At 36.8% G+C, this 72,089-nt stretch overlaps 1 protein-coding gene, 3 long non-coding RNA genes and 1 pseudogene across 9 annotated transcripts in view; 3 read left to right on the top strand and 2 right to left on the bottom strand.

The window, feature by feature from the left end:
- LOC147522795 (uncharacterized) overlaps window positions 1–839 on the top strand; it is a 2,075-nt gene extending 1,236 nt beyond the window's left edge. For both annotated transcript variants that reach the window (XR_015195611.1, XR_015195609.1), the window contains 2 exons: window positions 154–287; window positions 554–839. This is a non-coding gene — a long non-coding RNA (uncharacterized LOC147522795). The remainder of the gene's footprint in view (window positions 1–153; window positions 288–553) is intronic.
- Window positions 840–11,060: 10,221 nt separating this feature from the next.
- Window positions 11,061–26,258, top strand: LOC147522796 (uncharacterized). The gene is made up of 3 exons (XM_086568489.1): window positions 11,061–12,117; window positions 25,923–25,956; window positions 26,067–26,258. Exons 1-3 carry the CDS (start codon window positions 11,129–11,131, stop codon window positions 26,256–26,258), a joined length of 1,215 nt encoding a protein of 404 aa, XP_086424615.1. The 5' UTR covers window positions 11,061–11,128.
- A 30,484-nt stretch (window positions 26,259–56,742) lies between these two features.
- On the top strand, window positions 56,743–58,584 carry LOC147522797 (uncharacterized). Its single transcript, XR_015195619.1, has 3 exons — window positions 56,743–57,067; window positions 57,371–57,473; window positions 58,484–58,584. It is a non-coding gene; the product is annotated as an uncharacterized LOC147522797 (long non-coding RNA).
- A 972-nt stretch (window positions 58,585–59,556) lies between these two features.
- Window positions 59,557–61,265, bottom strand: LOC147522798 (non-functional NADPH-dependent codeinone reductase 2-like; annotated as a pseudogene). Its single transcript, XR_015214702.1, has 4 exons — window positions 60,876–61,265; window positions 60,326–60,576; window positions 60,063–60,241; window positions 59,557–59,980 (listed from the first exon to the last, which is right to left on the bottom strand). The product of XR_015214702.1 is annotated as a non-functional NADPH-dependent codeinone reductase 2-like (transcript).
- Window positions 61,266–63,883: 2,618 nt separating this feature from the next.
- LOC147522799 (uncharacterized) lies at window positions 63,884–68,491 on the bottom strand. 4 transcript variants are annotated; one of them, XR_015195629.1, is made up of 5 exons: window positions 68,284–68,491; window positions 65,795–65,950; window positions 65,429–65,460; window positions 64,713–64,782; window positions 63,884–63,984 (listed from the first exon to the last, which is right to left on the bottom strand). It is a non-coding gene; the product is annotated as an uncharacterized LOC147522799 (long non-coding RNA). The 4 variants fall into 4 exon arrangements; XR_015195634.1 differs by having other exon boundaries at window positions 65,429–65,671; XR_015195630.1 differs by having other exon boundaries at window positions 65,567–65,950.
- Window positions 68,492–72,089: the final 3,598 nt, after the last annotated feature.

Genomic DNA, 72,089 nt, shown 5'->3' on the forward strand with positions numbered 1-72,089 from the left:
TACTTAAAATTGAATGACTTGAACAATTCTTGATTTATAGTTAGGAATTTGCTTATAACATCACATATATTTGCTTTGGTTCTTTTTAGAATATAAATTCATTTATATGCTTTTTGTGCTTCCTTGGGCCCCATATGTGTTTGGTTTTTTAAGTTATTCAGTTTGAGGATACTACCACTTCCTTCTGAAGGCGGGGTGCACCTTAAACCCATTCAAGTAGGAACAAACAACTAGCCCATGCACAGTTTAGAGGTTTCATATCTTTGCAGACTCCCAAGTTTGAATGGGTAAGTTTCTATGAACATGAGAATTATATCATTTTGAATCTGTACATTTTTTTTTCTTGAGTCCGTCATATGATAGTGTTAAACTCGCTTTCACGACAACTCTTATCTTACATGATAGTTTCAATGATAAATAGTCTACTAGATACTTAAACCTTGATGCTTTCAGTAGTGCCCTTTGTGTTAATTATTTGATTTTAGTGTTTAATATATGAATGTTATTATTAAGTATCTGGCCATAATTAGTAGTCTTGTACATTAACTTCCAGGTTCATTCGGACGAACCGTAATCTGCTCTTGCTGGAGTGGCGCTGCATTGATAATGCTCTTGCCGTGTTGTATGTTTGCCTCTGCTTTGGCTAGCTGCTTGTCCCATCTCTAGAAAATAAATTCTCGAGGCTCTTTACCCTCATGAAAGGTTGTGCGACTCAATGGAAGAACAAATTGCGTAAGGGTGATGAAGATAGGAATTTCAAAGTACAAATTGTTTTTTCCATTATGTTCTTATGATGCCTTGTGTACTTTGAAAGCCTAGTTATTTATTGGCAATCAACAACTCGAAAACATTGTAAATTTTGAAAAACCAATGTATAATATATCAATTTTTGAAATGTGTTGTTTTAGCATGTTTGTGTAATTGATTTTATGATTTGAGAATGAGAATTATGTAGTATTTAGTAGCGATGTCGGGGAAAAATAGGTTCTATGAAAAAAAAATTATTAAAAAAAACATTAATTTAAACAAATACGACGGGGCATAGTGTCGTTAATTGACTTTCCAACAACAATGTATCACAGAAATGTGTGTCCTAAACTTAGGGCCTTAAAATTCTGACGGGTGGTACGTTCTAGATTTGAAAATATGAAGTTGCCGTAGAAAGGAGATTTGCGACGGCTTTGAATGTCGTATAATTAACGACGGCAATAAATGTCTCACACCCGTCGCAATTCTAATTCAAGTTACCACGCAGTTTCCCGGCGTTAATATTAACAGAGCTTTTCGCGACGAACTCTGGGACACCATTTCCCGTCGTAAATCTCGATTTAGGATGGCAATTACCGTCGTTTTTGGCCTTTTTTGGTGTAGTGGCAGCGACGAATGAGTTGGTCAGAACAATACTTAAAGAGGTAGGGGTCATCCCAAGAGGAAGGAACTTCTTCAGTAAGTAGGTAGTTAACGATATCCGCGTACCATAGAGATGAGAAAATGGAGTACAAATATTCATCTGGGAAGGAATCACAGATGGCTTCAGAATCACTATCAATGTCACCAACCAGCCTTGATAAATGGTCAACCACGATATTTTCGGTTCCTTTCTTGTCTTTGATTTCCAGGGTGAATTCTTGTAAGAGAAGGATCTAACGGAATAATCGCTGTTTCGCGTCCTTATTCGCGAGTAAGTACCGAAGTGCGGCATGGTCAGTATATACGATGGTGGATTATCCAACTAGGTAAGGGCGAAACTTATCCAAAGCATAGACAACAGCTAGGAACTCTTTCTCAGTTATTGTATAATTACGTTGAGCATCATTAAGAGTTTTACTAGCATAGTAAATGACAATGGCAAAGTCACTAGCATCACACATCAGTTTGGATGGTTGAGACCAATCAGGGGGTTGAATGATATGAGCGGTAGTCAGGGTGGTTTTTAGAGTTTTAAAAGCTTGTTTGCAATTGTAATTGAAATCGAATACCGCATCCTTAAGAAGGAGATTGGTTAAGGGTCGAGCAACCTTAGAAAAATCCTAAATGAATCTCCTGTAAAACCCAGCGTGTCTTAAAAAGGCACGGATATCACGAACTGTATGTGGGAAAGGTAGCGAAGCAATTTTAATGATTTTAGCTTTATCAACCTCTATCCCGTCTTTCGAAACAATATGACCTAGAACAAGTCCTTTGGTAACCATGAAATGACACTTCTCCTAATTAAGTACCAGATTTTTCTCTTCGCAACACGTCAACACCTTAGAAAGGTTGGATAGGCATTCGTCAAAGGAATTTCCATAAATGGAAAAGTTGTCCATGAAGACTTCCATATAACGTTCCACCATATCACTAAAAATGTGGAGCATGCAGCGTTGGAAGGTGCCCGGGGCATTGCAAAGACCAAAAGGCATTCGTCTGTATGCAAAGGTTCCAAAGGGACATGTGAAAGTTGTCTTTTCTTGATCGGCGGGATCGATGACAATTTGGAAGTAGCCAGAATAGCCATCAAGAAAACAATAGTAAGCATGACCGACTAAACGTTCTAGCATCTGGTAAATGAATGGGAGAGGGAAGTGATCTTTACGCGTTCTGGCATTAAGTTTGAGATAGTCAATGCAAATTCTCCATTTTAATGGAATGAGAGTGGAAATGCATTCACCATTTTCATTCTGTACAACTTGAATGCCGGACTTTTTAGGAACAACGTAAACAGGACTAACCCAATCACTATCAGAGATAGGGTATATGATACCCGCATCAAGTAAACATAAAACTTTCTCTCTCACCACCTCTTTCATGGCGGGGTTAAGGCGACGTTGCGGTTCTCGCGATGTCTTTGAGCCGTCATCGAGATGTATACGATGCGTGCATATGCTAGGGTCTATTCCCTTGATATCATCTAAGGACCAACCGATAGCGGAGCGGTGTTCACGAATGACACGAATCAAACATGCTTTTTCGTCGGTAGTTAAGTGAGCAGAAATTATTATAAGGTGACTACCATCGGGATCGAGATGCACGTACTTCAAATTAGAGGGTAGAGGTTTTAAATCCGGAGTTGGAGGATTGGGGATTAAGGATTCGTGAGCGACCGTCTCTTCAATGAAAAAGATCGAGTCCGGTTCTTCTGGATCAGTTAGTACCGCAGTAGTAGGATCAAAGAGTGGTACTGACTCTAATAATGCATGAACATCCTTGATGTACGAGTCATCGTCAAACTCAGGATTATCAAAAGAAAGAAATTGGCGTACCTCGTCTTCGGGAAAAGAGTTTGTAAAATAATCGTGTGCCAGACTATCAACCAAGCTAATATCACCCTCCATTATAGGATCAGAAAATTGTTTCATTAATTTGAACACGTTGAGTTCGATAGAAAGGTTCCCGAAAGACAACGTCATCGAACCGTCCTGACAATTTATGAGAGCGTTAGCAGTTGCAAGAAATGGACGTCCCAAGATGATAGGAATGGAATCACATGCCACTTCGGTATCTAGAATGACAAAATCAATGGGGTAGTAAAAATCTTGGACCTTGACCATGACGTTTTCTACTATGCCCTTTAGGTACTTGATGGAGCGATCCGCGAGTTATAGAGTCATATTGGTAGGTTTTAATTCATGAAGACCTAACTACTTAAATAAGTAGTAGGGAAGTAGGTTAACACTTGTGCCTAGGTTTAAAAGTGCGGTAGCGGTATACTTGTCGCCCAACGTGCATGGTACAGTTGGTCGAACTGGGTCTTTGTATTTAACCACACCATTGGTAGTAGTAATCGAGGGAAACTGATTAGTGAGGAACGCTTGTTGAGGAACATTCGTACGTCGTTTGGTGGTGCACATGTCCTTCAAAAACTTGGCATGCTTGGGCAAATGCTGGAGCACATCTAGAAAAGGTAAGTTTATGGTCAAATTTTTGAAGGTTTCTTGGATCTCATCGAAATGTTCGTCACGTTTGTTCTTTGCCAAACGGGCAGGGAATGGAGCTTTTGAGCGGAATCGTGCATAAGGATTAGTGGCGTCTTTTCCTAAGGACGTGGGTGTAGATTTGGAAGGAACAACTCCGTCCGTTATAGGTTGCGAGGTAGGAGTTGGAAGAACGTCAGTCGTGGCTTCTGTCAATTCTTCGTCTGGCATATGTATGTTATTGTCGATGGTTCGGCCAGAATGAAGAGTGGTAATGGCATTTACCTCACCCTGGCTTGCATTACTAGATCCTGGTGCATTGTTGAGTTCAAAGGCAGTGTTTGTAGGCTTAGGGTTTTGAACTGCTTGGCCAGGGAACACGCCCTTTTGACTTTTATCCTATGCTAACAGCTAAAGAGACTGTTGGATAGATGTTAAGATTTGATTCTGTTGATCCATGTAAGTCAGAAAAGTTTCAGCTGTTTTATCGGTAGCGGATTGTACCAGTGGAGTAGTAGGAACAAGTTCACGGTTATTGTTTACAGGTTGATATTGGTAGCCATATCCTTGATTAGCGGGAACAAGGTTGCGGTTGTTTTGATACCCTATATTTGCATTGTTGGGAAAATTATTTTGCCCTTGCTGAAATTGTGGAGGATTTCCTTGACGATAGGAATTGTAGTTCGCGGGTGGTCGTGCAGAAGCGTTGTTGACACCTGGAAGAACTTGTTGTTAGGCAGGGGGTGCCCAAGCCAAATTCGGATGTTGTCGCCAAGGTGCATTAGGGATGTTAAAAGCACAAGCCTCTTTAGAAGATTGGGGAGGGCACTCGTATACTAAGGGACAGTAAGAATCGGTGTGCTCAGGACTTAAGCAAAGAGGACATGGGGAAGTGTTGGCAGCCATGACCTGTTTCGGTTTCTGATCATTTACTTGAATCGAAAAAGCATCAACCTTTTTGTTTAGGGACTCGATCAGGGTTTTTAATTCCGGATCGGGTTTGACCTCAAACATAGACATAACTTTGGTAGGAGTATCTTTAGAAGATCTGGAAGAATCAGTGTTTCCCCAATGGGTGCTTCGTGAAGCCTGTTTCTCAAGGAAAGTGTATGCTTAAGAAGCCCCTTTGTCCATGAAACAACCGCCGTTCATGATATCTAATGTTTCCTTTTGATGGTCAGAGAGACCATTAAAGAATGAACGAACTAATACAGCGGTGTCAAGTTGATGATGGGGACATTCAAGAAGCAGACAATAAATCTGCTCCAAGCTTCCGAAAAGGATTCCTGGGGATGTTGGCGAAAGAATTGAATCTTCTGAAGCATTTATGTAGTTTTCTTCTGAGTATAGAATTTTACCATGAATGCTTGTACGAGTTTGGCCCATGTGTCAATGGATTGTGGCACTTGTCCGGCGAGCCAAACTGAAGCTTTATCAGCTAAGGTGAAGGAACGAATTATGACTAGAGATTTTAGAATTAAGGGAGGAGGGAGGTGAAACACGTCTTCCTGAGCTGTTGCTAACTTGAGCAGGTAAGCTAAGACAACGTGTGAATATTCCAACAGCCAGGTCACCTGATAGAATTGAGGGAGGTTGTTCGTGCTAGCACGTTCCTTAATTAGGCAACCTCAATTTTTTTTCATGTTCCCTAGGCACTGATGGAATAGGATGATATGATGATTTATGATGGTGTATTATGCGGGGTGTTATTAAGATAATTAAGATGAAATTTTAATTATTAGGATTTTTTTATTTTTTATTATTTTTTTATTATTTTTTTAATTTTTAATTATTTTTTTACTTTTTAGTTTACGTAATTAATGTATTATGGAGACGTGATTACGAAACATGCAATTAAAAATGATAGATGTCAAAATAAAAACTAAATATACAATTAACACATGCTAGTTTTACACATGAAGTCTACATATGCAAATCTATGTGAATAGAAATGTGTCCTACACATGCAATAATCTATAGCTATCGATACGTGTAACTTAAATGTGAGCTAGGGGAATGTTGAGAATGAACTCATACAAATGAATACGTACGTGAATTGATGTAATATACACATGCAAAAATATTCTAAGCAGGTGGCTAGAAACTACACATACATCCAAATATATTCGAAGCATATTAATCGTGTTAACGTGAAGATGTAATGACGAACCACATTTATATGCAAATAGTTCTCATGCCAACACACAAACATGCAAGGCAAAACAGGCTATAGCAACAACTAAATAATATCCTCAACAAAGTTTGAGGAGTTTAAGAATTTGAAACCTGGCGTCCCGCGATTTCTCGTACAACGATCGAACTAACTCCCGAGCTCATGAACTTACTGGATAAACTGGACTAGAGAGTCCAAAAGAGTACTGAAAGGGAAAGTGGCATGTACTTGAAAACCGGAGTGTTGATACTCCAGATTAGTCTCGCGCGCACTATTAATATAGTCTCGTACGAGACTTTTTTGTCATTTCAATGCTTCAAGTTCCTACAGAATACTTAGATTGTGCTAATGAAAATAAACAAGACTTGGTTCATAGATATCTGTTAGTAGAAAAAGTTGGGGTAATAAGGTATGTAACAAGTTAGTATTACAAAAGAAATGGAAATTAAAAAGATGAGGAGGTAGGGGAGGGGGTTTTTATGTTTGATGTATTCCAGTTATTACATTAAATGTCTAGAGTCCTTCGGCGTGCAGCGGCACCATTTGATAAATGCGGAATTGTACGTTATTTTGTTTTTAGTTACTTAGGTCCGAAGTCCACAGTCTGAAGTCCGAAGTCCGAAGACCAAAGTCCAAAGTCCAAAGTCCGTATAGTCGTTCGTTTAGTTAAGTTACCTTACTCACGTGGGTTTGGTAGGATAGGTCGAGTAAGGGATCATCCAAACCTTAGGGCTCGGCAAAGTTCATAACTGGAATTACAACTTTTAGTGAGTAGGATTTTAGGTTTTTTAGTTGGTTCAATTAATTTAACGGAAATGTAAATAATATAAATTACTAACAATGATTTCGATGTGAATAAACAAAGATAGAGAAATAGGGAGAGGGTTAATCATGGTCATGCAAGAATCACTTTTTAACAATTTATATTACCACATCATTACAGCTCTAATTTGTATTGAGTTCATAGACAAATTCGAGACGACGTCGAGTATTGATCCCTAGCGAAATGCCTATATCTCTGAGCCGCATCGCGCTAGCATAAGAAGTTGAACTAATATTTCATCTCTGGAATATCATTTCAGCTCCTGGCTCGATTCTACATCAGTTGGACCAATTGGAGATTATCGACACCGAGAGTCACGCGAGACATTTTGGGTCTCGCGAGACGCTCGAGCATCAAGACTCTAACTTTGTACAGTCTTAGTCATTTTGGGACCGGATGTCTAATCTACACCTAATTCCTAAGTAGTGATTCTAGAATATTAAAGAGTCAATCCGGATTTTCACACGAGCAGCATAACCCTTCCCCTGAGGGGGGGGGGATTAGCTCATGGCCATTGGAAGAATAATTAAACTTGATGTATACATTAAATAAATAAATGCAGGACATAAATTAAACTGGAAAAGAAATGATTTTCATTAAGAAGAAAATGACTTACACGTATTAAGCTGCTGAAATAAAAGGGTTAGAATTTAAGTGCTGAAATGAAAAACTAACTGACTGCTAAGCGGAGGCTAAAGCATGAAAATGCTGAAGGAGAATATCTGAAGACCCCCCCCCCCCCTATATATATAGGCTGGATGGCTCGTGAAGCTTTTAATTAGAATTTGTCCTTTTGTTGAATTGCGAGACTCAAAACTTTGAAATACAAAGTTTTGGTTTTACCCGGTTTAATTTTAGCTTTTGTCTTTTTCTCCATATCAAACCAAATTTTGTTTTTGGTTTTGTCTTGTAGCCCAATTCAATTTAAACTTTGAATTGGTACATGTCTTCTCACATTGCAAGGTGGCACAAATTTGTGACCATCTCTTGGCACCTGCCTATGCTGACTCGTCATGCCTTTTGGGCCCGCCGAGTGGGTCCACTTAGTGTGTCCAGTGGCGGCGGTGGTATTGACATTTTTACAACTTTTTGTCTTTGCGTAGAGTTGGTCATCCTGGTCGCTCTGGCAGTTCACTAGCCAACGTTGGCACCTAGATTTATCAGATGTGAGCTACGAAAGTTTGCTGCTTCTTTATATGTGGACCCCCTTTGCACTGGTTTTGTTCTTTTGGAAACTTCGGCTCTAGTCAGGCTTTGTTGGGCTTCACTGGGGTTGAGTGGGGAACTTCAAATATTCAGTATTCCCGTACTTCGATGCATGTTTTATCATTATATTCATATTAACTGCGGAAACCTGCAAAAGTATGAAAATATAATTATTACACGATTATTAAACACATAATCGATCAAAATGCTATGTCTCTCGGGGTTTAATAGTACAGTTTTGGGTGCTTATCACTCACCCTGGATGATAATACTAGATCCTGGTGCATTGTTGAGTTCAAATTAAAGGCAGTATTTATGGGCTTTGGGTTTGGAACTGCTTGGCCAGGAAACACGCCCTTTTGACTTTTATCCTATGCTAACAGCTGAAGAGACTGTTGGATAGATGCTAGGATTTGATTCTGTCGATTCATGTAAGTTAGAAAAGTTTCAGCTGTTTTATTGGCAGTGGATTGTACTAGTGGAGCAGCAGGAACAAGTTCACGGTTATTATTTACGGGTTGATTTTGGTAGCCATATCCTTGATTAGCGGGAACAAGGCTGCGGTTGTTTTGGTACTCTATATTTATGTTGTTGGGAAAATAACTTTGCCCTTGCTGGAATTGCCGAGGATTTCCTTGATGATAGGAATTGTAGTTCGCGAGTGGTCGTACAGGAGCGTTGTTGACACCCGAAAGAGCTTGTTGTTGGGTAGGGGGGCCCCAAGCCAAATTCGGATGTTGTCGCCAAGGTGCATTAGAGATGTTGAAAGCACAAGCCTCTTCAGATGGTTGGGGAGGGCACTCATATGCCAAAGGACAATAATAATCGTTGTGCTCAGGACTTAAGCAAATAGGACATGGGGAAGCGTTAGTAGCCATGACTTGTTTGGGTTTTTGATCATTTACTTGAACCGAAAGAGCATCGACCTTTTTGATTAGGGACTCGATCAGAGTTTTTAATTTCAGATTGGGTTTGACCTCGAACATAGATGTAACTTTGGTAGGAGTGTCTTTAGAAGATCTGGAAGAATCAGTGTTACCCCAATGGGTGCTTCGTGAAGCCTGTTTCTCAAGAAAAATGTATGCTTTAGTAGCGCCTTTGTCCATGAAACAACCGCCGTTCATGATATCTAATGTTTCCTTTTGATGGTCAGAGAGACCATTAAAGAATGAACGGACTAAGACAGTGGTGTCGAGTTGATGATGGGGACATTCGAGAAGCAGATTAGTAAATCTGCTCCATGCTTCCTTAAAAGATTCCTAGGGATGCTGGCGAAAGAATTGAATCTTCTGAAGCATCTCTGTAGTTTTCTTCTGAGTATAGAATTTTATCATGAATGCTTATACGAGTTTGGCTCATGTGTCAAGGGATTGCTGCGCTTTGCCCACGAGCCAAACTGAAGCTTTATTATCTAAGGTGAAAGGAAACAACCTAAGCAAGACTTGTTCATTGGTAACGGTTAGATGGCGGAAAGTGGTGACTACTTGTTGCATCCGACGAAGGTGATTGTATGGTTTTTCATGGTCTAGACCATGGTAAACAGGTAACAAACCGAAAATGTTTGGCGGAATGCGAAAATCTCCTGCAATCTCATCGAGTTTAATGCAGGAAGCATGTCCTTCCTGTAAGGCAGTATAGAAGTCCGAAAGGGGTTTCTCGACTGTGGGATTTTCCAGGGCCATAACTAAGGGAGATAATGGCATCAGAGATACTTGCCGAGGTTGGTTTACGGAGGAAGAATTATGTCTAGGAGATAACTTAAACAGTTGTTTATTGTATTTCTGACGATGATATGTAAGTTATATCTTATGTTTACCAGACCGTAGTCTCATACAAACAAGAATTTTAATTCAAGGCTCATAAGGAATGAATTATGAATGGAGGATTGAGAATTAAGGAAGAAGGGAGGTGAATCACGTCCTCCTAAGATGTTGCTAATGTGAGCAGGTAAGCTAGGATAGCGTGTGAATATTCCAGCAGCCAGGTCACACGAGAGAATTGAGGGAGGTTTTTCGTGTAGCACATTCTTTAATTAGGTAACCTCAATCTTTCACGTTTGTTAGACACTGATGGAATAGAAAGATGATTTATGATGGTGTATTATGCGGGGTATTATTAAGATGATTATATCGAAATTTTTATTATTAGGATTTTTTTTTATTATTAGGATTTTTTTTTGTATTTTTTATATTATTTTTAGTTTATGTAATTAATGTATTATGTGTTAGAAAAATGAATTTGCACAAATCCATTAAAATATGAATGAGTAGTTTGTCTCCCAAGTTACCCCACTTGAGATGAAATGGGTTTTTCTTGAAACAGTACGTAAAGTGAGAAAAACCTTTTCAAAAGGATGCACTTGTTCGAAATAGTGCATTATGCCGAAAAGGTGCGACCTTTCGAAATGTGTACTTGTTCGAAATAGTGCATCATGCCAAAAAGGTGTGACCTTTCGAAATAGGCACTAGTTTGAAACAGTGCTTTATGCCAAAATGGTGTGTCTTTTCGAAACATGTGACTTTTCAAGGAGTTGCTTACTTTTTCCCAAGAGTCACTATGTTGTTTTGAAGAGGCACCACTCACCTATAAATAGTGGATGAATTTGGAGAGAAAGACACACCAGATCACACAGAGTTCCGATCTTTCTCTTCTCCCTCTGTTCTTAGTCAAATACTATGTTGTGTTTGCTGATTCTATAGAATTGAAGTGCTAGCTTTCTATAGAAGAAAATCCGTTATATCTTAGGAGACAGTTTCCGATCAACCTTCAAGCACCGTGAGGGGGAAAATCTATCTTAAGGACATAGTGTATCTACACTAGGCTCGGATTTAATTAAGAAGTACAAGACACTTACAAGACAAAAGGTTTGTATAGTTTGGTAATTGGCAAAGATTAAGTATAATTAAGTTGTATATTCCTAACAACTTAATACAGATCTCTTTTTCTTCTTCTTCATTACCGAACAGAATTTGTTTATGTTTTCTTCTCTTTTTTGGTTTAAGGGAATAACAAAGTGTAGTTGTATTTCAGAATATGGCAACACCACCAGTTACTCCTGTTGTTACTGTTCCTACTGATGTTTCCCATTCTGTTCCTCATGGGGAGAAGCCTGAAAAGTTTAATGGAACTGATTTCAAGCGTTGGCAACAGAAGATGCTTTTCTATCTGACCACCCTTAACTTGGCAAGGTTTCTGTGGGATAAGGCTCCTGATGTAAGCCCTGATGAAACCGACAAGGAGAAGGTTTTGGCCAAGGATGCTTGGTTTCATGCTGATTTCTTGTGTAGAAATTATGTCCTTAGTGGGTTGGCTGACACATTATACAATGTGTATAGTGTGTTCAAGACTGCTAAGGAACTTTGGGATTCGTTGGACAAGAAATACAAGAGTGAAGATGTTGGCATGAAGAAATTCATAGTTGGCAGATTTCTTGATTTCAAAATGACGGATAGTAAGACCGTCATAAGCCAAGTCCAAGAACTTCAAGTAATCCTCCATGATGTCATTGCTGAAGGAATGACCTTAGGAGAATCTTTCCAAGTGGCTGCTATGATTGAGAAATTACCACCATCTTGGAAGGATTTTAAGAACTATCTTAAGCATAAACGTAAAGGTATGAATCTTGAAGAACTGATTGTCCGTCTAAGGATAGAGGAAGATAACCGCCTATTTGAGAAGAAAGGCAAGGATCCCATGGTGGCAAAGGCCAATGTTGTGGAAGGATCAAGTGCTAAGGGAAAGAGGAAGCGCCAAGACAAAGCTCAAGGCGAAGAGAGTAGTACGCCTACTAAGTTCAAGGGCAAGTGCTACAACTGTGGGAAGGCTGGACATAAGGCAAGTGAATGTCGCAAGCCAAAGAAGTACAATAAGCAAAATACTGAAGCAAATGTGACAATGGACACGCTTTCTGATAATGTTAATGATATGAACCTATCTGTTGTGGTTTCTGAATGTCTCATAATTGGAAATGAAAGGGAACAGTGGATGGATACTGCTGCTACTCGCCACATATGCTCCAACAAGTTGATGTTCACCACTTATCATGCTATGGAAAAGGAAGAACAACTCTTTATGGGAAACTCTTCTACGTCCAAGGTTGAAGGCAAAAGAAAGGTGGTGATGAGGTTGACTTCTGGGAAGGAACTAACTCTGAATGAGGTGCTCTATGTGCCTGACATTCGTAAGAACTTGGTTTTTGGGTCGCTACTGAGCAAGAATGGCTTTAAGTTAGTCTTTATTTCTGATAAATTTGTACTAACTAAGAATGATGTATTCGTGGGAAAGGGCTATCTTCAGGATGGGCTCTTTAGGATATCTTGTTTTACTATTGCGCCAAAGAGCGCCAATAAAGTTGAATCTTCTATTTACTTGATTGAGTCTTCAAATGTATGGCATGGTAGATTAGGACATGTTAATTATGATACCTTGCGTAGATTAATTAATTTGGACTATATACCAAAGATAAAAATATACCCACACCATAAATGTGAAACTTGTGTAGAATCCAAGTTAACCAGATCATCCTTTCATTCCATTGAAAGAAGTACTGAACCTCTAGACTTAATACATACAAATATATGTGATCTTAAGTACGTACAAACTAGAGGTGGTAAAAAGTATTTCATGACTTTTATTGACAATAGCACTAGATATAGTTATGTTTACTTGTTGAGAAGTAAAGATGAGGAAATTGAAGTGTTCAAACATTATAAAAATGAAGTTGAAAATCAACTAAGAAAAAAGATTAAGGCTATAAGGAGTGATAGAGGAGGTGAATATGAATAACTTTTTGAAGGTTTCTGTTCTGAACATGGAATCATTCATCAAACTACGACTCATTATTCACCTCAATCAAATGGTATTGCGGAACGCAAAAACTGAACTCTAAAAGAGATGATGAATGCTATGTTGTTAAGTTTTGGTTTACCCCAGAATTTGTGGGGGGAAGCTTTGCTTTCTGCCAATTACATTCTTAACAAGATTCCTAACAAGAAGACGCTTAAAACACTATACGAATTGTGGAAAGGTCATCAGACTTCCTACGAATTCTTAAAAGTGTGGGGGTGTCTTGCTAAAGTGGAAGTCCTTAAACCAAAGAAGGTGAAAATAGGACCTAAGACTATTGATTGTATATTCATTGGATATGCAAACAATAGTAGTGCATATCATTTTCTGGTTCATAAATCAGAAATTCAAGATATACATGTTAATACGATTATTGAGTCAAGGACTACTTCATTCTTTGTAAATATGTTTCCGTATAACATGTGTATATAGAGCCAAGTTCAACAAAGAGAACTTTAGATGCTACAACTAGTAACCATCCTACACAAAGCGAAATTGAGGAGGAACCTAGACATAGCAAAAGGTCAAGAATGTCAACGTCTTTTGGACCTGATTTTCTAACATACTTGTTGGAAAATAATCCTCCAACGTTCAAGGAGGCAATGCCATCTCCAGAAGCTATTTATTGGAAAGAAGCAATAAATAGCGAGATTGAATCCATAATGCAAAATCATACAGGGGAATTGGTGGATTTACCACCAGGTTCCAAGACTTTGGGATATAAGTGGATATTAACAAAGAAATTTAAGACTGATGGATCAATCGACAAGTATAAAATTAGACTTGTGGCCAAAGGCTTTAGACAAAAGGAAGGATTGGATTATTTTGACATTTATTCTCTAGTTACAAGAATAACTTCCATAATGATGCTAATAGCAATAGCATTAATACATGGATTTGAGATACATCAAATGGATGTAAAGACGACATTCTTGAATAGTGAGTTAGATGAAGAAATATACATGGAATGACCCGAAGGGTTTATTGCTCCTGGACAAGAAAGGAAAGTTTGCAAGCTTGTTAAATCCTTATATGGATTAAAACAAGCACCTAAGCAATGGCATGAGAAATTTGACAATGCAATGTTGTCAAATGGTTTCAAAATAAATGAGTGTGACAAGTGTGTCTATGTCAAAAGCACTCAAAAGGGATGCGTCATTGTTTGTCTCTATGTAGACGATATGCTAATTTTGGGTAGTAATATGGATGTCATAAAATCTACCAAACAAATATTGTCTAGTAAGTTTGACATGAAATATTTAGGTGTCGCTGATGTTATCCTAGGAATTAAGATCTCTAGGACGGAGGATGGACTTGTTCTATCATAATCTCATTACATTGAGACGATTTTTGAAAAGTTTAAGAAATATAACATCACACCAAAAAGGTCACCAGTTGACGTAAATCTTTATTTAGCCAAAAATACTGGAGATAGCATATCTCAACTAGAATACTCTCGTATACTTGGCAGTTTAATGTATGTCATGAATTATACAAGGCCTGACATAGCATACTCGTGGGCAAGCTAAGTCGATATACGAGTAATCCTGGCAGAGATCATTGGACTGCTATACTGAGAGTTTTGGGATACTTAAAGTATACTCAGAATTTTGGTATGTACTATACAAGATATCCAGCCATTCACTACGATGCTAATTGGATATCTGACACTAAAGACTCAAAGTCCACAAGTGGATATGTCTTTACACTTGGAGGTGCAGCTGTTTCTTGGAAATCCTCAAAACAAACGTGCATAGCGAGGTCCACTATGGAATCAGAATTCGTAGCATTGGATAAGGCTGGAGAAGAAGTAGAGTGGCTTCGAAATTTCTTAGAAGATATTCCAAACTGAGCTAAACCTGTGCCAGCAGTGTGTATACACTGTGACAGCCAATTTGCTATTGGTAGAGCACAAAGTAGCATGTATAACGGAAAGTCTCAACACATACGTCGTAGACATAACACCGTTAGACAATTGCTCTCAAATGGAGTTATCTCAATCGACTATGTAAGGTCAAAAGATAATATTACGGATCCGCTTACAAAAGGTTTAACAAGAGAGCAAGTTGAAAGATTATCAAGGGGAATGGGCTTAAAGCCTTTGAGATAATCAACCAAGAGTCATCATAATGGAAAAACTAACCTAGTTGACTGGAGATCCCAAGATCTAGGTTCAAAGGGCCAACTAAATTATGTTTGTGACTCAGTTAGCACTGGAGAGTAATATTATACTCTAACCCATTCCTATATAAGACAGTGTATATCTGCCGCGAGACCCAGGATAAGTTAAGCTTTTAATGATTTACTATATCTTGGAAAGTTATGCTATCCAAGTGGAGTATTATAGGATACTCTTTATAGAAATCACCTATGTTAGTGCGAAGTGGGGCCGCTTCTATGAGAATTTTAAAGGCAAATGTCTCAAAAGCACTATCTGAAACCAAGAAGTATTCAAGGCCAAAATGAACACAAACGTGAGAACCAACAGTATTTGAGAAGGTACTGCGTGAAGATAATTATTTAGGTTTATACAAACGGTGACAATTCAAGGACATTAATTGAAGTCTACTGATTGTCCAATTAAATCTGATCGTTTTTCACTAAGGCAAGTTTAAGGCCTCCCATGTTACTTGATCTGATGTGATATCTTTTCATTTGTAAAAGAATAGAAATCTGATGTTTATGATAGAAGAAGCCAAATTTTCATTCATGTGGGGGATTTTTAGAAAAATGAATTTGCACAAATCCATTAAAATATAAATGAGTAGTTTGTCTCCCAAGTTACCCCACTTGAGATGAAATGGGTTTTTCTTGAAATAGTATGCAAAGTGAGAAAAACCTTTTCAAAAGGATGCACTTGTTCGAAACAGTGCATTATGCTGGAAAGGTGCGACCTTTCGAAATGTGCATTGGTTCGAAACAGTGCATCATGCCAAAAAGGTGTGATCTTTTGAAATAGGCACTGGTTCGAAACAGTACTTTATGCCGAAATAGTGTGTCTTTTCGAAACATGTGACTTTTCATGGAGTTGCTTACTTTTTCCCAAGAGTCACTGTGTTGTTTTGAAGAGGCACCACTCACCTATAAATAGTGGATGAATTTGGAGAGAAAGACACACCAGATCACACAGAGTTCTGATCTTTCTCTTCTCCCTCTATTCTTAGTCAAATACTATGTTGTGTTTGCTGATTCTATAAAATTGAAGTGCTAGATTTCTATAGAAGGAAATCCGTTCTATCTTGGGAGATAGTTTCCCATCAACCTTCAAGCAATGTGAGGGGGAAAATCTGTCTTAAGGACATAGTGTATCTACACTAGCGGGCTCGGATTTAATTAAGAAGTACAAGATACTTACAAGACAAAAGGTTTGTATAGTTTGGTAATTAGTAAAGAGTAAGTACAATTAAGTTGTATATTCCTAATATTATGGAGGCATGATTACGAAACATGCAATTAAAGACGAGAGATGCAAAAATAGATGATTAAGTATACAATTAACACATGCTAGTTTTACACAGGAAGTCTACACATGCAACTCTATATTACCTATACGTGAATAGAAATACGTCATACGCATGCAATAATATATAGCTAAAAATATGGGCAACTATATGTGAGCTAGGGGAATGTCGAGAACGAACTCATGCAAAGTAATACCTTGTACGTGAATGGATGTAATATACACATACAAAAATAATCTAAGCAGGTGGTTTGAAATTACGCAAACATCCAAATATATTCGAATCATATTAATCGTATTAACGTGAATATGTAATAACATGAAAAATTCTAGACATGCAAAGAGTTCTCATGCTAACACACAAATATGCGAAGTAAAATAGGTTATAGCAATCAACCAAATAATATCCTCGACAAAGTTTGAGGAGTTTAAGAATTCAAAACCTGGCATCCCGCGATTCCTCGTATAATGATCTAACTCCTGAGCTCGTGAACTTACTGGATGGTGGATAAACAGAACTAGAGAGTCCAAAATAGTACTGAGAAGGAAAGTGGCTTGTACCTAAAAATCGGAGTGTTGATACTCTAGGTTAGTCGGGGGGTGCACGCTACTAATATAGTCTCGTCCGAGACTCTTTTATCAGTTCAGTACTGCAACTTCCTACGGAATACTTAGACTATGCTAATATTGATAAACAAGATCTGGTTCACAGATATCTGTTAGTAGAAAAAGTTAGGGCAAACAGGTACGTAACACATTAGTATCGCAAAATAAACGAGAATAAAAAAAATGAGGGGGTAGGAGAGGGGGTTTTGTTTGATGTATTCCAGTTATTACGTTTAATGTCTAGAGTCCTTAGGTGTGCAGCAACGCCATTTAATAAATGGTGATTTCCATTTTGGTTTACTTAAGTTCGAAGTCCACAGTCCAAAGTCCGTTAGTCGTCCGTTTAGTCAAGTTACCTTACTCACGTGGGTTTGGTAAGATAGGTCGAGTAAGGGATCGTCCATACTTTAGGGCTCGGCAAGGTTTATAACTGGATTTACAACTTTTGGTGAGTAGGATTTTTAGGTTATTTAGTTAGTTTAAGTAAATTAACGGTATGCAAATAACGTAAATTAATAACGGTGATTTTGACGTTAATAATAGAGATAGAGAAATAGGGGAAAGGGTTAACCGTACTCATGCAAGAAACAGTTTCAACAGTTTGAGTGCCATATCACTACAGCTCTAATCCGTCTCGAGTTCATAGACAAACACGAGACGACGTCGAGTATCGATCCCTAGCGAGATGCATGCATCTCTGGGATCATCTCATTAGCATAAGAAGTTGAACCAATATTCCATCTATGGAATATTATTTCAGCTCCTGGTTCGATTCTACATCAGCTGGACAAATAAGAGAGTTGTTTGACACCATAGAGTCTCACACAATACATTTTGGGTCTCTCGCAAGACTGTTCTGGAGCATCAACACTCGAAACTTGTACAGTCTCAATCATTTTGGGACTGGATGTATAATCTACACCTAATTCCTAAGTAGTGATTCTGGAACATTAAAGTGTCAATATGGATCCTCACACGAGCATCATAACTCTCCTCCGGGGGGGTTAGCTCATGGTCATTGGATGAATAATTGAACTTTCTGCATACAATAAATAAGTACATGCAGCTAGAATAGGAATTAAACTTGAAAAGAAATGACTTTTATTAAGAAAGAAGACTTACAGTACTGAAGATGGTATGAAGCAATTGGAAAGGAAAATAACGTACTGGAATGAAACAGCAACAAATGAAAGTCTAAAACTATATGCTAAACTAAAGAGTGAAAACTAGGGAGGTCCCGCTGAAGACCCCCTTCTCATATATATATAGCCTCCCCCCTTCACGTGAAATCCTGAACCATTTATAGTTTTGTTTTTACTCCAAATGATATCTTCCAAACTTTGTAAAAGTTTGTCTTGATATGGTTTAATATGTTTTGTCTTGTAGCCAATTCAGTTCAAACATTGAATTGATACGTCTTTTCCTTTTGCAAGGTGGCACAAAATTGTGACCATCACTGGCCGCCTGCCTATGCTGACTGGTCATGCCTTTTGGGCCCGCAGAGTGGGTCCACATGGTGTGTCCAGTGGCGGCGCTGATTTTGGTATTTTTACAACTTTTTGTCTTTGTGTAGAGTTTGTCACCCTGGTTGTTCTGGCAGTTCACTAGTCGAAGTCGGCTTCCAGGTTTGAAAGATGTGAGCTTCAGAAGTTTGCTACTTCTTTACATGTGGACCTATTATGCACTGGTTTTGTCCCTTTGGAATCTTCGGCTCTAGTCAGGCTTTGTTGGGCTTCACTGGGGTTGAGTGGGAAGACTCCAAGTATTCCAGTATTCCCGTACTTTGATGCACGTTTTATCATCATATTCACGTTAACGGCAAAAACCTGTGAAAGTATGAAAATATAATTATTTCATAATTATTAAACACATAATTAACCAAAACACTATGTCTCTATGGGGTTTAGTATTACAATTTCGGGTGCTTATCACTAGTGGTGGATAACCAATGTGGGACTATCTTCTATGCACTAAAGTGGAGAGAACATTCTTTGTTTATCTCCTCCACTTTGCATACACACTCTTAGTCATTTGAAATACAAGAGTTTCCAACAATCCCCCACTATTTCAAAATACTAATAGTCCCCCACTATTTTGAAATAGGATATTGCAAAAGAAATGGGTTAACGAAGTGCCAGAGAGAATCGAAAAAGCAATGCCTAAGATACTGGTGTTTTACGGGCTTGAACCCGTCATAGGGTAACATGTCTTATAATACGTGAAAGTGGTGGATTAAAAAATCTTTGAACCAACATTCTCTTGTAGTAAAATAGATCACATGCACCCACACTGCTCTTTCATTATATGCCAGTTCTGCGGTGTTACGCTTTTTGGCCCTGTGCTACCTGTGTTTCATGAATGCTCTAGGATACAAGCCTAAATATCTATAAGAACCGACCCAGTTCAACATTCATATTGGTGGATATCCGTCAAGTGTACATTGTAGTTAAAATACACTATCTTATTATAAAATGGACTATGGATTCCACTAAGAGTAAAACAACTCATCCTTACTCATTGCAATTCAAGTTATACAATGTATACAAAAAATACTATCTCGTCATAGGGTGGGACGTCTCAAAAAAGACAATAGCATACCAGAGCGACTAGGTGACTTGTTTTTCCCTTTGAACCTACTTTATGGGATCTCTAATCACATAGGTATGGTTTCCGTCAGTGTCGCCCTCTATCATAGGCAAAAGTCTCATCCCCCTCGACGTTTCAACCACTTGCCTCCTACTAAGCGGTTTGGTTAGAGGATCGGCCAAATTTAACTCAAACCTCACATAATCTAGAGCCACAACTCCAAATTCCAACAGCTGCTTTATAGACTTTAGTCTCAGATGTATATGTCTGCTTTTCCCATTGTACAATTTGCTCTTTGCCTTTGCTATTGCGGCCTGATAGTCACAATGCATAGGTATAGCTGGAGGCGGTTTTGTACCAATAGGAAGATCTACCAAGAGGTTTCTAAGCCACTCAGCCTCAGCACTTGCTTTATCTAAAGCAATAAGCTCGGACTCCATGCTTGAACGAGCTATCAAGGTCTACTTAGAAGATTTCCAAGCGACTGCACCTCCACCAATGGTGAATATATAATCACTAGTGGACTTGATATCATGAGAATCAGATATCCAGTTTGCATCACAATAACCCTCTATCACTAGTGGAGTTTGTCTAAAACGTATGTCGTAATTCATTGTTCCTCTCAAGTACTTGGCTAGTCTCTCTAACGCACTCCAATGTTCCTTGCTAGGACAATGAGTGTATCTGCTTAATCTGCTAACTGCATAAGCAATGTCAAGTCTAGTGCAATTCATCAAATACATGAGACTACCAATAATTTGGGCATGTTTAGACTGAAGGACACTATGTTGATTATTTTTCTTAAGTTCACTATTTGCCTCATAAGGTGTCGACACAGGCTTACTATCATGATAGTTAAACTTCTTCAAAGACTTCTTAACATAATGCTCTTGTGATGATTTTGATTCCAAGAATCACATCAGCTTCTCCCAAATCCTTCATTTCCAATTGGGAGGATAAGAACATCTTGGTGTTTCTCACAACATCAAGGCTAGGGACTCATGATTAACATGTCATCTACATATAAACAAATAATCACATATATATTCACATCAAAAGATTTAAAGTAAATACATTTATCAACATCATTTATTTGATAGCCATTGGACATCATGACACTGTCAAACTTTTCATGCCATTGTTTTGGCGCTTGTTTCAACCCATATAAAGACTTAACTAATTTGCATACCTTTTGTTCATTCCCTGGTACTATAGTACCCTTAGGCTGCATCATATATATTTCTTCATCAAGATCACCATTCAAAAATACAGTTTTTACATCCATTTGATGAATAAATAAATTATAAATAGCAGCTAGAGCCATTAGAACTCTTATAGAAGAAATCCTAGTTACAGGAGCATAAGTATCAAAATAGTCAATGCATTTTTTCTAGGAGAATCCCTTGACTACTAGTCTAGCCTCGTATTTATCAATGGAACCATCTAGTTTCAGTTTCTTTTTGAAGATCCACTTGTAATGTATAGGTTTCACCCCAGGAGGTAGATCAACTAACTATCTCCCATGTGTGATTAGATATAATTGAATCTAGTTCTGAGTTTATAGCATCTTTCAAGAAAAGTGCATCTCTAGAACTGATTGCCTTATTATACGTCACATGATCATCATCAACGAGAAATGTGAAAAAGTCATCACCAAAATTGGTAGATTTTCTATCTCTCTTACTCATCCGAATTTCTTGTTTAGAAATTTCAGGATCTGTTGATTGTTGTTCACTATGAGCAACCAACATATTTTCAAAGAAATCAACATTTTTACTCTCTATAATAGTGTTAGCATCGACAGGGTTATTATCAGATTTTACTACTAAAAATCTATATGCAGCACTATTATGAGCATAACAAATGAACATACAATCAATAGTTCTAGGTCCCAATTTTCTCTTTTTAGGTTCGTTCACTAGAACCTTTGCAAGACACCCCCACATTTTGAAGTATTTCAGGTTAGGTACATGACCTTTCCATAATTCATATGCTGTATTATTCCCTATTTTCTTATTGGGTATCTTATTCTGTATATGGCAAGCAGAAAGGATTGCTTCCCCCCACAAGTTCAGGGAAGCTCCATAACTTACAAGCATATCATTCATCATCTCTTTTAATGTTATGTTTTTCCGTTATGCTACTCCATTAAAATCAGAAGAGTATGGTGGAGTAGTTTCATGAATAATGCCATTCTTGTCACAAAAGTCCTGGAAGGGGTTAGACTCATATTCTCCACCCCTGTCAGACCGAAGTCTTTTAATCTTACAGTTAAGTTGGTTTTCAACTTCATCTTTTTACTTGAGAAACATCTCACCGACCTCATGCTTGTTTCTAAGTAAATATACCATGGTGTACCTAGCAAAGTCATCTATGAATGTAATATAATAAAACTTTCCCCCTCTAGACATGGTACTTCTGAATTCACCCAAATCCATATGAATAAGAGTTAGTTATCTCTAGAAACATTTTGTAAGGTTTCTTTGTGGCTTTAGTCTTAGTACATATCTCACATTTATCATTAGAAAAATTAGAAATATCAGACAATAAACCACATGCTTTTATCTTTTTCATATACTGAACATTCACATGTCTTAGTCTACCATGCCATATATTAAAAGAGTCAAGCAAGTAAGCAGAAACAAATTCATTCTCATTAATAATAATGTTGTCAAATACATTTAACATGAAAAGATCACTGTTATAACAATAACCTTTCCCAACAAAACTCTCATTCTTACTCAGAACGAACTTGTCACTTTCAAAAGTCACCTTGACGCCAGCTTTTCCTAGTAATGACACAGAAATCAGATTCTGACGAATCTTAGGAACATGGAGAACATTACTAAGTGAAAAAGTTTTCCCTGAAGTTAACTTCAGAAGAATCTTGCATGTTCCCTCAACAGGAACAGACCTTGAGTCACCCATATAGACCTTTTCATCTTTCACTAGTATGTAGTTTGAGAAGGCTTCAACATCACCACAGACGTGGTGAGTGGCACCAGAATCTAGTACCCAGTTCTTCTTCCCAGTGGCCATGAACACTTGTGACACTACAGCAGCAATTATATCATCTCCCTCAACTAAATTAGCATTGGGAGGCTCATTAGTGTCATTCTTGTGCCTACACTGAAAAGCCCTATGTCCTGGTTTACTACAAACATAACAATTTCCATTGCCAGTACCACTCATTTTAAAAGAACTGCCTTTGACTTTGAAATTCTTATTTTTGTTGTACTTTTGCTTTTTAGAGGTTTTGTTGGATTTGCTGGGATTACCTTCAGCGATATTGGCTTTGGAATGGAATTCCTTAGACAACACCTCATCCCGAGTCTTATTCTTTTCCTCTATGTGAATGTGAATGATCACATCCTCAAGAGTCATCTGTTTGCGTTTATGCTTCATACTATTCTTATAGTGTTTCCAAGACTCGGGGAGTTTCTCAATCAAACATCCAACAACAAAGGTTTCGGGTAAATCAATACCCTCAGTTTTCAAATCATTAACTTGCACATGAAAATCATGGATTTGAGACGTTACATCTCTCTCCTCTCTTTTCTAGAACTTTAGAAAAGTCCCTACAACATATTTTTGAGTACCAACATCCTCTATTATGTATTTTTTGTTCAAACTCTCCCATATATCATGTGCATTCTTGTTTGAACAATAAATATCAAAAATTTCATTAGATAAGGTACTCAAAATAGCATGACGACATACCTTATTCCCATTGAGCCAAACAACTTGATTTCTTTCAAAATCATTAGAACCTTCCATGAGTGTTGTATCAGTGAGATACTTTGCATAGTTGAGTACATCTAGGGCTGACAACACCCTTTCTCTCCATCGCTTGAAGTGTGAACCGCTGAAGGATTCAATCTTTGACACATTGGGTAAGTTGTGAGCATTCAGTAGAGGTGCAACATCTCTCATATTCGAAGTAACCTCCATGACTCCTGAATTGGTTTCTTTGTTCGGCGTGTCTATTGGTGTAGACATCTCGAATCTTTCCTTAAGATTGTTGGATGCAAATAAAGAAAACAATGAAGAGACAAGGATAGCAGTAATAGGGAACAACCAAGGCGCGGATTAGGCTATCCTTAAGGAAAGATTTTGCCCTTTCCAGTGGTGTAGGAAGGTAGCAGCTCATAGGATACAATGGTTTAGCAGACTGACTTGCACTAGAATAGGCTGCTTTCTAGAACGGCAGTATAACTCTCTCTGGCGGTATAGGAAGAAGAGAAGAAGAAGAGGCTGGGGTTGTGAGTTCTGTTTCTCTAGATGGGTTTCACGAGTTTTGTAGAAGTGTTTTGTTGGATATTGATGTACCCTTTATAGATGCACAGTCCTAATTATATAGAGGCAAAGTCGGTCACAGTAGTTGGTTTCCAAAACTTGTAAGGAAGAGAAACCAACTATGAATAGAACACCGAAACTTGCTGCTGAAGCAAAAACAAGTTTAGGCAATTGGCCAAGCCACTACCCACTGGCTAGATACACACAATATGCCCAAGCCCAAGCCCTGACCCGACTCAGCTCGGTGTGGTGCAGTGCGGGCGTGCGCGGGTGTGGCTTTGGGTGAGTCCTCCCTCCTAACACAAAAGCCTTTGTACCCTAAGGGCACGCCCTTATGGTAGAGGAAGTCCTCATATTCTTAAGTTGCTAGTGGTGGATAACCAATGTAGGACTATCTTCTATGGACTAAAGTGGAGAGAACACTCTTTGTTCATCTCCTCTACTTTGCATACACACTCTTAGTCATTTGAAATACAAAAGATTCCAACAATCCCCCACTATTTCAAAATACTAATAGTCCCCCACTATTTTGGAATAAGATATTACAAAAGAAATGGGTTAACGAAGTGCTAGAGAGAATTGAAAAAGCAATGCCTAAGATACTATGCTTTATGGGCTTGAACCAGTCATAGGGTAACCGAAACTTAGCTAGATAGACATAGTAAGTTGAAGCCCAAGTTGACGCGACTCGGCTCGGTGGGGTGCGGGCAGGCGCGTGTGTGTGGCTTTGGGTGAGTCTTCCCTCCTAACACAAAAGCCTTTGTACCCTAAGGGCACACCATTATGGTAGAGGAAGTCCTCATATACTTAACTTGCTAGTGGTGGATAACCAATGTGGGACTATCTTCTATGCACTAAAGTGGAGAGAACACTCTTTGTTCATCTCCTCCACTTTGCATACACACTCTTAGTCATTTGAAATACAAGAGATTCCAACAGCCCATTTGCTACTTGTGATTGCTTTTATCAATATTTCTCTATTTTCTCATTCTATTCTGGTCCCTTTAGTGGAACCGAAAGTTTAATTGATTGTTAGCCATATGGATATAGTGCAAACTGCATAGTCAGTTGTCTCTTATCGTTTCTTGGTGGAAAGTTTCAGTTGATAAAAGTTGAGTTTGTTCCGAAGCAACAATACTGAACATAATTCACATTGACTTAGGGTAATATTAGATAATGCAAGCTATGATCATTTCAGTAGTAAATTTGACGTTAGTAGTAAAATATATTTGTAGCAACTAAAAGAACAATCAAAATTGATGATCGTGCACAATATAGAGACGCGAAAACCAAAGCCTATGTGCTCTGTTTGGTTCACTGGACTTGAATGCAATTTGCAAAAAAGTGCAAATACATCTTATTGGCAATGCATCAACTTGCAAGGTACTTCATTTACAGTTGCTTGGTTCACCCTTTGCAAATGGATGCAAAATAAGCATTTTGTGGTTGGTTCATTGCAATGCACATAAATTAGTGCAAAATACATATTATTAATTGCATTTTTTTTATCACTCATTCAAATTTTGTGATTTAATTGGTTCACATTTTGAGTAAACAAAATAATTCTATGCACATGAACATTGGATCACTGATTACTTAAAAAAAATAAAATAACAACAATTTTATGACGAACAAACAAATATTTGAAGAATGTAATTCAATGAATCTAAGCATCGAAGGACACATTTTGTTAAAATCCTAGCTCAAGCAAAAAAAAAAGGGGAAACTACTAAACCTATTCTCTTTACATATCCAACAAATATCGTGCCCAAGTAAATGTAGGAATCTCATTAGTATTTCCTCAACTTGACAATTTCGCGTGTCTTCCAAAAGACCTTTTTCCCTAACCAACAAACATAGTCTATAGAATGACTCCATTCCCATTCGTAAATTTTTACAACACTTTTCATCATCATATATGATCGAGTTGATATATGCATTTTGTTCGGCAAAATGACGAACATAAGGTTCTCTTGGTAAATTAAAAGAAAAGTATGCAATAAATATTGTTGCTACATGTGCAATTTTTTCCAGATCAAACTCTAGCAGACAAAGGTTGTTATCAGAGGTTAGTTGGAAGATTAATCTATTTATCACACACGAGGCCGGATATAGCTTATGCCATGAGCGTGGTAAGTCAGTTCATGCATGCACCAAGTGAGGAACATATGAATGTAGTATATACCTGAAGAATGCTCCAGGAAAAGGATTCCTATTCTCAAAAAAGATGTTTCCAACGTTGAAGGATACACTGACTCTGATTGGGCAGGGGATCAAACAGATAGAAGATCCACATCTGGGTATTTTACTTTTGTTGAAGGTAACCTTGTAACTCGGAGGAGCAAGAAGCAGAAAGTCGTGGCCAAATAAAGTGCAGAAGCTGAATTCGTGGCTCATGGTATATGCGAGTTGTTGTGGATTAGAAGTGTATTAGAAGACTTGGGAATTGATTATAAACAACCTATGACTCTTCATTGTGATAATAAGGCAACAATTGAGATTGCACATAATCCTATACAACACGATCGCACTAAACATGTTGAAGTTGATCGTCATTTTATCAAGGAGAAACTCGATCACAAGATCATACAATTTTTATTTGTCTATTCTAAAAGTCAGTTAGCCGATATGCGCACAAAAGCAGTTTCGGGAAGGGTGTTTCATGGTATAATCGAAAAGTTGATCATGATGGATATCTATGCTCCAATTTGAGGGCCGGGGAGTGTCGGCATGAGCTGTATGTAAGACCCCAAATTATTTTTACATTATTTCATAACTATATTTAACATTTCAAAATTTTGATATTATTTCTTGGTCAACGGGCTAGTAAATGTGGGCTTGACTTTTTGAAAAAAAATAGAGGGAAAATAGTTTGTTTAGTTTGAAAATAATTTAATAGAAAAGTTTTTAAGTTTTAAAATAAAGTGTAGAGATTTTTCTAATAAGGAAACATGGAGAGAATAATTTCGTAATTTATGGGAGAAAATATGGAAAGTTTCTTAAAGTAAAATATGGCAGAGAATTCTTTAGAATGGGATGGTTGATAAAAAATTGAGGATTTTTTAAGAAAACTAATTTTTGCTTAGAACTAGACAAGTTAAGACAAAGAAGAACGGAGCCCGGATTGTGCATCTCTTATCTAGCTGTGGATCGGATTTGGAGTGTTCTATTTTATATATTTTTCTGTAGGAATACGAAGGTGAGTAGTTATATTTTAAATCTATTTCACCGAATCTACGGAAAAAGCTTTACTGTCAGAGTTTTGTTTCCGCTCAATATATATTTTTTTGTTCTGCTTACTGTCGATATTTTTTTATCCTGCCGAATTGTTTTAAATGTTAGCATATTGTTTTGCCGACTGTGAAACTCTGGAATTTGATTTGTTGAAGCTTATGGGCTGTTAATGGCGGCTAAAGCCCAAAGAAAGCATCGTCTTGTAAATGATTTGAACTTGTATATAGTTTGTTTTGGTTGATTGCATGGGTTGTTGGTTGATGTCAGGGGATTAAGGGTTTGATGTTTGGTTGATGTCGAGGGTTAAGGGAGGGGTGTTTGGTTGATGTCGGGGGTTGTTGGAGCTTGAAATGGAGTTAATGGCGCCCAGAGAAATCGCCAGTAGATTAGATTAGGTGAACTTTTGTTGTTGTGGTTTTTGGTTGATACTTGAATGATGAGTGATGTAAGGGGATTAAAGGTTTGATGGTTGGGTTGTTGTGCTGGAGAGTGGTGTGGTTGAAGCTTGGAACATACGTTAATGGCGGTCGAGATCTAGATTTGGGGAGTGATCTCGACAGTTGATAAAAGGGTGTAGTGTGTTAATTAAAGTTGTAGGGGATTTGGTTGGGATTAATTTCGGTTAGGTTGGAGTGCCAGTGAGTGGAACTCATAGTGGCTGATCCTGTGGTGGAGGAGAGGCTGCTGGTGAGGTGACGAAGATGACCTCTCTATTAGGCCTTGGGCCGAAATTTTTATTTTGTTTGTTTATGGGCCGAAATCTTAATTTGGTTGTTTGGGCCGAAACTAATTAGTGGTTTCTTTGGGCCAGTTCTATTTTTGGTTTTGGGCTGGTCCATATGAATTAGAATGGGTCAAGGTGAGCCTTTAAGTGTTTAGACTTTTGGGCCTTGGTTTTGGGGCTTTGTTTTGTTTAGTTGGGTTCGGACTATGGGTGGAAGTGTTTAAACACGGGTTTGGGTTAGGACCTATTTGGATGACCACCGGTTTAGGACTGTTGACTGCTGGGCTTGACCTGTTGACCAGTCAACCTTTTAACTGTTGACATGTTGACCAGTCAACCTTTGACTGTTGACCGTTGACTTTGTTGACTTTTTACATATTAAATTTTATGGACTCATCCAATGGTAGCATGTTGTGGAAGCCTGTATAAACTGGTTTGTCATTATCTAAGAAAGATTTGACGTTGATATTGTGCAATTTCTGACACGTGACGAGATTGAAATTTTAGGAGACATAATATTCCTAAAACGCTATAAAAATGTTATGCGGTATGTTTGGAGCAAATTGTGACATTATGTGGTATGTTGAAATTGTTGTTTTGTTAAATAATATCATATGTTAGGATATCTATTAAATGCAATATTTTTGGAGAAATAAATGTAAATGCTCCATTATTATATTTGTGAGATGGTACTATAAGGTAGTATAATATTGGTGGATATTTCCCACGGGATTGTGGCTTAGTGCAATAATTTATTTGCACGTGAAAGAATGAAAGTCGTTATAAGATGTATTGAGATATTTCTAAATATTGTAGCTTAGTGCAATAATTAATGTATTTGGCATGCACGTGATAAAGTGAAATAGTTATGAGATATAAATGTATGACACCTGAATAAATTACGTAACGAAAATCCTAGAACCTAGCTACCACAACTCATGTGATTTGGCCCTTGTCATGGGCGTATGTGATATGATTGGCCCTTGTATATATATGAGATGTTGATTGACCCTTGTGAAGGGCAATCGTAGCCGAATAGTGGCTTGATTTTCTCGTTCGCAAAATTAGAACGAGACGCGCGATATTTTATGCCGAATAGTGGCAGTACCCATGTAATGACGGTCGTGTGGGGGTTACCTGGTATGAGATATCCCGCTTAGGGTAATTACGCACGGAGTGGTTCATTACGTGAGGGGAGGCATGTGGATGTACATGTTTGGCTTTGGGGAGCGATTGTGGTAGCCAGGGAAACTAGGTAAGACATAGAGACGACGTGATTCTTGAGACACTTGAAGAAACTTTAAAAACAATAATTGTGATGATATATCAAAGTGTACGTTAAATCTATAATAAATAATTTATTGTAAGTTATATTGCATTCACAATGGTTTTGCAGAAGGGTGGGTTGAATTGATTATTTATGCAGGTGTGACCCACCTTGTGATTAGGCCTACACCAGAGTAAGTATAGAGTATGTTTTAGTTTTGTTATTTTATTATTAGGTGCAGTTGATTTAGTACGGTTTAAAGCTAAAGCGCCTCAGTGGAGGAACTAAATGCCTTATTAATTATCGAATTGGAAGCTAAGGTGCCTCAATGGAGGAACTACATGCTTTAATTATTGTAATTAAGATTGTTGTATTATTTGTTGGAAGTTAAGGTGCCTCGGTGGAGGAACTAATTGCCTTATTGATTGTGTATATATATGTATAAGAATATTTTGTATTTTAGGGCTACTCATACTAGCATTGTTTATAATGCTGACCCGATTTGCATGTTTGCTTATCGGGTGTGTTCATAAAATGAACCTAGTTGATAAGTCCTGATAGGATTAGTGTTGAAGAAGGTTGATTGCTGCTTGTGGTTCGCGTTAGCATCTCATTACAGGATGTGTTTTGTTTTCCCTTGAGGTGTAATAGATTTTTAATTAAGACAATGTTTTTGTATTTTCAGTTGTAATTATAATTAAAGAGTTGTTGAAAGGAAATTTGTAACTTAATCAGATTTGTGAATTTTTGTAATGAAGGGGTCTTTTGTTTATTAAAATTTTTTATTGGTTTCCAATTATTGGAATAATCAAACGGATAATGGATTTTTAGAAGTGGAGAGTGCATCACACCTCGAAAATCTAAGAGTCAAAAACAAATATTGTTTTTCTGATTTTGTCGAAATCGGGGTGTGACACTGTATGTGAGGTGTAATATATTAGATTGATTCTGTAATTTGGTAGATTGTATTTTAAGTATAGGAATATTTAGTTTACCTTAAATAGGTTGTTTCCTTTCTTTAAGGATGTAAGTGTATCTATATATTGCCTCCTAACTTGGAGAAGAATATATGATAGAATTATTGTATATGCAAAACTCTATTTAACAGCAATGCTTGCGCAAGTGACAACAACCCTAATTCGCTCTTCATCTTCAGAATTTTCCATAACTTCTATACTATTATCTGCCATTAGATAAAATTGATCAAGGAGAGTGTTTAACATTATCAAATATAAGGAGTGTTTCTCATTATCAAATGATTGAGGGAGACAACTTAAAATTCACAAACTATATCATGTGGTTTAATACTCGAAACATTTAAAACGTTGTAACAATAGTTATAATATCAACCGTACATGCTATAAAAATAATAATATAACAATCAATCCTTTCTTATTGCATTGAAGTAATACATGGCTTACACCTTCTCAAGTTACAGACCAACAACGAACAATGCTTACACTTTCTGTACATTGGCTACAAAAAGAAGTCTACTAGCCTTGCTCAAAATGCATTCAACAAATTACATTAAGAAGCAAAGAATGTCAACTAGTTAAACTCGAGACCCTCAAGAAATGACACAAAGAAAGAAATACTGCCTACTAGTCTTTCGTCGACACCATACTTAATTCATAGCGAACTAATGAACCAAACAGAGCATCGAGAAAAAAAAAACTTAATTCTTAACAAGTAAGATTATTTGATTTTCATTTTTTGATATTGAAGCAAAACCCACATAGATGAAAATAAGTTGAGGGGAAAACATGCATAAAAGCTTACCTATCAAACCAAATTCAATCAAAGAGAAGAAGAAGGGAAAGGGAAAGGGCAAGTGATAAGCACCCAAAACTGTAATATTAAACCCTGAGAGACATAGCATTTTGATCGATTATGTGTTTAATAATCATGTAATAATTATATTTTCGTACTTTTGCAGGTTTCCGCATTTAAAATAAATATAATGATAAAATATGCATGAAGTACGGGAATACTAGAATATTTGAAGTTTCCCCTCTCACCCCAGTGAAGCCCAATGAGCGACTAGAGCGAAGTTTCCAAAAGAACGAGAACCCGGTCGTAACGGATCCACATATAAAGAAGCAGCAAACTTCCGAAGCTCAAATCGGATAAATCGGGGTGCCGACGTTGGCTAGTGAACTGCCAGAGCGACCAGGGCGACAAACGCTACACAAAGACAGAAAGTTGTAAAAACGCTAAATTCGGCGCCGCCACTGGACATACTAAGTGGACCCACTCTGCGGGCCCAAAGGCATGACGAGTCAGCATAGGCAGGTGGCAAGTGATGGTCACAAATTTGTGCCACCTCGCAATGGGAAAGACACGTACCAATTCAATGTTTGAATTGAATTGGGCTAAAAGACAAAACCAAAACATAAAAGGACAAAACAAATTATAATAAGACAAAACTTTATAAATACGAAGTTTTGATCTTAACAATTTGAAAGAAACAAAACCTTTAAATGTTGGGACTTCACGTGAAGGGTCCCCAGCCTATATATATATTTGAGGGGGGTCTTCATTATTCGACCTTCAGCATTTTATGCTCTAGCTTCCGCTTAGCAGTAGTTAGTTTTAATTCAGCAGTTACATTCCGTCATTTACTTTCCAAAGCACTTAAATCATCGTGTAAGTCATTTTACCCTTAATAACAGTCATTTCTTTTCTAGTGTAATTCCTGTCCTGCATTTATTTACTTAATGTATACATCAAGTTTTATTATTCCTTCAATGACCATGAGCTAATCCCCCCCCTCAGGGGGAGGGTTATGCTGCTCGTGTGAGAATCCGGATTGACTCGTTAATATTCTAGAATCACTACTGAGGAATTAGGCATAGATTAGACATCCGGTCCCAAAATCGAGACTGTACAAATTTGGAGGCCGATGCTCGAAACGTCTTGGTAGCGACCAAAAATATCTCGTAGCGACTCATGGTGTCGTCGACGACTCTCCAATTTGTCCAGTTGATTTGGAATCGAGGCAGGAGCTGAAATGATATTCCAGAGATGAAATATTAGTTAAACTCCTTATGCTAGTGTAATGCAGCTCAGAGATGTGGGTATCGCGCTAGGATCAATACTTTCGGCGCCGTCGTCTCGAACACGAGGCCTAATTAGAGATGTAGTGATGTGGTAATATAAACTGTTAAAAAAATGATTCTTGCATGAGTATGATTAACTCTCTCCCTGTTTCTCTATTTTTGTTTACCTACATATAATCGCCGTAGTAATTTACATTATTTGCATTACCGTTAATTTAATTAAAACCAACTAAAAAACCTAAAATCCTACTCACCAAAAGTTATAATTCCAGTTGTGAACCTTTTCCGAGCCCTAAGGTTTGGACGATCCCTTACTCGACCTATCTTACCAAACCCACGTGAGTAAGGTAACTTGACTAAAACGTACGACTATATGGACGTTGGACTTTGGACTTTAGACTTGGGTCTTTGGACTTCGGACTTTGGACTGTGGACCTCGGACTTAAGAAAATAAGTAACTGAAAACAATAAACGTGTGTTAAGAGCGTTTTATCAGAAAGGGCAAGGGCTTACCTTTTCAGCAGCAAACTCCAATGGAAGCACAACAATAGCTAAGATCGAGAGAAGAAATTAGACTAGGAGATTCAGGTGATTTTTCTTAGAGTTCCAGTATAGAGAGATGCAGTTTTTCATTTGTGTTACACGAAAGGAGAGAAGAGAGATCGTGCAAGTGGATGCACGGGTTTTTGGGTTGCAAATGGGTGTTGTAGGAACTATTTATACACGGGAAGTGGAGAAATAACCCATTTTGTGTAACGGGTTCTAAGCAATGGTGGGCCAAACACCAGTAAATGGGAAGTTAGAGGGAACTGGGTGCAAATGCAACCTACTGTAGCGAATCGAACAGAGCAACAAACTCACTTACAAAACTGGGCGGAAGAGAAAACCTGAAACGACCTTTATTCCTTTGATTCTTTAATTTCTAGCGAGGGTAATATATTATTTAACAAACTACCAAAAAACTACATGTGCAAGGCTGTCACACCCTATTTTGAAGGGATTGGGGAAACGTGTGTGGTCCAAATTTTGCTTGGAGCTCTTGGAGCAAAAGACGCTGGGAGCAAAAAAACGCTCCTTTTCAGGTACTTCCAACAAATTGAACATGTACTACCTAGATAGAGTTATACTTCTCACATAGTCACATGTCTATTTTTGGGGAATTATAACATCCCTTTAATTTCTATAGTATTTTTTGTGTATTTGTTAAAGTTGGGTTCTTATATGGATGCTGATTATTATCTTCAAGATGTTTGTGTTTGGGTCTTGTCTCCTCCTCTTTTAACCCCTTGGTGTGTTGATACCTTGGGGAGTTCTTTCGTCAGTCTTCAGTCTTCCGCGCCTTTGTTGCACCTATGGTGAGGTGTGTTAATTTGGACATGCTAATCTGACATTATTTATGGTGCAAAGATTTAGTTTTTGTACTGTTTCGACCTTTGGGTCGGTTTCTGTGGAGGTGGACGATCCGGATTCAGGCATCCGAGAGACTAGAATGGTGGTGGTAGGGGTGTCACAATCAAGACGGATCATGAACTCAATGTGCACATTGGAGCATCTGTTGGGATACTTTACGTATTTGGTTGTTTATGTTAATGTGTATTTCTTGTGCTTCCTTGTACTATAATTGCTTAATATCAATTAATATAATTAATATAATCATATGTTTTTATCGAAAAAAAAATAGTATTTTTTGCATTGAAGAATTAATGAGTGACGCAATGCACTTTTTGAACTCTGTTTTGTCCTATGTGTGCACTATTTCCAATTGAAGAGTTTGAAGAATTATGGATGTCCATCAGCTTTATTTATGAACCCATATTATAATGTCAATTTTATTTATCCTTGCACAATGATTGTCTGATAAGAGCCCAAAACTGTAGTTTTAACCCCTTAACAATCGTACTTTTAGACCAATTATGTGAATAATAAGTAAGAGTTAATCCGACACGTGTTTTATGCATTTAGGGCTTCAAAGTCCATTTATGCGAGAAATGTGCCACTTTAGTGAGATAAATAAGCAAAAGTCGGTTGCTAAGGAGTTCTGTGATTAAAGGCCAATTTTCAAGAAGACAAAGCCTTTGTAAAGCCCGGTCAAAAGATGAAAAGTCAAAGTCAACGCGGGCAGAGACATCACTCAAAATCAGTAGAACTTCCGAAGGCCGTATCTTTGGACTCAGACCTCGGAATTGGACCTACCTTATGTCAAAACGACCGGCTCGGAAAGAGCTTTCCAATGGTTTAAGCCTTGAACCAATCAGAGGATAAGAAGTGGATGAAAATTCTGTTGAAGCCAACTGCAGCTGAATAGGCCTTTTTGGACTGAAAGAATTGGGTTTTGGGCCTGATTCTCTGGCCCAAAACATGGCTCCAAGCCCATGCACGATTTTTGGATCTGAAAACATATAAAAACAAAAGCTTAGCTCTTTGTTAATGGTAGATAGTTAATGGTAGCTAGTTAGACCTAAAACAATAGATAATTCTAGATCTAGTTTTCATTAATTAAATTAAGTTTAGTTTAAATTCAATTCTTGTTTTAGATTAAACTCTTAGAATCATTGTTCTTAATTAGTTTGATAAATAAAATAGCTATTTTCCAAATTCGATTTTGTCATTTCAAATTATAGATCTAGTTTTAATTCTTGTTGATTATCATTTCTGAGTTGTTAAATTAGATTGAAGTATTGTTAGTTAAATTAGTCAAGTTAGAATTTTGATATGATGTTTAGTTATAATAATATGGAAAATGATGGTTTGATGAATCAAGGCTAAACCTCAATTAGAGGGGTTGATGAAGCCTTGATGAAAGCTTAGTTGTATAAGTGTAGAATCGTTGTAGAGTCTATTCCATTCTAGAAGGTCGTGTTTCGCCATGAGAATGGGTAAACGACCTCACATGCTAGTTATAATTGGTAGAAATGCCATGTTAATTAGGGATTAGAGCGAGCAATCCATTCTGAAGAACGTAAGGATTGGATTACAACGAGTCTATGCTAGGTGATTAAGTTGGATTCGAGGTGGAATCAATTCCCCTCTAATTCTTTATCTAGATTCACATTCAGTATTCAGTATCATTTCGTTATTCGTAACTTGTTAATTCATTCACTTCGTAGTATAGAATTCCCCTCGTAAACCTCTCATTAGACTTAAGACCGATTAGTTAACTATGAAATCATTCCATGCTAGAAAACTAGGAGTGGAACGAATTTGTTACTCCACTCTATTTCGATAGAATTGAGAGTAGAAAAATTGATAAATATAGACTCGTAATAAGTTTTAGTTTACTTACGTTTTGAGTTTCATCGTTCATTTCGTAGGTAAACTATCTTTTTATGTTTTATCATTGTCCTAGTTTGTTTTTCCTAAAACTAGGAGGCTAAATCCTAATATAGGGCCTATTAATTAAAGTTTTTGAGAAAAGGTGCAAAGTTGTTCTAGTTGGTGGTATGTATGTCGCTATGCAGTTAAATCGCCACTCGGCCGAAGAGTGAGTAGTGAGTAGGTCTACTCTGTCGGGGATTAATCGGGCGATTTTTTAGAACACTATATTTCCTTAGAAATACTTGTTAATTAAATATATTTAACATTGAAATACCAACATAATGGAGCCAATTAAGAACCCAATCAATCAATAAACAATCAAAACACTCAATCAACTAAAATAAATATGATTAAAATGTAGAACTTTAAAAAATCGAGGGTTGATCGAATTGGTGAAATGTCGAGTTTGATGTTTAACAATAAAATAGTGAACATAACTAGTCGGCTAATCGGTTAATAATGGGCTAATTGGGACAAATTGGCCGAGTACTCGGGGAGTTTTTGAGCTTGATTGTGATCGGGGATTAAATTGTTACTCGGGTCAGCTAAGTAGTAAGTAGGGAGTACTCATTGATTACTCAGATAGTACTCAACGATTTAACTTGCCCAGCATGGATGTAAAGAAAATGAAAGCAATCTCTTGCTATAAATAGGAGGCTTTAGTAGCAAGAAACAACTTTTGCTCAATTAGCTAATTTTAATCTGGAGTAGAAAATTTCCATGTAAGGTTTTTAGTTTTGTAATTTGTTTTATGTTTAGTTGTTAATAAAATCTTTTCTATGTCTTTATATGTTTTCCAATAAAATCAATTTTTATGTCTACTAATCAAGAAATCTTTTCTATATGTTTTCTATGTTTTTATATTGTTACTACTTCATTTAACAACATTTAGATTTCATGATTAGGAAAGCAACTTTGAGTAACTTGCATATTAAGTCTCCTAGGAATGTGGTTTAAATAAAATTTGTAAAATCTTGCTCACATAAGTTCCTCATAGAGAAATTTCCGTTTGGTTTTCAACTTGAGTTCTAGCCTTTAGGTTTGAGATGAAACTCTTGCTCGAAGTAAATTGTAACGTGTACGTGAGCAAGGTATTTAAACGAGTGTACTCGAGTGTGTGTGAGAACCGGTTCTTTACACGTGCAAAAGTACGATTATCAGAAGTACTGATTCTACTAAATATATTGACGCCATGAAAGAAAGTTGAATCAATGGAACATAATGAAGTTAATGATATTGTTAGATTGCCTACATGATACGTACAAGTAAGTCGGCTATAAATGTGTCTTGAAGACATAGCATGACTATAAAGGCAATAGTAATAGGCATAATTAGATTCGATTGTTCCAAAGATTCCACCGTAAAGAAAGGTGTTGATTATGTAATGAGATACCATCTCTTGTATCCTACAAGGTATAGAATCATTGTGGCTTTTGTGACTCATTACGATTTGGAGCTTCACTAAATGAATGTCAAAATCATTTTTTTGTATGTAATTTCATAATGAAAAGAACACATAATTTGCAAACTTAAGAGTCATATTATGGACTTAAACGAGCTTCCCAATGATGATATTTTAAGTTGAACAATATCATTTGTCTCTTCAGTTTTAAGGAAAACACTATTGATTAGTGTATATACCTAAATGTCAGTGGGAGCATATTTTTTGATCCTGTATGTTACGGCATTTTGCTAGCTAGTAGTGATCTTGGTTTAATTGCATAAAAAATAGATTTTTTTTTCTTTTTTTCTATTAAAGAACTTTGAAATGAAAGATATTGATGGGGCAACATATGTGATTAAGATCGAAATTTTTCGAGATCAATGACAATGATTGTAAACGTTGTCTCATGAAATTAAACACATCTTAATAAAGTTCTAGAGATATTATATATATTAAGTTTTTTAGCTATTGATGTATTTTAAAGTAACATTTGTTTATTAGCTCACATTTATAATGATGAATCACTTAATCGTGATTGAATGTTCAAACTCAGATTTGTTGATTCCCTTTTATAGTAAATTGAGTTTTGTTACTATATTTATGAACTGGCAAGTTTGTGGAATAATGTGAAGCAAATTACCTTGCTACTTTCACTAATAAAGCTGAGTTCATGGTTTGCTTTGAGGCCACAATTTACGATGTATAATATGCATATTATCTTAGAATTTGGAGTTGTTAACTTTATATCCAAATTACTGAGAATTTATGTTGCACTTATTTCTCCAAGAATGATGAACTATTATTGAGGTGCTAAACTGGTGAATTTGGAGAGAACTTATGGAATGCAAAAACAATAAGTGTCTATGGATTATAATAGCGCCAACTTATAAACTAGCATGTCTTTAACCATTTGGTTACTATCAAAGACGATTATAGATTATGTCGACAATACAAGCCTTTGATACAACCACTGATGTTATGGTTATACATATACATTGATGATTTATACTTATTCTATTAGACACCTTAAGAGCTTAATTTTGTGTTTTTGCCAACTTTGTTTCATTAGTTGAACTTTGTACATATTATGAATGAAACGAGTTATTACTGTTGGACATTTTAGGCAATTATACATTGACCTAAACTTCTTACTTATGCATTATGTTAAACAAGTTACTGTTGATGTAGTACATGAAAGAAAATGTGTCACACACATGCATAAATGACACACGATTGCTGTGACTCGCATTAGTAAATTGTTTAATAATGACATTATGATAGCCAAATTAATGAGAAAATTGGATTGGATACATTTTCTAAAATCGTGTACGCATGTTAGTTATTTTAAGTTAAACTCATGATGAGTCGTTTTACAAAACTATTATAAAGTATATATTTTCGATAACACTTGTCATGTGGGCTAAGTGGGAGAATGTTGGATTTTATTGAACCCCTAAATATGTCCCACATAATGGACACATGTCATGTATAATTGATGATTTACAAAACATGAGCTTATATGATGAAGTATCCAAATCCATATGAATATTTTGGCAATTAGAAGTTGTTTCTAATTATAGTATAATTTTTATGAGAAATTAGAATCATTGTCCAATTAAGAAAACTGTCCTCCCCTCTTTTCTCTATATATACACATGTCTCATAGTTGTGTATTATGTCAAGAAATCACATTAAGGTTAGAAAAAATGCTTAGGGTGAGAAACAAGTTCTCCTTCGCCGTTCTACACGTTTCATTCATATAAAGCTGTGGATTAAGGTATGTCTATTTACTTGTAATCCTTGATTTATTATTGTTATGATATTGGTGAGTTAATGCGATTCAAGATCCTTGGTTTAAGTTTAAGAATATGTTTACATCTTGTTTCATTGGCAGAGCTAGGTGAGATCTTTACTCATTACGTCGATGCAATAAAGGAAGTTGATAGGGAACAGAGGGGTAGAGGGGTGCACGCCCTTGGTTTGTTCTCTCAGAGGGGACGCACGCCCTTAGGCCATTTTTAGTTCGATCTTTTATTTTCAATTAGTAGGGTTTTAATCGGTGGACTTTAGGGTCATTGTTTGTTTAAGTGTTTGGACGCCTATTTAAGGCGATGTTAGGATTTGTAAAAGACACTTATTATTTATTCAATTTATTTGATCGACTCTTGGTTAAAGATCAACTTTTATCGATTCTCGGTTAGAGATCGATTATTTTAGATTGTTTGAGAGCTAATGCTTTGCCATTCCTATATCAGTTGGTATCAGAATCAGCTACGGATTGGATATGCATGATAAAGAGTGCATGGTCAAACTTTCTAGGCAGGTAGCATCACTAACCTTCCAGGTCGCCGCCTTTACTCGGTAGCTTGACCATTCTTATGAGTGTCAAACACCAACAGTGCACGACGCGTTGAAGATAAAAAGTTCTAAAATTTCAAACTTTGTTGATGTAGTTGAAAAAACTCCAGTTTTTATTTTTGAAGTTGAGAAAAAATTGAGTTTTGTTAATTGCGATTTAACCCCTATGTTTGCTGAGGAGTGTGCTGACGAGGGGATGTATTATCGATTGGGATTTACCACTAGTTTATGACGTTTATCTTGACGATGAAGAATTATCTGTTTTGTGTTTTGTGGATCCGAGTTTGTCTAACTTAGAGGAAAGATATGGTTATATTGGTTTGGTGCATTTGTTTGAAAGTTTCGTAGATCCGTTCCTTGACGTCTTTGCAGATTTATTAATGGCGAGGAATCCTTGCTTTCTTTTCAGAAGATATTTGTATGTGCACGTTGTGACAACGAGTTCTTTTCGTCAAGCTATACAAGTTAGTCAATATCGTGGCAAAGTTCGAGGACGATCGGCTTCCGTATGTTTTGCTGTTCATCTTCTATCTTTGCGCCAGTAACATTCGAGGACGAATGTCCTCCCAGATGGGGAGAATGATAGGGAATAGAGGGGTAGATAGGTGCACACCCTTGGTTTGTTCTCTTAGAGGGGGCGCACTCCCTTGGGCCATTTTTAGTTCGATCTTTTATTTTTAATTCGTAGGGTTTTAATCAGTGGACTTTAGAGGTCTTTTAAGTCATTGCTTATTTAAGTGTTTGGATGCTTATTTAAGACGATGTTAGGTTTTGTAAAAGACACTTCTTGTTTATTCAATTTATTTGATCGACTCTTGGTTAAAGATCGACTTTTATCGATTCTCGGTTAGAGATCAATTATTTTAGATTGTTTGAGAGCTAACGCTTCGCCACTCCTACGTCAGAAGTCCTGGTACGCAGAAGCATGGACCAAAATATCGCCGATATATATCGGTATTTTGGTACACCGACATCGATATTTCCGACATATATCCACCAAATATAGAACTCTTTTTTTTCCGATATATATCGGAATTTCCGATATGAAACTTTATATCGCTGATATAATCGATATTTCCAATATAATCGATATATATCGGTTGATTTTTTGACTATTTTAAAATATAAATCCGATATTTCCAATATATTTCCGATATTATATTTCCGATATTTTAAATAATTTGGACTGGTTAGCAAAAAAATTGATATATCCGAAATATCCGATATATATCGGTTTTTGGGTACACCGATATATTCATCGATATCGATATTTTGGGCCTTGCGCAGAAGTCACTGGAAAGCAGCAAACTCAGCTTCTACGATATTACTGTCTACATTGCTGACATACTTCAAATCTGTACAACATGATATTAACATGTTGCTCTTTTTGTTCTTAAATACATTAGTACACAAACACTTTTGTTGGTTGTATACTTGTACGTTTCTCGATATGCCTACGAAAAATATTCAGTTAGTAAAAATCAAAATTTTACATATATGTGTTTAGTAGTGAGAATAGCGTTGCTTTTCTTTAGAAACCATAGTTTTCTATGTGGAGTAAACCTTAATCCCCTGCTACAAACTTCGACAGTTCTACCGCAACATACCAGAACCATAATTTCTCTCTTTAAAGGAAGAATTACTTGATGCGGGGAAATCTTGTGACCGATCTTTAGAATTGGTTTCTCCACATTTCAGTAACCCGACCTCTACTATTGATCAGTGACTTTCCTGTGAGTGACGATCTTTATTAAGTGCACTATAAGTTTGTATGTATGGTGCCTATTAGACATTTTCATATCATGTATGATTAATAAGTTAATAACATGTAAAGTCTATAAATTTTGGCTTTTTATATTATACAAAAACTGCGATATAACATTTTTATTGCAATAAGTTTATAAATGCTTTAGGGGGTGTTTGGATCCTATTTATTTATTGTCAAAAAGTGTTTATTAGTGAAAAAACATTTTTTGAAAAAATAAATGTGTTTGGTTTCTATTTAAAAAAAAAATAGTTTTTCATTCAAAAAACACTTTTTGGTCCCAAAACTTGTTTTATGATAATTAGGTAAAACTTGTTTTTAAGTTAAAAACTATTTTTCTTTGTAGGAAACACTTTTGGAGCTAAAGGCAAATGAACTCCCGGATGTTTTAGACTTTTAGTGATTTTGATATGCCAAAATATATCGAGAAACATAGTGTGAAATCTGATTTGATAAAATAGCTTTTAAGAAAAGTCACAACCAAACATGTTTATTGAAAACATTTTTAGAATAAATACTTTTTCATAAAAGTGTTTTTTAAGAAAAAATACTTTTTTGAAAAAATGAGAACCAAACACCCACTTAGGTTTACAAAGTGGTGAGTTGTCTCAATTATTTACGAAATAAAGGTGAAGGAGAGAACCGGATAGCATTTAGCAAAGAGACCTAAAGCCATATAAATCCACCAGTTGGTTAGATCTTTCCATCCCAAAGATCCTCTTTAGATTTGAAAGGCCCATCAAATATTTTGATTCTTTGATTCTTCCTCAGTCAATGCGGGCCCAGTCAAATATTTCCATAGATTCTTCATATAGTAGAAGAGCATATTACGTTCATTATGTTGATTCAACCATGAGAACAAAATTCTTAATCTATATTATAAGACTATAAGATATTTGCTATGTTGGATTAGTGTATAGAACTGTGTGTGTTAGTGAATTTGGGAGAGGTCTTACTGGAGAGTCGTCTGAGGAGTGGGGAGGATTCGATCGTGGTGACTATCATTGAGCCATGGTCTGGAGGTAATGAAAAGCTCGTCTCTGGATTTGAGGAGGCCAAGGCGAAGTGCTTCAGCTATATATAGCATCTCCTAGAGGTTGCTCTGTCCTGTATAACGATGTTGTACCAAAGTGTCTATAACCAAGCTTAATCGATTGCAGTGAGTATCGCTGACTTCACTACTTCATATTCTGCGTTAAGAAATATGTTGGTATGGGGCATGCGCCTATCAGTTGTTCCTTGTATATAGGCGGGCGCCTATTTGTGTGTTAAGAAGAATGTTTGTATATAGGCCTGCGCCTATCTATTGTGTCTTATATATATGCGCACACCTATTGGTGTGAAAGTCCGAACCTAGTCTAGTTTTCCTATTTTCATGTATTAGGGCTAAGTATATATATGAACTACTAGGTAGAGTATATGAATCCTCTCTAACTTTTATTTTCTAGCCTCCATTTTTCTCTATCTTGGTTCCCTTATTACAATAATGTCACAACTCTTCTAGTATCATTACTAACATGGTATCAGAGCATCAGGTTCATTCAAATTTGAGTTTAATGCGGTTGTCTAAAAAAAAAATCAGTTTAGGTTGATCCCCCACAAACCCTAGCTGTCATTCTTCTGGTCACCTCTTTCTCTCTCACTATCAAGTTATTTTTCTTTATTTTTTGCCACTAAAAAAGATAGTATTACCAAGTACTTTATTCGTTCAATCCTTTGATCTATATTTCGGTATCTTGTTTTCTCTTGATATTCTCGCGCTTATTCTGTTGTGAGAAATAATAGTGGTTATACAAAGTGGAGCCTTTGCTGCATTGTAAAGACAAAGTTTCATCTGACTTGGTTTAATTATTGAACTTTGATTTTTTGGTTTTCACAAAAAATACAAAAAGTTAAAAGTTCATCTCTACTACTTATAAGGGGCGTGGGCGAGCTAGCTGATGGAGCTGTACATCGGTTCTAACCATTGCTAATTTCCTGACACGTGTACATCGGTTCTAACCATTGTGTTTTTATATATATATATATATATTTTTTGTGTTTTGTTCTGTTTTCTATTTCTTTTAATTAATATAATATCAAATAGGGATCAAAGAAGAGAGAGACCGTAAGAGAGAGAGAAAGACAGTACCTATGTGGGAACCACGTGCTCAAGGCTATATTTATAAAGAGCACAAACCTGTGCACAAGCCATAGTTAGCAATTCGTTGAATTATTCGTTTAATTCAAAAAATGTTTAAAAAGGTCGTATTTTTTTTCAATGATACGGAATAATTCATTAATTCGGCAAGAAATCATTAATTCGCGAATTATTCGTATTTTCACTGTAAGTTTGCTGAGTATGTTGTCAAATTTTCTCGTTTTTATTTTTTTATTTTTATTTTTAGCTTCATATTATACTCAAGTTAATTACGAACCCAAACATTTTTCATTTCCATTTTTTTTAATCCGAATTGAAAAAATGAATTCTTATCGAAGCTCCAATTTTATTCAAATATTTTCCGTATAGAATTTTTGCCGCATTACGAATGGCTAACTATGGCACAAGCAATGAAGCACTAAGCATTTTCTTGTTTCAGCAACCACTTATTTTGGCCATATTTGGTTTTGCAACCTGACCCTCTCTTATCAGTTCTCACTCACTCCTTTTTGGACCCGCATATTGTTCTCTGTTATGATTTAATTCTTGCTGACACAAAGTGAACGTGGGGTCTGTTAAATGTGCTGAAACAAAACAGTCCAATACTGTTTTATTCATCCTTTTCTGCGTGGCAGTAATTCAACTTCTCTTTCTCTTATATTTGGTTGATTTGTCCACTTGTGTGGTATGCAAGTATGGAAGACTTTGATTTACTGTTTGATGTTGATATTGTTATGGATGTTTGAGTTACTAGCTTCTGCAGTTGGTATTGGTGAACAAAGTATTTGTTAAAATGCCCATATTGGTGAACAAAATATTTGTCCTTTGTGTCTGCATCCAAGTGTTTTTTAAAATGTTCAATTATGATTTGTCGTAGTTTTTCACTTACTCTGAGTATCACTCATTTTTCGGAGTTTGCTGATTCTTATAAGTTATGAGAATATGGCTATTGGGAAATGCAATATTGTTATTTGAAGTGGGTATTGGTTGGTTGTATAATTTGTTAGAAAAATGAATTTGCACAAATCCATTAAAATATGAATGAGTAGCTTGTCTCCCAAGTTATCCCACTTGAGATGAAATAGGTTTTTCTTGAAACAGTACGTAAAGTGAGAAAAACCTTTTCGAAAGGATGCACTGGTTCAAAACAGTGCATTATGCCAAAAAGGTGCGACCTTTCGAAATGTGCACTGGTTCGAAATAGTGCATCATGCCGAAAAGGTGTGACATTTCAAAATAGGCACTGGTTCGAAACAATGCTTTATGCCGAAATTGTGTGTCTTTTCGAAACATGTGACTTTTCAAAGAGTTGCTTACTTTTTCCCAAGAGTCACTGTGTTGTTTCGAAGAGGCACCACTCACCTATAAATAGTGGATGAATTTGGAGAGAAAGACACACCAGATCACACAGAGTTCTGATCTTTCTCTTCTCCCACTGTTCTTAGTCAAATACTATGTTGTGTTCGCTGATTCTATAGAATTGAAGTGCTAGCTTTCTATAGAAGGAAATCCGTTCTATCTTGGGAGACAGTTTCCTATCAACCTTCAAGTACCGTGAGGGGGAAAATTTGTCTTAAGGACATGGTGAATCTTTACTAGGCTCAGATTTAATCATTGGTAAATTAAGTTCATTAGTTGAACTAAAATGTTTGTTCATGATATATTTGTTATATCAATTTGATTTTCTTGTTTACTTAACAATAAATATATTTTTGGAATAAATTTCCTACAAACTTAAGACAGATTTCTTTTTTATTGCCTTGGGAATTAATTTGGTTGAATTAATTTAGGCTATACTTATTGTTAACTTTGAATGCACTAACAACTCTAAAGTGGATTTTGTTCACGTCGGGATGATAAGCGGTAGTAAAAAGATTGTTATGGCGGCAGAATATTGTCTCACCGTAGATACTGGATTTGACGCATGATTAAGTAACACATGGAAAGGTATTGGTCCCAAAAATCAAGTATGGTTTTATTAAATTGGGACCTTGTTCAAATATTAACTTCTCTGGAATGATGATGTCATCATATCAAACTTTGTGAGTGGAAGATAAGTTGGTGCTTGACGCCACTTCTGTGGTATCAGTTTGGTCAATATAATGGAAGTTTAGACATAAATGTGTGAACCGGGTATCAGTTTGGTCAATATAATGGAAGTTTAGACATAAATGTGTGAAGCGGGTTTATTGGTAAAAAGAGACATGAACTTGGGTTATTAGATTCAGAGTCTAATGTCATAACCACTAGACCATGGGACCACACATGTTGGCAAGTACAATTAAGTACAATTTAAGTGAAAAGCAACAACACTTGGAAGAGGTACCACACCTGTTGGCAATAAACTGTTTAAACTTTTACGGGGTAACTGTTGTGAATAAGACGGTTCACAGTACAAATTCAGAGAGTCTAATGTCCTAACCGCTATACTTACTCAATAAATGACATGTGTCATAACCAAAAGTCAGAAAGTACGAAATGCATATGTTAAATTGACGATTTCAAATACTAAAAGGTTTTGTACCTATTAGAGAATTATTTTCTCCTGACTTTCAAACCAAATAGTTTCTAAAGGTACGAACCAATATTCAAAGGGTTTTTCCTGTTCCTAGAAATCTTATGCTTAGTAACTTTTGCATATTGAGAATGGTAATTTGGTTCTGTCTCTTACGGAAAAGGTACTTTCGACGCCCATTCTTTCTCAAACAGTAGCAAGTTCACATATTATTTTGTGAGTGAATTTTTTATTCCAGAATTTGTTTCTGTTTTAAAGAATAACAAGGTGTGTTTCTATTTCAGAATAGAAATGACAACACCACCAAGTTCTCCTATTCATGATGTTCCTATTTCATTTTCTAGACCTACTAGTTCGTTGAATGATATGAACATTTTGGTCCCCGATGATGACCTTAGGTTCATAGAGGTGGAACTCAACAACTACGGGTGTCTACTAGCAATGGTGGATACTGGTTCAACTCATACGTTAATCTCTAAGTATGTATCCGAGGTTATTGGATTGAAACTCACAGAATGTAAAGGCTCTATGAGAGGCTTGAACCAAGAAGCCGAACCGGTGAAAGGACTCGCTTTGGAAGTTGACATTAAGATGAACAACTGGCGAGGAAAGGTGGACCTGATGGTAGCTCGCTTAGACCATTTTCAAGTCATTCTTGGAATGGACTTCTTGAAAGCAAACAAAGTGGTGGTAATGCCACACTTGGGGGGGATTATGATCCAAGATTCTTAGAATCCTTACTTCATTCCAAATGTTAGGAATGGCGGGTGCTAAAAGGGTTCTAAAAGTATTTTATTATTTGTAAGATATATGTGTTTTACTATTGCGCCAAAGAGTGCCAATAAAGAAGATTGCTTAAGATATTGTTTTGTAATCATACTTGTAAGCAAAATTGATGTCTTAGAAGTGTTTTCGACACGATATGAATGATATGTGACATTCTTTAATAAGACGCCTCACTTGAAAAACATATATCTAAATGGTTTTCCAATTTATTGACTTTGTCATGAGAAATTGGAAAATGTGGGGGATTATGTATCTCCTTGAATTAATCAATTCAAAATTAGAAATTTGTTGAAACATTACTCAAAAGACATAAAATGTGGTGTTTTACTCTATGAGAGATGCATAAATTTCAAGAAAATCCTCAAAACAAACGTGCATAGCGAGGTCCACTATGGAATCAGAATTCATAGCATTGGACAAGGCTAGAGAATAAGCAGAGTGGCTTCGAAATTTCTTAGAGGATATTCCAAACTGGGCTAAACTTATGCCAGCAGTGTGTATACACTGTGATAGCCAATATGCTATTAGTAGAGCACAGAGTAGCATGTATAACGGGAAGTCTCGACACATACGTCATAGACATAGCACCGTTAAACAATTGCTCTCAAATGGAGTTATCTCAATCGACTATGTAAGGTCAAAAGATAACATTACGGATCTGCTTACAAAAGGTTTAACAAGAGAGCAAGTGGAAAGATTATCAAGGGGAATGGGCTTAAAGCCTTTGAGATAATCAACTAAGAGTCCTCATAATGGAAAAACCAACCTAGTTGACTGGAGATCCCAGGATCTAGGTTCAATGGGCCAACTAAATTATGTCTGTGACTCAGTTAGCATTGGAGAGTAATAATATACTCTAACCCATTCCTCTATAAGACAGTGCATATCTACCGTGAGAACCAGGATAAGTCAAGCTTTTAATGATTTACTATATCTTGGAAAGTTATATTATCCAAGTGGAGTATTGCAGGATACTCTTTATAGAAATCACCTATGTGAGTGTGAAGTAGGGCCGCTGTAGGAACCGTTATTTTCAGAATCAATATTTCTACAAACTGCGAGAACCCACGCGCAACGGAATTAATGGGGTTCACGGTTTTGGATAGAAATCATACCTTTTAGAATCGGCTAAAATGTAATCTCTAAGAATCAAAGCTTTATCAAATCTGAAATCAACCCCTTGATCTTCTGTTGTATTCCCTTAGAACAGATTGGACGTTGTGTGGGCAATGATCTACCAATCCCCTTCTTTCTCACAAAGTTAGATCCAATTTTGGATCTATCTTTCCTTGCCTCTTTTTCTAATATATTGAATAGTGAATTTCGGCCAGAGAGAGAGTATTCTATTTATAGGCTACAACAGGGACCATGAGGAGAAATTAAGGTTGGGCCTCCTGACGGGATTGGGCTTCCCATGTTCGCCCAGACCACACAGCCCAAGTCCGTCAACAAATGACTTATTCCACTAAAGGCCATTGTTGCACTACCGCCCTAATCCCAAATTACGTGTCAGCGTTTATGGGCTCTATATTATATGCTCGTTGATCTCCCCGTGTTTAAGATATCGAATGTCCGTTGATTAAGTCAAGTTACTGGCAACTACATTAATCAACTTCTTATGTCCTTGAGTAGTACTACTCAACCTCATTGTCATGTCGGAATAAATCCATCTGCAGGGTTTACATGACAATCTTTTTGAGCTCCTCAAGGGGACATCATCAACCCGACTTCCTGCAGGTCACGGATTCCTTCTATAATCAACAGCACACCTTACATACAATGTCATTACCCAATCCATCGAGTTTGTTGATTCACAAATGAATCTCACTCATTGATGATTTAAAGTAATATACAATGCACGTAAGTGCCCGTTATTATATCCGGATTAAGAGGACAAATATCCATAATAACAGAGGCGTTTGTTCTCTTACATAGTCAGTATAAAGAGAAACAACCTCACTTATTCCTGTTCAATACACACAAAGTGTACTAGTGTAATCCTATAGTCAAGATAGACTAATACCAGATTATACTACAATCGTACTAATGGTTTGTCCAAATCCATCTAGGTTGCGAACGATTACTTATATTTTATAAGGTACTGATGATATGATATTCTGTGTGTTCACACCATATCATCTACAACATAAAGTATTGGACACATGCATATAACTAATAACATATATAATATGCATAACATTTGCCCATATGATTCTCATTCAAAATATAAAAAATTAGAATTAATACAAAAGTAATGTTTTTAGTATATAACCCTAGCAGCCGCTTCTATGAGAATTTTAAGGCAAATGTCTCAAAAGCACTCTCTGAAACCAAGAAGTGTTCAAGGCCAAAATGAACACAAACGTGAGAAGCAACAGTATTCGAGAGGTACTGCGTAAAGATAATTGTCTAGGTTTATACAAGCGGGCCCGGTTCAAGGACATTAATTGAAGTCTCTACCGATCGTCCAATTAAATCCGATCGTCTTTCACTAAGGCAAGTTCAAGGCCTCCCATGCTACTTGACCTGATGCGGTATCTTTTCATTTGTAAAAGAACAGAAATCTGATGTTTATGATAGAAGAAGCCAAATTTTCATTCATGTGGGGGATTGTTAGAAAAATGAATTTGCACAAATCCATTAAAATATAAATGAGTAGTTTGTCTCCCAAGTTACCCCACTTGAGATGAAATGGGTTTTTCTTGAAACAGTACGTAAAGTGAGAAAAACCTTTTCGAAAGGATGCACTGGTTCAAAACAGTGCATTATGCCGAAAAGGTGCGACCTTTCAAAATGTGCACTGGTTCGAAACAGTGCATCATGCCGAAAAGGTGTGACATTTCGAAATAGGCAATTTGGTTCAAAAGCGATTGCTTTTATGCGAAATAGTGTGTCTTTTCAAACATATGACTTTTCAAAGAGTTGCTTACTTTTTTCCCAAGAGTCACTGTGTGTTGTTTCAAGAGCCACCACTCACCTATAAATATTGGATGAATTTGGAGAGAAAGACACACCGGATCACACAGAGTTCTGATCTTTCTCTTCTCCCTCTGTTCTTAGTCAAATACTATGTTGTGTTCGCTGATTCTATAGAATTGAAGTGCTAGCTTTCTATAGAAGGAAATCCGTTCTATCTTGGGAGACAGTTTCTCATCAACCTTCAAGCACCGTGAGGGGGAAAATCTGTCTTAAGGGCATAGTGAATCTTTACTAGGCTCAGATTTAATCATTGGTAAATTAAGTTCATTAATTGAACTAAAAGGTTTGTTCATGATATATTTGTTATATCAATTTGATTTTCTTATTTACTTAACAATAAGTATATTTTTGGAATAAGTTTCCTACATAATTTTGGGAATAGCCAATTTATTTATTGTGTTGGTATTTGATTTCCTCTGTTTCAAGTTCAAGTCGGAATAGACAAGTTTTTGTATGTTCTACCCTAGAGTTGTATATTCCAATTTGAATGGGGAGAATATGGAGATATGAGGACATTGAGTAGTCTTTAAGGCAAAGAGAATATGGACGTAGGTGGAATAGTATGAGATCCATATTTGTATGAGAAAATAGTATCCCAACTATTTAGTATATATTCATCTCTCAGGTTGCAGTCACACCTTAACGACACTATTCAGTATTCAGTTTCTTTCAAGTAGTAGTCATGCCTAAACTGCACTCGTTGGTATTCAGGTAGGAGTCAAGCCTTAATTGCACCATTATTCAAGAGTGGCTAGAACAGTATTTTGTTGACTTCAACAATAATATTGATAGTAGCAACCCAAAATTGCACATCAAATAAGTGTTATTTTTTGCAATTTATAATATGACAGCCATAACAGAAAATAGTGAGCAACAACCGAGTAGAACCGGGGTTATGGTTTCAGTTTGTGATTGTGGTACAAGTGTACAACTTAAAAAAGAAATGACTTCTTCGTCTCTTCAATAAGTTGTGCCTTAAACCATTCTAAAAGTAGATCAGTGAGTTAACTCACTCATCTTCTCCAGAGTGATAAAACCAAAAACACAACACAATAAAAACCACACTGACCCACTTGTGACGGCGCTCCACCACCGCCATAAACCAAAAACCAAATCGATTTTATTCGGTGGCGACTCAAACACTGAACTACACTCGCCAAAATATATCTTTATACTTTTACGTAGGTTATTAATCAATTGTTCACATAAATTTTGGGTGGATCGATTCGATTTAGTTGTTTCATCTTCATGGAGCTAAACATTACACTTTCAGTGGATGATAGAGTGGTCAACATGAAAATTGCTAGACTTTGAAATTGTTGTTGGGTGCTTTAGCCACTGCCAATAATCACCCAAATTGTAGTTCTTGAGAATATTAAATCAGTTCAACAAATCTTTGTTACATAATGAAAATATGACTTAACCTTATTTGATTGTTTCATCAGTTTTCCATTTTCTAAGAATTGGGTAGCGAACAGAGTAGTGAAATAAGTGGAATGAGAAGAGAACCAGAATGACGTGTTGCTTCAAATTGAAGAAAAAAATGGGTCTTTAGATTTAGTTGTTGAAAGATCAAATGGAAGAAGGTGGAATTGCTTTGAAGTGACTTCAGAATGTGTTCAGAAATTTAGAAATAAGTTGTCTCGGAATGTGAACACAGTTGGGTGAGTTGTTATGAAATTTAGTTGATAGTTTTGGTTAAGGAGTGAAAAGGCTAGTCTTAGAATGTGAACCAAAATGATGGTTTTGCTGAATTTTGTCATTTTTTTCAGTGAAGTTTGGTGGTTTGTGGTAGCCGTTTGGTGGTTTGTGGCTGTTTGGTGGCGGTGAGCTAGTTTTGGAGTTTTGAGGACATGCAAGCTGTGAAGTGATGAAGTTTTTTTTAATATTATACACCATAGTACTAAAATATCAGGATATGGGTATTTATCGATACTCAATTTCTGGATATGTATCGTGGATATATCCTTCTCTTTGGGGATATTTGACATTGTTTCACATGCAAATATCATAGATATATCCAAAATATCGACAAATATCGTAGATAATGTGGATATTTTTTGATATATCATGATACATTATTTATATTTATTTGAAATATAATGGTAAATATTAAATAAAATTGTTATATACACAACATGTCGCTAAATATCTCCAAATATCGCAAAATATCCCTAAATATCACAAATATCGTAAATATCATCAAAATATCACTGATATTTGTAGTCGTATATATCTCTGAACATATCGTGATATTTATATATCTTTTTCTGAAATCTGGATAGATATCCCCAAATATCGCGATATATCGGGATATTTTGTACTATGCTACACACTATCTTTCGATCGAAAGAGGGTGTGCTTGAATGAGAAACACTGCAATCAGCATGTTATCAAACCCATAGCACAATCTGTATCAGGCTGAGAGATATTTTTCTCCCGCCACTGAAGAACTCTTACAATCTCATTTGCATTTAAAATCCCATCATGATTCACATCAAACACATGAAGTTTATTACTCAAAATGTTACACTCGAAAATGTTTAAATGTTTCAACATCTCCTAAGCTAATTGGAACCAATAGAAAGTTACTAATTTTTAATCCAATTGAAAGTCATAAATCCACCCATTCTAATATGAGAAGTTACTAAACGGTCAGATGGAAAAGAAACACTAGAGAAATAGAATAAATGAGTGCAGAAGTTTAGAGCATATTTAATGGTGAGACCTAAAAAACACAATTTTTTTTTTACCAAACCAACACCAAACCAAATAAACACCAAATAATTTTAGTGGAAACATCAAAGAGTGAGCGCCAAATGTACGTCGAGGTTGTGGAAATAAAGCCCAACACAGCCGCTGCTTTCGAAACACCACGATAGAAAAACCCACAATAGAGGTTTGTTTTTGTCTAGAAATGAAAAGGTGTTTTTGCCGACGTAGATTTGATACAACACCAAAACAAACACCAAATTGAAGCCGATTTGGTGTTTGGTTTGGTATTTTTTAGTTTGGTATTTAAGAGTTCTCACCATTAAAGATGATTTTACCAAATTTTCAAAAATTTAGTAGTTGGTATTCAAGAGGTCTAACTATTAAAGATGCTCTTATTAAGCTACATAAAACAAGATGTGGAACAAGAGAATCAATAGAGTGAAAGAACATTGAGAGAGAGTCAGGGGAGCAAAAATAGGAGAGATTTGATTTGGTTGTTTTTAACTCACGTGCGATTCCTTTTATAAATTTGAGTCCTTTCATGTCCGGATTTTCCGCATAAGAGCAAAACTATATATATATTTTTATTTATTCAAAATTTTAACCTGTTTTAACAAGGACACTTATTTTCACCTTGAAAATATTATCTTATATATAATGCGGATACCAGATTTCCCAATTAGTTTCCACCAAAATTTTTAGTGGAAAGGGTACCGGAAAGTTTTTGCTCTTCATTGAAATGGTACATTTGTAATTAGCCTGTCACCCGAAAAATAACCCAAACAGACGCACCGCTTCGAGCAGTTTACCAAAATTAGAAAAAACTAAACTGTTCGGTCATCTTCTCTAAACCAATCTCTATCTCAACTCTCTATCTCTGCCTTTACATTTTGTTTCATAATCGATTGATGCATCAAAGAGGCGATTCTTTGAGATAAATCTGTTTCATTAAGAACTGCAATACCAAAACTTGTTTCGAAGTTCGTTAATCTGCAACGAAATTTCTTATTACTTTCTTATCTCTGAACAAATTTGCTGGATTTACTGGTATGTTTTCCCATTATAATTTATTATTTTGTTTAGATCAGATTTGTATTTAGAGTGATTTTGTTGTACTTTCAGATTGCAATAGCACTATCAGGCTATCAACAATTAATCCAGGAGTGTGTGTTCTGCGACTCCCATTTTTTAGGTGTGTTCCATTCAATTTTCGTTGTTGGTGATTATCTCGAGAGTTTAGTGCATTCTTAAGAAATAAATACTACTAATTTATTATTAGGACTGATTCTGTGTGAACCAGAATGGATTGCCATAATGTTGTTGCTTATGTTCTTCATTTTATAGTTGGTATCATTCATTATGTTACATGTTGCTCGTTTGTTTCCCCCAAATAATAATATTTTTTTGCTGGGAATGATTTCAATGTGCTCCATATATAAAATTATGGTATCTGGATTATTTGTTTAATATATAAAATTATGGTCACTAGGGTGTTTGCTACATACCATTCTTTTGTGGGTCAAATTACTCACAATGTAATAAGACATCTCTTTGGATGCATTACTTTTGACATCATTTTAGTTTACCAATCTTAAATGCAGTGTAGCCAAAAAGTTCTCCCCTTCTTTACCTTTTATAGTCCGTAGCCTATTTAACTTTTTCCTTCATTTATTGCTACTCACTTTTACATTTATATTTAGCGATACTGTTGTTCAGACTAAATTGTTGTCTAAGTTACTGTATATAGTATTCTGTCGTGTTTAGTTTCCCTACATAAGGTTTTAATTTTTAACGTCTCATCAATAATTTCAAACAGAATTCACATTTTGTCTATTTTTCAACCATCTGCTATGCATTTTGTAGTTTGTTCAAATAGTTCAAACTACATTTCACGGTAAACAATTGTAGTTTAGTTCAATTCCCAATGTACTGTGATTTTCCTCTCTTTGTTGGCGTCTTGGTGTATGTTCAAGGTTTATGAGGACGAATCCAATCAAAAGGATCTTCTCCCTCTCAACTCCATCCACTCCAATATTCTTTTTAATGTGTATTTCTTAATATTTTTCTAATGTCACGGATTTAATAGTAATTACATTATTGATAGGGCTATTTTAACACCGAGGAATGATGTTGTTGATAAACTTAATAATCAGATGATAGGAATGTTCCCAGGACAAGAAAAAAACTACTACTCATTTGATATTGTTCCACCTGATCTTCAGAACTTATATCAACAAGAATTTTTAAATTCTATTGCACCAGGTGGGCTGCCACCACATCAATTAACTCTGAAAAAGGGATGTCCAATCATGCTTCTTAGAAATATTAAACTGAGTATAGGTTCAGTAATGGTACTAGATTAATTTGTCTTAATTTCAATGATAATACTATATATGTTGAGATTTCGACTGGATAATTTAGAGGTAAAAGAGAGTTTATACCACGGATACCTCTCGAGCCAAATAAAAGCGAGCACATGCCGTTTACTTTTATAAGGAAACAATTTCCAATTAAGCTTAGTTTCACATTGACTATTAATAAATCACAAGGACATACTATTCGTGATGTTGGTATAGTATATACCTTCCTGATCATGTTTTCACTCATGGCCAACTATACGTTGCATTGTCGAGGTGCGTCTCAAGAAATAACATAAAGATTTTAGTCAAAAATGGAACCTTAACTAAACGTAGTGGAACTTACACTAGAAATATAGTATATGGGGACGTGTTACTTAAAGATAATGATGATGCTTTGGATGCTTTACATTGAACTTATTTTCATGTTATTATGCTATCATGCAATGAATCGTTATTATTATTATTATTTTTTATAAAAAAACTCCCTGATTTCCGTCTGTATAATAAAATCTGATGTATTCCTGCGGTACCTTTATAATTTGATTTATTTGACGATTATTTGTCTACCGCCGTTTAAATAAACAACATGGTTAGTTCGGGATACCCACCCACAATTAATAGTTGCAGTTAGGCATACCTCATCCCTACTACTCCCCACCTCCTTAGACAAAAAACAGAAAACTGTTCAAAAAAAAAAATGGTGATACCCCCGCAGTTGAAAAATCCACTAGCAATGATTTTATTTTTTACATGAACAAGGTCTGCTAAGCTTTCCTTTTGTTGGTACAATACATGAGTGCCTTTTGTTTTTACAATTAAGCCCTTACTATAAACAAAGCAAACGACCAAACAATAAGAATAACAACTATTAAAGGGAGGGTATCCACGAGTGACCCAAAACATTTTTAACTCCACCAATGCATTTTGCGTTTTTGCGTTGCTGGTCCTAAGCCCAGATAAAGGAAGAGGGAAAATAAATTTATTTTGATGTTCTCTGCTCTTAGTTATTCTTAGTCTTGATAGCTCATTTGGGACTTTAAACATAGCATGTCAGGCTCTCTAACTTTTCTTAGGAAGTGCTTACTATCCAGCTGTTAATTCCTGTCATTTCGTCTTTTTTCCATTTCAGGTTCTACATGTGGTGGTGGAGCAATCTAGATGTCACTGAAGCTGATTTCAGTTTTTGCATGTGGTGGTGGAGCAATATACATGTCGCTGAAGTTGATCTGCAAGTACAGGTTAGTAAATGTGCTATACAAGATGTGCAGCCATTATTGGGTCTATAAGATTAGGATTTAAGAATTTAACTCTATACAAGACTATTTTGTTTTTGGATTTGATTTATGCATTTTCCCTACAATCTGTGGACTGACCTCTTTTGGAATTCAAGTGAGTATAGTTCTATTGGCCCATCATTGGACCAGTTTTCCTGATATTCTACACGTGCTTACCTCTTTCTTTTTATCTTTGCGCAGTTTGTTCAAGATATACAAGTAATCACGTCTAACTTTTGTTACCTTAACAATCGATTGTGACTCTGAAGAAGTCCAATAGAGTCAATGGTGTTGCAAAGGATGGGATATGGACAGTGTTTTCAGGCTGAACAAAATGCAAGGCTAGGTGTTGCCGTCATTGTGATTAAACTTTAAATGATGATGAATATGTTATCACTCGAAAGAAGTCGATGGAAAGCCAACATCCTTCTTAACACATGAATCATAGCATCGATACACATTGGCATCGCTCTCATCAATGCAAGATTCCTACAAGGAAGGAACATTACTCTACTCCTACAACCATGTTATGCATGGATTTAGTTCGAGGATAACACCATCTCAGCTATCCGAGTTGCATCAACTACCAGGTCATCATGTTGCATACCGTGAGTCATATGGAAAGCTATTCACCACTCACACCCCCAAGTTCCTTGGCTTAAAACACATTTATGTTTTATGGTCTGCAGCTTCATATGTTAAAGATGTGATTATCAGATTACTTGACACTGGCATTTGGGCAGGTTGCAGTAGTTTCAATGACAAAGCAATGACACCAGTGGCAGAGAGATGGAAAGGTAACTGAAAATTGAACAACATTCAGCCCTTTCAATTGCAACTTCAAGCTCATAGAGGCTATGGAACGCACACATCCTTAACAGATGTAGATAAATCTGTAATCATTGCAGGACATCCCGCATATGCCAAGGGAACATTAAGAGGAGTCACCCCAGGCGCACTCCTTGGACTTGATGTTGGAACCCCTTAGCCAGCTGGTTTTGCAAAATAAAAAACAATTGAATCAGTGAAAAGAAATGGCAAAGAGGAGATATTTGAGAGAAATTTCAAAGAAAAAACAAGTCTGGAACAGTGTTGAAAAAATGCCGCTTGATCACAAGAAAACCCAAGAATTTGGGAGCTCAGGGAGTAGCCCATGTGGAAGGAATCAGTAGGGAGAATCTTAATGCAGAAACTCCTTATTCTAATCTCTTGCTGATAAATCGTACTGCTAGCCCTCTTTCATGGTAAGTTCATTTTCAATGTTGGTATTTGTCTTTAGTCCTGTATTGATAGAAGGGTTGAGCAGCTCCTAAATAGTGTAGTTTGACCATAATCAAAACTGACTTTGATGTGAAGCTTGAGATTTTTAGACCTAGGATTTGTTTGACTTATAGTGCAAGTTTTTCATTTCCCCTATCAACTCGGTTGGAATATGTGTATAGGCGTAACATTGCTAGCTTATGTTATACACTGATCATAATTATCAAAACTTAAAACTAAAATAAACAAACAAAAATAAATAAAAACTGATCATAATTGCCATCCAGGTTTATGGAGTGCAAGGATAGAAACAACCGCAGTGCTATATTGCTACCATATTCATTTCTCCCTTCTATGGCATCAAGGAAACTAAGAAATGCAGCAGAGAAGGTGTGTTGGTCTGTAAAATCTATTTGTATACACATTATTTGCTCAGTGTATCTTCTTTTTTTCTATTTTTTTTATAATGGTTATGCTCTCTAGCCAAGTAAAAACTGGTGGACCATGTTACACGCAAAATTCTGCTATGAGTATTGCCTGGTTAATCATCACTGAAAGTAGCTGTATTTTCTTTGTCCACACGTGATGTGCAATGTGTAATGTGTTGAAGACTTGCAGTAACATGTTAAAACCCGTAAACCGATACCCCTTCATTTTGGGGTGAGGTGTACGGGATACATCAACTACATCAACATTAGACTTTGGAAAACAACATAAAAATTAGGTGCATGTAGAAAATCTGGGAATCATAATTGGGATTTGGTACAGCCGTACAAGTCATTTCTTACTAATTGTGCTTTAGTAATATGCTAAATTACTTAGATCTGGGCTACCACTAGAATATCCCGAGAATATCCCTATGACATGACTGCACTGTTGGCTACACTCTTGACTTCTGCCGAATGGGGACTTGATAGACTCTAGAGAATGGACACTTATAGACGCACCATTGACTACACTTGGTCCGTACTTTTTATCTGAAGCATGACCAGAGATCTTCTGGAACGTTGCCCTATCAATTTCCACTTTCTTTTTGCACTTCGCGGAAAGAATAAATATGTAATTACATGGTCCTCGTACTCTTTCAGTTAGAATTGTAAAATTAAAATACTCACAAAACATACACACTGTTCCTCTTTCCCTACTTTCTCAATTACTAAAAAGAAAACGTATCTCCATGGCATGCGCTTCTCTCCACTGAATTCTGCCGATTTGCTACAAAATCGTCGTTCTCCTCATCTCTCCTCCTCCAAAACACAACCAAACATGGAAAAAAATAAATAAAAAAAACTATCAAAATAAAACTTTGTAGAAGAAGGTAAGTGAACTATTTAGAATTAAACTTTCTCTGTTTCCCCTTTGTAGGAACCACTTTCAATTATCTTGATTTTCTTTTGTAGGCAATCACAACTATTATCTTATGTTCCTCAATATTCTAGGTTGCACCAGTTTGCCGCAGAATGACTAAATCAATCAGAATATGGTCGAAAAATAATGGTTATTATCATATCTTATATTCCTCAATATCCTAGGTTGCACCAGTTTGCCGCAGAATGACTAAATCAATCAGAATATGGTCGAAAAATAATGGTTATTATCATACCACTTTAGACGCAACTCAAATACTATCACAGAATGAAGGTTTCATATTGATGACAGAAGGATCCTTTGACAATATAGCCTTCCTAATGAAATATCATGTACATCTCATCATCCACCTTTGTTTTCATTCTAGATTGGAAGAGTATGAAAGTGACGCATAAGTCATCTTCAACTGTTATTTCTTTATCGAATTGGAATGAGAATACTTTTTTTCTCTTGCTTTCACTTCTTTTGGATTTTCAGTTTGCCATTTGATTTATTAGTTGCAGTATACTCACTTTCTTTCACTTTCTTCCATTGAATGAAAAAATAGTTAAATACCTTTTCAATTATATTTTTACTTTTGGTCCTTTATAACTTTTTTAGCCATGTGGTTATTGGGGATGCTTATATGAACTCCACCTTATAGCGACTCCAAAGTTACTCCACTCATAAAAATGAACTTACAAAATGAACTGAGGACTAATTTTTTGTGGATGTGTACATCTCATGATGGAGAACACCCCCACCAAAAATCAGCTCAATTGAATATGTCTAATCTTGTCAAAAATTGTATCGAAATTAAAAAACGGACCGGTTGGATAATTTCATAACTTTCTAAATGATTTTTGATGAGGTTGTACATCTTCAAATGAGCTGATTTTTTGTGAGGATGATCTCTATTGTGTGGAAAACATCTCCACCAAAAATCAGCTTCTAGTTCATTGAGTTAAGTGGTGGAGTTCATTTGGAGTTCGTTTTAGTGGAGTTCGTATAACCATCCCCGTGGTTATTTCTTCATCTTTTATATCCCCCATCTCATTCTTAATTAAACCAACTCTATTGTTTACCTATCCTGTTCCAGCATTCAAACTCATTTCCAAACAAAGTATTTCAATGTAAAGACTCAAATTTTTTTTACTGAACTATTCTGCTTTTCTGTTTGCTAGCGCAATTATTGACATTAACATCTTTCAAATAAAAAAATTAACTATTTTTACAACATGTGCATCGCACGTGCCCATTTACTAGTACTGTTAATACAAACTTCATACTTATATGCTGGCCACATGATCTCAATCGCACAAACGAATGATTCACTTGGATATTATTGGAGAAATTCTTTCCATATGTAGGATTAGATCTCTCCATCACGACGTCGCATTGCTCCTCTCCTGCGGTATCTGGCCAATCAATTTATGCTCTGCTGGGTTCAATGCCCAATCAAAAATCTGCAGGTTACTTTGCATCCTCTCTTCATTGAAGCTTTTCACCACCACACACACACCTTGTTCATATGCCCATCTAAGACAAATCTGCACCCGTACCAAATAGTTGAATATATGCTTGGCGTTGGAAGTCAGAGAAATGCACTTTGAAGAAGAGAACAATACTAACCTGAGCATGAGTCTTTCCTTTAGCTTTGGCTATCTCACTCAGCACCTCAGAGTCCATAACACTGTTGGTTCCCCAAGATGTGCCTTTGGCCCCGAAGGTGAATATGCGGTTACAATGATACCTTTGGCTTGGCAAAACTCTCTCAACTTGTTTTGTTGCCAAACTGGACACATCTCCACCTAACAAAATGACCAACTCTCGCCGACTGTCATTCTCACTGGTAGATAAATAATTATTGACTGGATTGTTAGAAGTTGACTTACTTGATTGACAGCGGGTGGAATCGTTGAAATGGACAGAATGTGTTCAAGACTTCAAGCTCCTTGCAGAAAAATTGCTGACGCCGATAGACTTCGTAAGGCCAAGAACCTGACACTCTTCCATGGTTGCCCATACAGATTTGAAATCCAAGGGAAGAAGATCCTCTTTTGGTATTGGGTAAACATGCTCCCCTGCTTTAGAACTTATTGGCCAGTGTATAAGGTAAAGATCAAGGTACTCCAGTTGAAGACTCCTACAGTGATTAGTCATAATGAAATTGAAATGCACCCAAAGTTTATTCAAATAAATATTCCATGGTAATTTAGAAACTAAATTAAATGGATTGTATTGACATTCACATTAATGAAAACGATTACAAGATGACATACAACCTCAGACCTAAACCCTAGCAAACAGTCGATACATTAATACCCTTATATAAACTATGTTTCTAACGTTGTCAATGATTGTTAAAAAGAAAAATAACTCTGAAAATGCATCAGGTGAAATTTGTACAAAACAGTGAAAATAGCAATGAATGAGTGAAGCTACCTCAGAGAATTCTGAAGAGCAGGGAGTACACGATCTTGATGAGCGTCGCTACACCATAACTTGGAAGTTATAAAGAACTCTTCTCTAGATTTTACAAGGCCAAGTGCAAGTGCTTCCTTTATAGCTTCACCAAGTGCCTGCTCCGTCTGGTACAACGAAGCCGTATCAAAGTGTCTGTAACCAGTTTTTATCCCATTAAGTATCGCCGACTTTATGGAATCTGATGCTGCCATAGGATAGGTCACTGTGCCAAAGCCAACAAGAGGCATCCGCTGGCCGGAGTTCAGAATAACATTAGGAACATTAGCCATCACTCTTCCACTGGTTTAAGTTCTCATAGTTGCCAACTTTCTTCTTCTATTTATATGCATTGTTTTGGTTAACTAGTTCCATTATTGGTATGACCAGGAATCACCGTACCAATTTTGTTTGCGAGTTCCATTATTGTTGATGTGCCATTCGTCAAGTAAACATCACTTAGCTTCTGTCTTTTTTCCGATAATTCATCACTTAGCTGCTTTACAACACTTTAGACCACACCGATAATTCATCACTTTTATCCCATTAAGTAGTTCCATTATTGCTATGGCCACCAGGAATCACCGTATCAATTTTGTTTGCTAATTCCATTATTGTTGATGTGCCATCAAGTAAACATCACTTAGGCTGCCTTTTCTTTTCGATAATTCATCACTTAGCTTCTTTAGCATAGCAGGTGCCGACTAGCAAAGTCGGTAAAACATTTGGGTGATGATACCAGAGGTTTGGGGTTCGAATCCCGCCAGCATGAGTTATTGATCTCATTTAAAACAGGCTTGCCAATATTTTTAAAAAAAAAAAAAAGAAAACCCAAATTGCATATCTAGGCTGTAGAATTCCAACTGGTTTAAAAAAAAGGGGGGGGGGGGACAGCATGAGTCGCATCCTAGTTATGTATGTATACTAGCAAGATGCACGTGCTATGCACGCGATGTCAAACAAAACTTACCGAAGAGTGTAAACATATATAATTTGGGTGAGAACACTTACAATTGACATTATGCCTGAGCAGATGCACTGGCAGCCATTTAAATTGCTTGGTTCCCAACTTCAACCTATGAGTAAAGTTCTTGGATCAATCCTTGGCAATGGTGTTGCGCTGAGACCAGACTTTTGTTTTTGGGTATCTCTAGCCTGTCCATGGAAGCAACCACGTCTTTCATCTTACCCGCTAAATCAAAGTCTATGTGTTGGGCATTACTTAGACTCTAGTCATGTCCCACTTACCGAAGAGTGTAAACATATATAATTTGGGTGAGAACACTTACAATTGACATTATGCCTGAGCAGACGCATTGGCAGCCATTTAAATTGCTTGGTTCCCAACTTCAACCTATAAGTAAAGTTCTTGGATCAATCCTTGGCAATGGTGTTGCGCTGAGACCAGACTTTTGTTTTTGGATATCTCTAGCCTGTCCATGGAAGCAACCACGTCTTTCATCTTACCCGCTAAATCAAAGTCTATGTGTTGGGCATTACTTAGACTCTAGTCATGTCCCACATCAAAAGTATAAACTTTAAATCCCACATCAAAAGTATAAACTTTAAAGTCTTGCATAATAGCATATATGTTCCTGGGTAGGCTCCACTCATTGCCAATTGATATTGAGTTAGATGTTCCAAAGTTTCATACACTTACATAACTATAAAAAAAAAATGAGAACACGAAAAGCTCTAAATATTCATTTTAAAGCACTGTATTATCTGATCAGAGGAGGATTTATCTAATCCACTTAAGATCACTCTTTTAAGAACATATAAGAGCATTGTATTAAGAAGTTAATTACCCATTCAACCAAACTTCTATCAGATTCTAAAGACTCAGATTGCAAAACTTCTCTCCCACTTACTAACTCCAGCAGGAATACTCTAAAGTTGTATACATCATTTCTATCTAAAAATCTCCCAAATTCTTTCACCCTATAATCAGTAAAAAGAGATAGATAAACATAAGCTATAAAGAAAAAATGATTTTGGTACGTGATCACTTATTCACTTATAGTAAAAACATAAGACCGTAATGATGTTGCAATACTCGGAAACCAACTTCATGGAGTTGAACTGAGTATTGGTTTAAACTTTAATACCTAACGTACTGTACTCACAATGCCCAACTAAGAATGAAATGCCTCAAGGCAAGCGCATACTCACCGGGAGCATTTATCCAAGCCCAAGGTACAATTAACTTAATTTAAACAACACACAATGTTTTTATTATTTGAAAATACAAATTGTATAGTAGAGGCAAATAGGCAATGGCCTTTCAGACTACAAGATACATGTAGGACCTTGGGTGTACTGGTACTTGGGCGGATTGGGGTCTGTGGCAAATTAGCTACTTGCTGATCACCCATATATAACACTACACCATATCAGCCGATTAGTAACGGATACTCATCCATTACAAAAAATATTAGTAACGGTTATCTTTCATTGACACAAAAGTATGACAAATATTAATAACGGATATTAGGTAAATTACTAATGGTTAGAAACTGTTACTAAAATTGATTTCAGCAACACGTATCATCCGTTACAATTTTATTAGTAATGGTTATTAATTTTGTTCGGAACAGATGAAAAGGTTGGCAATTACCTCTTTGTCACACTTTCCATTCCGTTATTCTATCTATCTGCAAATTGGCATTTATCCATTTCTAACTGATATGTAACCGTTACTAAATCTTGAAGCATATGAAAAAAAAAATAATTAAATTTTTGGTCCGAATCATTTGGGCTACTGCACTTGCTTTCAGCATACATCCCTCATATATTACACATTTACACCACCTGTCCATCCCATTAAAAGCCTAAAAATGCACTTGGGTACAATAGCAAGAAAAAGAAAAAGTGCTTAAAACCAAACATATTCCATAATTCATTCATACAAGTCATAAATCTAACTACACTTTATTCAACGATGAGATGATATATCCAAGTATATAATAACAATAATAAATTCATTAAGTCTTTACATTTACACGGATAGAATAAGTTGTAATAGCTCTGAAACGAAACATTTGATTTCTTATATCGTCCTTCCTCTAGCAATTATGAAAGTTATTGACACCTGCAACCAGACCAATGACACCAAAAGGAAAATAAGAAAATCAAAGGGATCCATACATAATAATAAGTAAAATTTGTCTAAGTTAGATTCACAAAAACAAGATGATGAATCAAATTCAACAAACAAAAGAGCAGTACGGTACCAATAGTCTGATCAATACATTTCTATGGTGTATAGTGTCTAAGGCAGATTTGTGAAGTTAGTTCTAATGTGCACAAGGGTGGACAGACGTGTCTAATGAAAAAAGTAGTTTCAAAGGTGGGCAAACATTAATAAAGATTAAACACTATTAAAGTTGAGTGGTGTGCTATTCAAGTTTTCATGACCAGACTATCAAAGTTCCAATTCATATAGAACCCTCCATATGACTTCCCTAAACTTTGTAGGTAAGCAAAAATGAATGGAAAAATCCAACAAAATCAGCACAATAGATGGTGCAAGGAACAATCTGAATGCAAGGAAATACTGAGAAACAACCCTTAATAAAATCAGCACAATAGATGTAAGGCAATTTAACACTATCCAAAAAAGCACCACCACCAGTTGTTAAGTTTTATTACTGAAAATGTTGTCATCCTATGTATAACATGATTGAAATGTTTTCAGTATAAGAATAGTTCACCTAATTGTAAATAGCAAGTGAAGTTACTAAAGACAGATTAAGCTAAAACAAATTACAAAATTCAAGTCAAATAAAAAATAATCAAAATAAAAGGATTGAAGAGTACCTTGCTGAATGGGATAGTGAAGGATTTCTAAGTTTATTGAACTGGTGGTACTTTGCAATGGTCGCTTTACCTGTAGGAAATAACAAGAGTGTAAAGTATATTTAAAGGACACCCTGAAACTTAATTATCATGGGTGACAACAGGACGAAACCTAATTAGAAGGCTGCACTAGGCTACTCAAAATCAACTTGGTATGATTTTGATAACATCAGGTCAGATTCAATAGTAAGGCATGCCCTTCTTAACCATCAAATACAACAAAATGGAAATGAAGAAGCATCATCTACATGATCTCTTCTAGTTACTTTAAGGCAAGGAGCCACTTTCCCAAAGTGTGTCCATATAAAACAAATAACGCATAGAGAATATTTCCTTGCAACCCAATGAAAGATAAAGTACATGATTGTTTTCCTTCCTACAACACATGCATTATCATTCTATTGCAATAGAAATTGTACAAACCTTAGAAGATTCATTAGATGATAATTCCAGAGACAAAATTCTAGGTTCAATTTTTCAGGATATTTGACAGTGTTGTGACCAAATGCCGTCGCCCCTAACTTGCAATAGGTTTCTTCTTGGCATCTCAAAGAAGCCAAACAATTTTCTCAGGTGTTGATCTAGGTATGAACTAGTGAACTACATACTGCAATGATAGGTAATGAAAGAAAGACGTAAAAAGGACCGATCAAAGAAATTGACAGTAATCCACATACCTTCTTTATCCCATATCTGCAAAGGCTTGCTCCTGCAACACCAAAACATCAAATCCCCAATCAGTAACTCACAAACAGGTAGCATACAAAAAATCTAACACAACACTCAATTTCATAAAAAAAAAAATTGAAACATACCCGAGGCTGTACTAGATGGGCATGAACCACAATAAAATTACGCTTTGTACATTTCTACTGAAACTACTATGGATATTGATAGTATTTGAACCCCACTAAGAAACACTATAGCCGATTAGTTAATAATTCAGTCTAGGTTAATGACAGAACAAGAATGTAAACATTTCAAAATTAAATTAAATCTAAACTAAATATTTAGATAGCTATAAAATAAGTTAGACCACTTACCTTCGTATTGGCATATATTATACGAGTTTGGTCTTATCAGTACCAACAAGCTCGACTCGATCATATTTCCTTGGGTGTGAACTCCTTTGATCATAGCATTTCTTCCATATCATAGAACTCAATCCTATTTGTGCTTACTTAGAATGTGCCAACCAACTAAACACCTCAAGATTAACCAGATCCAATACGGTTAGTTCAAAAAAATGGAATATGTACTCCAAATTTCAGAAAGGATGACTCCAAGTTAAGGGTGAGTACTTTCAATGCTATGTAGTGAAGATTATTCTAAATCTATATGTGCCAGTGAAGGTGCAAGAACAATTTAATAAGTCCAAGCAAATAATTAACATAAGGACATACATAAGGTATATGTACACACTTTTTTTTTGGGTACACTGACACTCGCTCCTTTTTGTGTGTGAGATGTGATATATGGATGATGTAGATAGATGATGGTCGTTGAACAAAAAGAAGCGTATCAAAACCTAATTATCCCTCAATAAGTAAAGGATGAGTAGGGTATCGTTCCACTTTTAAGTGTATGTTTATATGAAGGACATGACTGTAAAGGGGGTTTGAGAGATTAAAAACTATAATTGTAGAGATTTTAGATTCTAATGCTAAACTAAACTAAACTAACTAAACTTATACTAAAGCTAAGAATTGGAAATAGGGAGAGAATATGAGAGAGATAGATTCAAGAGATTCAAATCCACCAATGCTTTTGATTCAATGACTTTTTGCTTCATGTTGTTCTCCAAGTAGACTACAATCGGGCAATCGAAAAATTGAAAGTGCCGATGCCTTTTTGGGTGAAACATCGTTAAACAATTAACTCTACTTAAGGTTGTTCCTATGATCATGTTACTAGTATCTTCTTTCCTTTTATGTGAGCTTGATTAAAAGATTTCATCAGCTATTCAATGAATCACCATCTAAGGCAAACACAAGGAATACTTCCCTTACTCTAAAACACTACACAATTAGAAGAAAAGTAGAGAACAATAGTATAATATTCAATTACAATAAATAAAACTCTATTCTAGCATTATATTCAATTACAATAAATAAAAGCATGTTACTAGCAAATCAATTGCAATAAATAAAACCCTAAACTAGCATAATATTCAATTGTAATAAATAAAAACCTTAATCTATACTTTCATCCCCTGGTGTGGGCAATGGAACTAATAACTAAAAACATAAAGAACTAACCTGATTGAAGAACATCATGAACCGGAAGAATCATTAAACCTTAAGAGAAATGTTACATGGCTTCATCTCCTCCCCTTGAAGGAGAAGATTAGCCTTCCATATAGAAGGAAGAACACTGGTCATCTTGCAAAGAACGAGAAGTAGAGTCGAAGAACATAAGACTAGAAAGACTAATTTATTAAGACTCATGAAATTTAGTTAAAACCGATCTTTTATTATTAATCTCTCTCTGCCTTTAAGTTAAGGAGACAAGAATATAAGTGAATTGGCAATTTACATGAGGCACTTAGGTCCTCTATTTATAAGGGTTACAATGAGCTCTAGAAGCATTCCAAACCGTCATTTGTTTCCTAATACAAATAGACTTCTTTCAGAGTCCAACTTCATCTCCAAAACTGAGAAGGAATTGGCTACAGTGTCGATTCATGCGTCTGGATGCACTATTCATGCGTCTTAGACGCATTCAATGCGTCTGGACGCTCGATCTATGCATCCCAGACGCATAAGCTTATTTTCTCTCTTCTGCTCTATCCTTCTATCCTCTTTTGCAGGCTTTGGTCTAAGCAACTAATCCTTTGGCCTTGGGCTTCCAAATAGACTTTAAAATAGGTCCAAGTCGCATCTTTAATAGCTCCAATTCCTTGGCCTTCTCCATGATTGTCCACGGGCCTCCCATGTGATCATTAATGCTCCAAATTGCTCCGTTTTACCCCATTTTCTCTAATATTCTACAAAACTCTCTTTTTCACCTGTAGAATCTTAAAACACAACTTATAAACACTATTAGTCCACTAAGATGGCTAAACAAGAGGCATAATCAAGGGTTAAATAGCACTTTTTGAGCACTTATCATACACACTCTTCAATTAGCTAAACAAACCTTGATCATTTAATTAAACCATCTTATTTGCTATTTGGTAGTACGTCAAGTAGATGAATAATCTCCCCCTTCCCACTAGAATCAATATTCCTTGTTACTTCAATTAAGAAATAATCTAATGTCATACATGTATGTAAAAAGAGAAGGAACAACACTCCATATCAAAATCTTGATTCAAAGTTAACCACAACATATATCAAATTAGCTCCCTCAAGAAATGATAAACCTCCTGTTAAGAATTTCCATCCAATGTTCTACTACTTAAAAAATAATAAAGGGTAGTAATTGGATCGACAAGAACAACATCTATTCACAATCCAAACTTTAGTCGTAAATTACCCACAATCACTTAATTGAAAGAGACATACTAGACTGCCCATTTTAATCAACTTGCCTTTGAGTAGTGGAATACATGGAGAAGGAATGATATCACAAAGATGGGTGTCGCCCTTTGTACATAGTCTTCCAGCAAAAAAAATGGGTAGTAGACTTCCCATTTTAAATTGAGACAATTCCTCTTTTTGCTTCCTTTTCTTTCCCTTTATTTTTACTGAAAATCCCCCCTCTAAAAAAAATGGTGAGCTTCCTCTTGTTAAGATAAGTTGCCCCCAAAAGAAGAAGTGGCATCGAGGGTAACAACAGTTAAGATCCTTAAGAGTTTTCTTGATTGTAAATGAACCTCAAAGCAGAAGACCTTAGGCAGTGGGTTGCCATCAAAAGAAGGTAACTGCTGTTTTTTGGGCTAAGTAAGTAAGCGGCAATAGCACGGTTAAGATTTTCCCTTTCTTCTTATTAGTCAAACACATCCCAAATATAAAAATCTAGACATTTGTAAGCTTGGCCTAATTAGGAATAGATAGTTGTCGAATTTTGTCAGCAATTGGAGCTATTGCTCAAACCAACCTTATGACGTAGCTTCTGTAGGGATAAATGCTTAGGAAAAACTTACACTGTAACATGCTTAATCAGTATAGTGGGGTATGGAAAAGATTCAAAAGAAGGATCGGACACAACTTAAAATGATGACTTTATACCCAGAATACAAGTTTTAAGCATGCATGCAAGTATCTATCTGTAGCGACCCAAATTATGACTGCCGGGAGACCAACGACATATGGACATGGTAATTTGATAGGCAGTGTAATGGGAGGCATCGTAGCAAGGTCGTGGCCACTGGAATATAGTGGGAATGGGATGAACACATAGGGCCTAGAGCTGGCAGTGGAAGGCCGTGAATCAAGGGTGGGGTGAGCCTAGAGTCAGACAAGCATGATACGCGCGTGCCATAAGGTATATGGGGAACCCTATGGCACGTACGGAAACCTTACAAGTGGAAATAGATGGACCGAGAGATCGAGGGACAGATGGAGGGCCACAAGGGAGTGAGAGGGGATATAAAGAGATAGTGAAGTGAAGAGAGAAGGGGAGAAAAAGAGGAAAAGGGAGAGGGAGGAAGAGGGAGTTGGAAAGAGGAGAAAGAGGTGAGTTTTAGAGGGTGAAAAAGAGGTTACTACATTTGGCGTTGTCTGTGGGGACGAGAGAGACAAGTAGAGAAATGGCAACGAGGCTGAAAAGAGGCGTGGGCCGACTGAGAAAGGCGGTGGTCACCGAGGAGGACATAAAGTCAGTAAGGAGTGAAGGGGGAGAGCGAGGCGGGGAGGAGACAGTAGTATCAGATTCGGAGGAAGCGATGCTGTTACATGAGGAGATAGCAAGGTTGAGAGAAGAAAATGAAGGGTTAAGGAGAGAGAAGGAGACCATAGAGGAGTTTGAGAGGGAGGCATCGGAGGTAGAGAGAGAGGAGGAAGGGAGGCCGAACTTGGCAGATCAGGCGGTGGCTGGACTCACGAAGGAGCAAGTGAGGGAAATGATCGCCATCGATCTGAAAGCTAACCTGGAACAGGCCAAGGGCGTGGGTGGAGCAGCAAGCTAGGTGGTGACGGGATTAAACCGCAACCCGTTGGCGGACACGGTCTGGAACTCCGAGGTGCCAAAGAGATTCAACCAGCCAAGGTTTGAGAGGTATGATGGGATGGGGGACCCAGCGGACCACATCCACCATTTTTGGCAGTAGATGCTGCAATGGCAGGAGCCGCAATATGATGGGTTGAGGTGCATGATGTTCCCCGCGAGCTTAAAAGGGGGAACGTCAGACTGGTATTACCGGTTATCGTCTAAGAGTATCAACAGTTTTCAGGAGTTAGAGCAAGCCTTCATAGATCACTTCATACACCAAAAGAAGCGAGTAGTTGACATCGCATTCTTGTTCAATGTAAGACAAAGATCCGCAGAGTCTGTAAGGGATTTCTTGTGCAGATTCAAGGCAGAGACCTTGAAAGTGGAGAACTTAGATGAAAGGATTGCGGTGATAACTTTTGAGCGAGGTTTACATCTGGGAACGAGGGTACATGAGTCGGTAGCCAAGAATGAAATGGTGACATTACAGGATCTATACCCGAGGGTGGAGAAATATATCAGGTATGAAGACACTATGCAGAAGGAGATGAAAAGGTCGGGGAAGGTAGTATTGTCGTTAGATAGAGGCGAGGACCGTCGATGATATGAGTCATCTGACAGGGGAGGCAGTGGATACCGGGGGTATTCGTCGTGGCCCAAAAGGGGCAGAGAAGAGACTAAGAGGGAGAACCGAGAGAGAAAACCTTATTGTGAAGTAGAACAAGTGCCGTTGAACAAGCCATTGAGCGAGATATTGCTGCTAATTCATAATTTGCAGGGGTATGAGGGGTCGCGAACCAAGCTAGTGGAAATGCAAGGCAAGCCTTATTGTGCCTACTATCAGATACATAACCATGAGACGGATGACTGTTACGCATTGAGGTGGTTAATTCAGAGGATGATAGGGAAAGGGTTGTTGAAGGAATTTACAATGGAGGAGGAGAAAGCAGAGCAAGCACCGACTAAGGGGAGGATATTGGGAAAGATCAACGTAATTTTCAGTGGAGAGATTTTGAGTCACAACGCACACCGAGATAAGATAAGACGAGTTGCGAGCATTTAGTAGGTCCATGAGGCGTCAGGTCATTCACAGGCAACCCCATGGTCCATGAGTGGAAGGGGAAGCATAGTGTTCACCGATGTGGACTTCCAGGCAGTTGATTCTCGGCATGAAGATGCATTGGTAATCACGGTGGCGATGGGAAATTACATGGTGAAAAAGGGTGCTAATTGCCTGCGGCAGCGCTGTGGATTTGTTGTTCAGAGGGACAATGGAGGAAATGAAGATAGGAAAGGAAATAGCTGAGACCCTCACAGACAAATTTGTATGGGTTCAACGGAAGCATGACTGAGCCTCTGGGGGAGCTCTTACTCCCAGTGACTATAGGACCGGTTACAGTGTTCTCTCGGTTCAAGGTGGTGGATGCCGATTCACAGTACAACGCCATTTTGGGAAGACGGTAGATTCATGAGATGAAAGCGGTTCCCTCCACTTACTACCAAGTGATCTAATTTCCTACCCCGACCGGGGTGTATGAGGTCCACGGTGATCAGGTGACAGCCAAGAACAGTCATCAGAGTACAGTGAAGAGATTGGTCCGCGGATCAGAGGGAGAGACTTTGCACCCCAGGAAAAGGCAAACATAGCAATTATAGTGTGCCTCTAGAGAGGGGGAGGCTGAGTCGGCGGAGGGGCCAAAGACCCTGGATGAGATAGAGATAGTAAATTTAGGGGAAGGGGAGGAGGAGAAGTTCACGTCAATAGGTTCTAGTTTGTCTGAGGAGTGGAAGATTAAATTAGTACAATTTTTGTCTGCCAATAAAGAGGTATTTGCATGGGCGATTGAGGATGTCACAGGGTTGGACCCGGGATTCGCATGTCATCAGTTGCACATGAAGAAAGATGTTAAGTGATAAGAGCCCAAAACTGTAGTTTTAACCCTTTAATAGTCATACTTTTAGACCAATTATGTGAGTAATAATTAAGAGTTAACACTGATTACGTGTTTTTATGCATTTCAGGCTTCAAAGTCCATTATGTGCAGAAATGTGCCACTTTAGTGAGATAAAGGAAAAAAGGTCGGTTACTAAGGAGTTATGTGATTAAAGTCCAAGATTCAAGAAGATAAAGCCTTCCTAAAGCCCGGTCAAAAGCTGAAAAGTCGACACGGGCTGAAACAACACACAAGTCAGCAGAACTTCCGAAAGCCGTATCTTTGGACTCAGACCTCGGAATTGGTCCTA

Source organism: Coptis chinensis, chromosome 1 (genome assembly GCF_015680905.1).
Source record: "Coptis chinensis isolate HL-2020 chromosome 1, ASM1568090v1, whole genome shotgun sequence".
NCBI classification, from domain to species: Eukaryota; Viridiplantae; Streptophyta; class Magnoliopsida; order Ranunculales; family Ranunculaceae; genus Coptis; species Coptis chinensis.

Coding starts and splice junctions, on each gene's coding strand:
- LOC147522796 (XM_086568489.1), top strand. CDS start 11,129: ATGGCAACACCACCAGTTACTCCTGTTGTTACTGTTCCTACTGATGTT. Junction 12,118..25,922: donor CGCCACATATGCTCCAACAA/GTTGATGTTCAC, acceptor AATTTTTTCCAG/ATCAAACTCTAGCAGACAAA. Junction 25,957..26,066: donor GACAAAGGTTGTTATCAGAG/GTTAGTTGGAAG, acceptor ATATGAATGTAG/TATATACCTGAAGAATGCTC.